The 52,662-nt window shown below is 46.0% G+C and overlaps 7 protein-coding genes across 7 annotated transcripts; 5 read left to right on the top strand and 2 right to left on the bottom strand.

Moving 5' to 3' along the window:
• Window positions 1-505: 505 nt before the first annotated feature.
• Window positions 506-1,708, bottom strand: LOC135607337 (ethylene-responsive transcription factor 3-like). Its single transcript, XM_065099090.1, has one exon. It carries the CDS (start codon window positions 1,458-1,460, stop codon window positions 828-830), a length of 633 nt encoding a protein of 210 aa, XP_064955162.1. The 5' UTR covers window positions 1,461-1,708; the 3' UTR covers window positions 506-827.
• A 2,708-nt stretch (window positions 1,709-4,416) lies between these two features.
• Window positions 4,417-17,750, top strand: LOC135586278 (triacylglycerol lipase 2-like). The gene is made up of 5 exons (XM_065097496.1): window positions 4,417-4,978; window positions 5,063-5,176; window positions 5,255-5,361; window positions 5,461-5,580; window positions 17,563-17,750. Exons 1-5 carry the CDS (start codon window positions 4,787-4,789, stop codon window positions 17,570-17,572), a joined length of 543 nt encoding a protein of 180 aa, XP_064953568.1. The 5' UTR covers window positions 4,417-4,786; the 3' UTR covers window positions 17,573-17,750.
• On the top strand, window positions 17,572-18,543 carry LOC135606670 (triacylglycerol lipase 2-like). The gene is made up of 2 exons (XM_065097726.1): window positions 17,572-17,707; window positions 18,224-18,543. Exons 1-2 carry the CDS (start codon window positions 17,572-17,574, stop codon window positions 18,541-18,543), a joined length of 456 nt encoding a protein of 151 aa, XP_064953798.1.
• A 440-nt stretch (window positions 18,544-18,983) lies between these two features.
• On the top strand, window positions 18,984-22,086 carry LOC135607336 (probable plastid-lipid-associated protein 2, chloroplastic). Its single transcript, XM_065099089.1, has 3 exons — window positions 18,984-19,518; window positions 19,598-19,796; window positions 21,583-22,086. Exons 1-3 carry the CDS (start codon window positions 19,067-19,069, stop codon window positions 21,892-21,894), a joined length of 963 nt encoding a protein of 320 aa, XP_064955161.1. The 5' UTR covers window positions 18,984-19,066; the 3' UTR covers window positions 21,895-22,086.
• Window positions 22,087-25,077: 2,991 nt separating this feature from the next.
• Window positions 25,078-25,599, top strand: LOC135606669 (probable E3 ubiquitin-protein ligase LUL4). The gene has a single exon (XM_065097724.1). It carries the CDS (start codon window positions 25,078-25,080, stop codon window positions 25,597-25,599), a length of 522 nt encoding a protein of 173 aa, XP_064953796.1.
• A 1,934-nt stretch (window positions 25,600-27,533) lies between these two features.
• LOC135607334 (uncharacterized) lies at window positions 27,534-29,848 on the bottom strand. Its single transcript, XM_065099087.1, has 2 exons — window positions 27,910-29,848; window positions 27,534-27,821 (listed from the first exon to the last, which is right to left on the bottom strand). The coding sequence occupies exon 1, from the start codon at window positions 29,742-29,744 to the stop codon at window positions 27,942-27,944; it is 1,803 nt and encodes a 600-aa protein (XP_064955159.1). The 5' UTR covers window positions 29,745-29,848; the 3' UTR covers window positions 27,534-27,821; window positions 27,910-27,941.
• Window positions 29,849-32,596: 2,748 nt separating this feature from the next.
• Window positions 32,597-34,119, top strand: LOC135607335 (1-aminocyclopropane-1-carboxylate oxidase 3-like). The gene is made up of 4 exons (XM_065099088.1): window positions 32,597-32,757; window positions 32,847-33,073; window positions 33,150-33,483; window positions 33,554-34,119. Exons 1-4 carry the CDS (start codon window positions 32,650-32,652, stop codon window positions 33,836-33,838), a joined length of 954 nt encoding a protein of 317 aa, XP_064955160.1. The 5' UTR covers window positions 32,597-32,649; the 3' UTR covers window positions 33,839-34,119.
• The last annotated feature ends 18,543 nt before the right edge of the window (window positions 34,120-52,662 follow it).

Raw genomic sequence — 52,662 nt, 5'->3', positions numbered from 1 at the left:
TAGCAGAAGCTAAAAAAGAGAGAAGAGCAACCAATAATACTTCCATATCACTATTATGCCCCCTATATTTAATCCTAAATGCTGATAGATCTATTAACCTTGTCTGGTAAGTAACTAAAAGCAGAAACCATAAAATGCATTTGTCAAATTATCAAACATGTCTGATGGATTATACCATAGAATTCTGCTGCTTCGAACACTACATATCTAGTCAGCTCCAGATGTAATTTCTTATCTCCATCTCCCCAGAAGTCCTCAAAGGATTTTAATGTTGTCAATACAACCACAAGAAAACAACGCAGCTGCAGTGAATCGAGCACAGAGCAGTTTAGCCACAATCTGACTCCATGCGTCCCTTCTTCTACTGCTACAAGATGGATCTACTTATTCTGTCGGCAACCTCTAGAGCATATCCAATTCAATCCATGGAAAACTCCTTTCATCTTTCTGCTTTGGCATTAGAAGAAATGTACGCACAACATTGGAGATGATGGGAGGAACCAAATAAACTTAAGAGACTTCTTTGGTCTTTTTTTTTTTTCATTTTATCGAATTTGATAGGCATTTGTTTGTACAAGGTAACAAAGGGCAAAAATAGGGCAACAGATCTAATACAAACCTCAGATCTGATCTGATGTCACCCGATCGCTTAATCCTCACCCCTCATAATAGCTTTCAAACCTCAAATCCAACCCCATACAGAAAGATCATGTATAGAAACCGTAAGATCGAAAGTATTTATGAGAGTAGATAGGCGAAACGGCAAGGAGAGAAGGAAATAACCATTTCTTTTAGCTTTTCCCTTCTCTCAGCCCCGGGATCCGGCATCAGAGGCGGAGAGCCGTATCGTGGAGGTCGTCCTCCGAGGGCGGAAGGAGGTTGAGGTCGAAAGCCAGCGGCTGCCGGCACAACGACACGATGTCACCGTCGTCATCGACGACGGAGGAAGAGGAGCCGCAGTCGCTGTGGCAGTCATCGTCGCCGTTGAGTACGCGCGGGGGTGGCGGGGGGTTGACCTGCTTCCTAAGGATCCGCGGACGTATGTGGATCGGCGCCGCCGCGGAGGGGTGCCGCGGGCCGCTGAAGGACTCCACGGTGCTACTGTGACTGCTGGACGTCGGCCGCTGAGGGGGAGGCGGCGGGTGGTGCTGATGTTGGTGATAGAAAGGGAAGTGGGCGGCGGCGGCGGGGAGAGGTGCCGGGGGGAAGGCGGACGGTAAGGAGGGGAAATTGGTCTTGGCCTTCGTGCCGCGAAGGGCTACGGCGGCGGCATCGTAGGCACGCGCCGCGTCCTCGGCAGAATCGAAGGTGCCGAGCCAGACCCGGGTCTTCTTGCATGGGTCCCGGATCTCGGCTGCGAATCGGCCCCAGGGCCGCTTCCGCACGCCTCGGAACCGCGTCCCCGCCGCCCCGCCGACTTCCGCCGGTGGGTGTGCCGCTTCTCCCCGGCCCTTCCGCATCGCCAGCGATCGGATCGTCGCGCACCGGGTAGATCACAACAACTACGGTTCCCCTCTCGTATTCGCAAGGGCAGATCGGATCGGGAGGGGAAGCAGAGAGAAGAGGGGGGAGCCTTAAAAGAAGAGGAGGCTTGAAGACTTCCCCATCTCAAATTCCTTCGCTGGCCATCGTTCGGTTGAGGCCGTCCCCACGAACCGACTCGATCGCGCAATTAGTTTACTTCGCTTCCCCTCTCCTCGGTTAGTTTCGTTCTGCCGCCCGCTCCGCGCCGTTCTTTTATGGCCTGTCTTCGTACCACTGTGGTCTTCTGAAATGACCATAACACCCTTCGTTATCTTTTTGCCCTTTTCTCTTGCATTTCTCTCGCCGCCATTTTATTTGTTTTCATTTATTTCTCAAGCCACCGCGAAGGTCGTATTGCCTATAAATGAAATACTAAAAACCCGTACCCGTTTGTTTACCTTTGCTGTGATTGGACATGGCAGTGGGCCTGCAAATTGGAAGCGCGAAGATGCCTAGAACGGTGAGGAGTAGACGGTGCCGGGCGCGGGGTAGAAATGGAGGATAAAGGAACGGATCGGATCTAAAAACGCGGCTCCGAATCCGATTCCTTCGTAATTGATCTATTTTTTGTTCGACCAAAGCATATAAAATGTGATAGTGGAATGAGATTATACGTCTAATGACATGTATTTGAATATCAATGCATATGAAAAACCTATTCACGGATCATTATTGGACTGATAATTGATTGGAATTATGTTTCTAAAAAAATTAAAATCGTATCGAATGATCTTAAAATCTTACAAAAATAAAAAATAAAACTAAGAAGAAAATTGCGCCTCAGTTGGGTAGTCGAATTCGCGTGATCTCCCGCGTAAACAGAAACGGCAATAGCAAATCGTACGCGCCCCCCAACCCACAACATTAGCGACCGCCCACCCGATGAGCTCGCGCGGGAAAGCCGAACCGCAGGCGCGCCAACCACCCCTCCCGCCACCCCCGCCGAATATTCGCACGCCCGGCTGCGCTCCATCAGTCGAATCACGAAACTACCCTTCTCTAGCGTTTCATTAACGAAAACAACCCCTCCCTCCACTCTCGATTTATAATTAAAAACTATTATTCTTAAGAATGAATAAATCTGAATCACGGATGCGATCCAAATCAAGAATACTGGTTATGGAATTAACATAATTCTTGTAGTAATTTTAGCGTCAGACCTCAGTTCGAAAATAGGGTATAGTTTGCCAAGCACGACAAGGTCAAATATCAATTTTATTATTAAAAGAATATTTAAGAGACAAAAATATATTTATATCGTGAGGTATTCGCGTCCAACGCGTGGAGGTCAGCATCGCCTTCTGCCGCGATACAGATGTGATCGCGGTCCCAAAGCAAACGCGATACTTGGACACGTCGCCCATCGTTTACCGTATTTTATTCGCTCACGCAAGGCGCGTAGTCGGACGCTATTCGGCCACAGCCACCCACGTTGTTGCTTCGGATGGGAAGCAGCGAGGATGAGGTCTTTTCATCGAGGACGGAGGTCCCGCTGCATCCCCCCCGTTTGTTTCTACAGGAATCATATTATAGGTCTTTTAGTGTAGATAGGTTGATATGGGGAGGGGGGGGAGAGCAGTGGGTCGTCTGGCCTCCACGTCGCCTAGTGTTTGGTGCCTTCTCTTTTGGGCTAGTGGGAATTGTTGCAACGAGAACGAGTTGATGCAGATGCAGCAGCTGCACCACCACCCACCACCTGCAAGGAAATGAGAATTAAGGAAGAGAATAACCAGAGTGCTGGCCAACCACGCCACAGGTTGGCGGTCAGTACACGGTGGGAGTCTCGCCCCATCGCCTTCGCGTTATTGCGGTGGGTGGCTCCCTCCGTATCGTTTGCTGGTTACCGCGGGCCCCACTTTGGCCGGCAAGTCAACGCTGGCCGTGCTCGGGGCCTGCTCGCTTACAAAAAAACCGGGGCATGGCCGCCGGTTGGACGCAGCGTCGACGCGGCGGGCGTTACTTCGGCAGGGGGGGGGGGCGGGGAGCGGCTCTCGGAAGGTGGGCCGGTGTCAGCTCGCGGCCTTTCTCGTGGGACGAGGAGACACCGACCGATCGTGGCCGGATCACCGTCGGCCGGACCGGTCAGCGCAGGGCGCAGGTGGCAGACGTGCCTCTGCAGTCCGTCCCAGTCCTGCGAACAGTAGTCTCGATTCAGCTTTATACGTCTAATCTCTGCTCGTTTCATGTTCATATGCTTCCGCTGTTCTCTGAAACATCAGACGCACCTCGCGATATATTTTGTTCATTTATTATGAGAGAGATACAGAACGGGGATTAAAGGGAAGGAAAAAGTAGGGTTGCAAAGAGGAGGAGGAGAGACGGGGGAAAGGTCGGGTGTTGGTTGGTGGAGGCGGCTCATCATCCGTCCCATCCATCCCATTCCTGCGTACAATCCATCCAACTGCTGATCTGTCCCTCCCGTCTTTTCTTCTTTCCTCCTCTCGCTTCTTTTTGCTCTCTTCTAAGGGGCTGCTGCCAACCAGCAAACTTTACCGTACCGCAACGCTCCCCGACATCCATGGCGTCCCCACCGGGGCCAACACCACCCCACTCCTCGCCCCCACCTGTGACCGACGCGCGCGTCCGGTGCAAACCCGGTGCGTACCAAGCCCGCGTCCGCTTCGTCCTCTTCCACCAGCCGTTGTTTTGACCCTCTATTTTTATTCTGCGAAGAACTTGACTCACTGCAAGTGTTGACTGCTGGTTTCGCTTGACTTCCGGTGGATTCTGATAAGATGGACATCGTGGCGGTCCACAATGGTTTCTCTCGAAGCCAGTTCACATGAATGATTTGAATTCTATCGATACTAAATTGCATACATGAACAGTGTTCTTTAAATCCGACACTGATAAGATTACCCGGCACATACAGGTCGGGCCGGGGACTGAAAAGCCCATATTCTGCGACACCGCTCTCTTGGCCCAGTGGTGAGCTTCCTGCTGTGATGCCTTAACAAGATTAATCTAAGAATCCCATGGTGGTGGCAACTTAGCAGCCAACTGCTCCATCACCTCTTTGTCGTGAACCAGTCGGCACACGATTCCAGTACTCCACGGAATCCTTGATGAATGCTAAATGCAAGTGTCTCCGAAGAGAAAACGTTATCTTATACATCAGAATCAGTAGAGCAATGAGTATATATGGCGCAGTGTTCCCATGGCTTCCACTGGATGCTCTACAAGATCAAATAATTTAGCACATTAGTTAGCGACGGCGATTCATCGTGCAATCCCGAGTCGCAGCGGAGACTAATTTGAACTCATGGCTATCGATCTGCTTTCCATGAGAGCAAGGCTTCTTTTTGTTTCTGTTTCAGCAACTGGTGATCAGAATGGCAGTCATCAGTACGAGCACTTGATTCGACAGGTTGTCGCTTCAGATCCTCCTTCGCCTGCAAATGGCGCCTGCAAATCCATCATGGGGACTTACGTCTACAAGTGCGAAGAACATGAAGTACACCATCTCTACGTGTTTGCTTCGTGTCAGGTTCCTGTGTTTCTTTCGTTGAGAAATATTATGTTTTTGTGCTTTCTGCAGGTGACGACAAAAGATGGTTACATCCTTGGCGTGCAGAGGATTCCCATGGGGCGGTCACCGGCACGCAACGGAGGTAGTGGCACGCCGATCTTGCTGCAGCACGGGCTATTCATGGTCTCCGTTCATCTCTAACGCAGTGCTCCTGTTACAACTACAACTGGATGGATATGCGATGACATGCTGTTTCGACAGGATGGTTTGGGATGGCTACTGAGTTCGCCGGATGAATCACTGGGATACATTTTGGCCGACGAGGGATACGATGTTTGGATCGCCAATAGTCGTGGAACAAAGCACAGCCTCGGGCACACCATCTTCTCTTCGGATGATCCGGTTCTTCTCCTAACACAAACACCATGACTGTAGTCATTTATGTCTTCCTAAAACCCTTGTGTTCATCGAAGGAATACTGGGACTGGTCATGGGATGAGCTTGCGGAATACGATCTTCCTGCCACTGTTGAGTACGTTTACGGGCATACGGGAAAGCAGAAGCTTCACTATGCGCGGCATTCTCGGGTGAGCTTTTCCTCTACGGTGGGTGATGAGGATAATAACTACAATAAGACTCGGTTGACGTCAGATGACGCCTCACGCCTCGATCGACGCGATCAGAACATCGATCGAAGTGCATTAACGCATGCTCAGACTCAATCCTTCACGCAATGTCAACACTAGTGTCAGATGCTACCAACCTGCCCCCTGCAAGCGAGCAGCTCAGGAAGCAGTAAGCTTCCCTATAAATACCCTCTCGCTTATCAAGAGAGGGGAGGGGAAAAAACACCCCATAACCACTATCAACTGACTTGATCGTCGGAGGGGTCGGGCCGAGCACCCCGACCCGACCTTTGTGCAGGTGCGAAGTCAAAGGTCCCCACCGCCGAACGCGAAGGCGAGGAGTTGCTGTCCGGAGGAAACGACGACCCTGTCCCAACCACCACATCAGATCACCTCGGCGGACTCGAAGGCCGTCTCGGGAAGATCCCCCATCATCTGGACCCGAACCGAGCCGCGTCGGCCCCGAGGCCTCGGCTCAAAGTTGTTTCCCACAATAGAATGGCGCTAGAAGGAGGGGCCCGAAATGTCGGGTGATCACCCGAGCAGCTCAGATGAGCCCACGGCTGAGAGGTCGCACCCGACTGAAGCCTCTGGGGAACATCCCCCGCACGGAGACCATCGTGATGAACACCCCGCCAAGACCTCCGAGCGATATTGGCGAATATTCAACGACCCGGGCTTGTCGCCGCCCGACGGTGCCCCAGCCGACTCGACACCCGTGTCATCCGAGGCCTTTTAGGACCTCGCCCATCAAGTCCGAGCTCTGATGGATATGGTGCAAACCATTATCCCGCTTGTTTCTCATCCGGCGCACCCGCCTGCGATCGAACCACTACGACGACGCAAGGCGCCCGTTCGGGCCCACATGACACTTCCGGAGCCCCCCACTTCGCCTCGGGTCGGACCGGCCCCACTCGGGGATCTAGTGATGGTAGACCCGAGCGACCGCCCGGAACCCGAGGCACTCTCTTCGGACTCCCTGCGGGCCCAATTGCGCTTCGTCAGCCAGCTACTCGACGAGGTGCAGAATGAGCTTCGCAGGTCCAAGGGAGAACTCGGGGAGTGCGCACACCAGGGATCTCCCTTCACGCCTGAGATACGGGATCAGACAGTCCCCCTGGACTTCCAGCTCCCCTCTCTGGATGCTTACGATGGCTCCACCGACCCTGCGAACCACGTAGCCGCTTTCCGCGCCCAAATGGCGCTGTATGGAACCTATGACGCTTTGATGTGCAGGGCGTTTCCCACCACTCTGAGAGGGCCGGCCCACGCGTGGTACGTCGGCTTGAAGACCGGAATGATCACGTCCTTCGACCAGCTCGTCAAGGACTTCGACCTCCACTTCGTGGCCTATGTACAATCGAAGCCTTCCGCGGCGCTTCTCCTCGGACTCAACCAAAGGGAGGACGAGCCCCTCTCACATTTTGTGGATCGCTTTGCCACAAAAATCTGGGGCTTATCGGACACTCACCCCTCTCTGTTAGTGCAGGCGTTTATGATAGGCCTACGACCTTCGAGATTCCTCTGGTCCCTCGCGGAGCGACTGTTGGGAAATCATTGGGGGGCGACATCATATGCACAGCGGAAGAACAAGAAAACAAAAATCCCCGATTCCCAAAAAGATATTCGTCGTCGTGAGAAGATTGGTGCGCAAAAAATCCGCAAAACACAAAACTGTGTATAGAGATTGTGTTACCTAGGGAGATCGTATATCCCTGTTTCCTTGCGGATCCTTAGGAGAGGGTGAAGGAGGTCAAGCGTCCTCCTCTCTAGCGGTGATCCACACAGCAGGGTTGCGACGACGCTCCTCAAAACTCCAGGCCTACTCTGAGGTGGAGAGGGAGAGGAGAATAGGAAAGGCAAGCAAAGACTCTAACCTATGAGGCTGTGAATCCCTCCTATTTATAGAGATCCCGTGTCAAACCCTAATGGGTCCTTCCCTAGTGGGTATTGGATCTGCATCCAATAAGACAAGGGCTCCGTCGGATATCTCATATCCGAACCTCTACTCATCGCAATGCCTACCATATGTGTGTGACCCTCTAGGCCCAATATCGAGTTGGCCGTGAGTCATACCTATCAGAACTCCTTCTAACTCAGTGAATTATTATCTCTAGAATAATTCACTCGACTCATCGACTACGGACGTACTAGGCCACTACGCCATAGTCCCCAGACGATACAGGGGAATCCAATCCATTGGACCTGTCTGTCCTTAGTTACCATGTACCTATAGTCCCTCATCCATCTAATATCCCTGAGACCGTATATCGAGCATGGTGCTGTCAGACCCATACGGTTTCTACTCGAGTCTCGCTCTAATCGGATTCTCCCGGAGAACTCTTTCTCTCTCAACCCGAATGACCCTGGCCAGGGATTTGTCTGAGCAAGAACACATAGGATATTCCTCTCATGACGCCGAGAGTGGATGATCCTCTATTGACACTCAATAGCCCTCGTAAGGTCGACTACCACTCCCAATGACCAGCTGTACTAGATCTGGGGACAGCCAAACCTATAAGTCTGGTATCAAAGAGTGGAGCACTCATACAGGACATCCTTAGTGTCTCAAGTCTAAGGACTAGATACACCACTAGGACTACGGAATCACTGTCTGACAATAAGGCATTATCAACCATCCAGCATTCCGTAAGCGGATCAATCAGTGAACTCATTCTCCAATGAGCACCTATACTGTATCCCTAGTGTTCCTACACGAGCAGCTATGAGACCAGCTGCATCCATCATATGGACGGGTATACAGCACACCAGTCTATCCGGTTATCACGATGTCCCTCTCGAGTAACCTATGACCGGGATTATTTAGGATATGTGTTTAAAGGTGAATCGATCTCATTATCGTGATCTCATCATGATCCGATTCCCATTGCACAAATCCAAGGACATCACAATATATATATGCATTTATGCAATAGTTATAAAGTGATATACGCCAAAATATAATAAGCAAAAAGATTCTGTATCAAGTCACACGTGCCATCACTCACGTGATTGGCTTGCTGGGCACCTATGACTAGCAATCTCCCACTTGACCTAAAGCCAATCACCTATGTGTCTGATCCCCATCAGACTCCTGTGACGCTCAAAGACAATATGAGACAACGGCTTTGTCAGTGGATCTGCAATGTTATCTTCGGATGGAACTCTTTCCACTACTACATCTCCTCGGGTTACGATCTCTCTTATAAGCTGGAACCTCCTCAGAACACTTCTGATGAGACCCGGGTTCCCTTATTTGAGTAATCACCCCATAGTTGTCGCAATATAAGGAAGTCGACTTGTCGCTATCTGTATCGACTCCCAAATCTGTGATGAACTTCTTCACCCAAACTCCCTCCTTTGCTGCATCTGATGCAGCAATGTACTCCGTCTCTGTGATCGAGTCAGCAGTGGTATCTTGCTTGGAACTCTTCTAGCATACTGCTCCTCCATTCAAGGTGTACACATACCCTGAATTCGACTTGCTATCATCGACATCAAACTGAAAACTTGAGTCAGTGTAGCCTTCAACCTTAAGGCTATTACCTCCATATACTAGTAAAAGATCCTTAGTCCTTCTCAAGTACTTAAGGATACACTTTACTGCTTTCCAGTGCTCCAAGCCCGGATCCGCCTGATACCTGCTCGTGACACTCAGAGTATGCGCTATGTCAGGCCTAGTACATAGCATGACATACATGATAGACCCTATTGCTGAGGTATAAGGTATTATATTCATGTTTGCCCTTTGGAATTTTCCATGCCAAACCTTTTGACAATGGTTTCTATGTACCTGGACTGGGACAAGCCAAGCATCCTCTTGGATCTATCTCTATAGATTCTAATCCCCAAGATATAAGATGCTTCCCCTAAGTCTTTTATGGAGAAGTGTCTAGATAACCAAGTCTTTACTGTGGATTGCATTCCTACATCATTCCCAATGATGAGGATGTCATCCACATATAACACCAAAAAGGTGATAGCGCTCCCACTTACCTTCCTGTATACACAAGGCTCATCTTCGTTCTTAACGAAGTGATAAGATCTGATTGCCTCATCAAATCTTATGTTCCAACTTTGGGAAGCTTGCTTTAGTCCATAAATGGATCTAAGTAACCTACACACCTTATCTGGGTAGTTCTTGGACACGAATCCCTCAGGTTGCATCATATACACCTCCTCCTCGAGGTTCCCGTTGAGGAATGCGGTTTTCATATCCATCTGTCAGATCTCATAATCATAGTGTGCTGCAATAGCCAATAGAATTCTGATTGATTTTAGCATTGCTACGGGTGAGAAAGTTTCGTCGTAGTCAACACCTTGCCTTTGACGATACCCCTTAGCCACTAGCCTTGCTTTATAGGTCTTTACCTTTCTATCTACTCCGATCTTTTTCTTAAAGATCCATTTGCAACCGATGGGTACAATACCTTCGGGCGCATCAACTAGGTTCCAAACCTTATTGGAGTACATAGAATCCATCTCAGAATTCATGGCTTCTTGCCACTTTCCGGAGTCTATACTCATAATAGCCTCATCGTAGGTCTGAGGATCAATATCCTCAGCATCCTCTCCTCTAATATGTCCCACATATCTCTCAGGAGGATGAGATACTCTATCAGACCTGCGTAAAGTTGAAACTTGTGTATTAGGTACCTGAACAGACTCGGGCTGTAGAGTGGTGCTTGAGCTTGGTTCTCTAACTTCGCTCAACTCTATCATTCTCCCACTGTCTCCGCCAAGAATGTGTTCCTTCTCAAGGAACACTGCTCTCTTAGCTACAAAGACATTTTTGTCCTCGAGATGATAGAAATAATACCCACAAGTTTCCTTGGGGTATCCCACAAATATGCATCGCTTTGTCCTTGATTCTAACTTATCGGGGTTGTGTCTTTTAACGTGGGCTGGGCAGCCCCAAATCTTAACAACCTTAAGATCAGGCTTCTTCCCTTTCCATATCTCATATGGTGTAGACACTACCAACTTAGTTGGAACTCTGTTCAGAAGGTAAGCTGCGGTTTCTAGGGCATATCCCTAGAATAAGATGGGTAGGTCAGTGAAACTCATCATGGACCGTACCATATCTAATAATGTACGATTTCTCCTTTCAGAGACACCATTGAGCTGAGATGTATAAGGAGGTGTCCATTGGGATAATATCCCATGGTCCTTGAGGAACTGAGTAAACTCTGTACTTAAGTACTCACCTCCTCGATCTGATCGAAGAGTTTTGATACTCTTTCCAGTCTGGTTCTCCACCTCATTCTTATACTCTCTGAATTTCTCAAAGGCCTCGGACTTGTACTTCATTAAATACACATATCCATACCTTGAGAAATCATCAGTAAATGTAATGAAGTAGGAGTAACCTCCAATGGCATGAGTTGACATGGGTCCACATACATCACTATGTATGAGTTCCAACAACTCAGTGGCTCTCTCTCCAGTTCTACTAAATGGAGATTTGGTTAGTTTTCCACGAATGCAAGGCTCACAAGTTGCATATGACATATAGTCGAATGGATCTAGATATCCACCATTTAGCAACTTTTGAATCCTTCTTTCATGGATGTGACCTAGCCTACAATGCCACAGGTATGCACTGTTCAACTCATCTCGTTTCCTTTTGGACACATTTACATTCATGATATGTGGAGTGGTGTCTAACATAAATAAACCATTATGCAATGTTCCTTTCGTGATGATCTTATCATCTAATAATATCGAACAACCATTGTTCTCAAAAATAAATTTATATCCACTAACTGTTAAACATGAAATGGAGATAATGTTTTTGATAATAGAAGGAACAAAATAACATATATCTAATACAATAAAAGCTCCACTAGGCAGATGTAGGGCGACCTCGCCAACAGCTAATACAGCAACTTTTGCTCCATTACCCATCTTGAGGTCCATCTCGCCTCTCTCTAGTCTCCTAGGCCTTGCCAGAACCTGCAACGAATTGCATATATGATAAGCACTACCGGTATCCAATACCCATGTGTTATCATAAGAGTCTGACAAATGGAGACTGATCATGAATGTACCTGAAGCTTCATCAAGCTTTTGTTTCGCCCTTTCTGCAAGGTACTCTTTGCAGTTTCTCTTCCCATGCCCATCTTTACCACAGTGGAAGCACTGGCCTTTGTCCTTTGCTGGGTCTTTCTTAGCAACCTTTGCTTTACCTTGTTTGCCCTTGCCCTTTCCCTTCTTAAGGGACCTTTCTGCTTTCCTTTTCTTTCTGGTCTCACCAATGTAGAGAACTGGCTTCTCTTTCTTAATAGTACTCTCTGCCTCCCTCAACATATTGAGGAGCTCTGGGAGAGTCACCTCAAGCTTGTTCATATTAAAATTCATTATGAACTGTGAAAAGGAATCTGGTAGAGACTGAAGCACAATGTCCACACACAAGTTATCCTCTAGGACCATTCCTAGACTTGTGAGTTTCTCTATCCACTCAATCATCTTTAGGAAATTGTTCTGAACCGGTGTCCCCTCAGTCATCCTAGCACGGAAAAGGCTCTTGGATATCTCATATCGTTGAGTCCTTCCCTGTTCCTCAAACAATTTGCGGACATGTAGGAGAATGGATCTGGCATCCATCTTTTCATGTTGTCTCTGTAACTCTGGAGTCATAGAGCCCAACATATAGCACTGAGCAAGAGTGGAGTCATCAATGTACTTCACGTAGCGAGCGATCTCATCCTCGCTTGCCCCTTCTTCGGGCGTAGGCATCACTGTATCAAGGACGTACACGATTTTCTCCGCTGTGAGAACAATTCTCAAGTTACGAAGCCAATCCGTATAATTTGGACCAGTGAGGCGGTTGACATCAAGTATGCCACGTAAGGGATTTGAAAGCGACATTTTCTGAAAATAAAGATGTAGCAGAAATGAATAACATGCAGATTTTGCAAGAAATAAACTATCAAGATATGGACTTCTATCTTAATATGCTCCCACTATGTTACTATCGAGTCACGCGACACCCTCAGCACGTAAAACGGAAGTCTCCGGCAGACTTTTAGTGGGGATCAGGATCCAATCAGCGTCTTAGTGTAACCTCGAGGGACTCGACCAATCACACTAAGCCTAAAAGGTAGGCAACTCTTGCCGATCACAACTCCTTATGATTCCCGTCCTGTTCGGCCTCCGAATCACCATGGCCTCGAGGGACTCAACCAAGCATACCATGCCCTCAGGTCACCGGTGACATCTCTATGTCGTAAGCAAGATAGCGAATCGCGATATAGGTGAGTCTCGAGGGACTCGACCAACTCAACCTACACCGGGATTCGGTTCCTACTCATAACGATGGAAGGCCACGTGGGTCAATCTAATTGCCTCACGTTTACCGACTTAATATTATCGAGAGATGTTTCTATAATTTGGTCTCCTAATATGACATGTCACACATAGATATATTTAATATATATCTACATCGCATGCAAATATATATACATATCTAGTATGTGTATAAGCAATCACATCAGATGATCATGGACCACAACCTAATATGATTAGGCCCGAGCCAGTAGACCTAATCACTCACATCAAGATCTATGTGTGCAACGGTGCATCTCCATGCCCTATGATCGTCCATCTCGTCCTCGTCGGTTTCGTCGACATCTTGATGCATCTCCATGCATCACGATCGTCCATCTCGTGGGTCCCGCTATCGCATCCACGCTCCCGCTGCACCTCCTCATATGATTACAACTTAATCATAGGCACGCAGGCCCGACAATAAACGAGAAATATAATGAAGGTTCGCAGACCTCAATAATAATAATCACAAGTACACACATCACACGGTCCATGATCATCCGTCCACACATCATACATCACATGTATAAATAATCATCATCATGTAGGACTACTAGATAATAATAAAAATAATAATCAACTAAACCTTTTAATTAATTAATATTTTCTGAAATCAGGGATATGTATGGAATTTCTCAATTCATAAGGGTATTTTCGTAATTTGGACAAAAGACAGAAATTGAAATTTCTCAAATTCATAGGGGCAAAACTGTCATTTTGCCCAAAACCCTAATTCCCTCTTTCTGCTGCCGCTGCCGCCGCCGCCACCCTGCTGGCGACGGCCTGTGCGGCGGGGCGAGGGCGCTGCCCTCGCCTGCAGGCGGCACGCCCGTTGGCGGCGCTGCCGCTGCAGGTGGGCTCCCCTTTCGGGCGCCGCTGCCTCCGCAGGCGGTGCTGTCCGCCGGGCGGCCACCCCTGTGGGGGGGGGGGGGGGGGGGGGGAGGTTGGGTTTCGCCCGCGGGAGCAGCGGCGGCAGGCGTCGCTGCCCTGCGGCGCCTCTGCCTGTGGGCTGCCAGCAGCAAGCATGCTGCAAGCAGACCGCCGGCCGGCTGCTACAGGCATAGCGCTTGCGCATGCGCCAGCGTTGTGCTGCCTGGCTGCGGTTGCGGCTGCCGCTGCAGGTGGCTGCAGGCATGCAGATCGAGGGCAGCAACTGTTGCTGCCCTTCCTCGCTTTTGCGTCAACGATTTTGACGTCAAAATTCTTCCTAAACACAATACACGTAGTTCAAAACCAATCATTCGCACGAACAACCTGGCTCTGATACCACTGTTGGGAAATCATTGGGGGGCGACATCATATGCACAGCGGAAGAACAAGAAAACAAAAATCCCTGATTCCCAAAAACATGTTCGTCGTCGTGCGAAGATTGGTGCGCAAAAAATCCGCAAAACACAAAACTGCGTATAGAGATTGTGTTACCTAGGGAGATCGTATATCCCTGTTTCCTTGCGGATCCTTAGGAGAGGGTGAAGGAGGTCAAGCGTCCTCCTCTCTAGCGGTGATCCACACAGCAGGGTTGCGACGACGCTCCTCAAAACTCCAGGCCTACTCTGAGGTGGAGAGGGAGAGGAGAATAGGAAAGGCAAGCAAAGACTCTAGCCTATGAGGCTGTGAATCCCTCCTATTTATAGAGATCCCGTGTCAAACCCTAATGGGTCCTTCCCTAGTGGGTATTGGATCTGCATCCAATAAGACAAGGGCTCCGTCGGATATCTCATATCCGAACCTCTACTCATCGCAATGCCTACCATATATGTGTGACCCTCTAGGCCCAATATCGAGCTGGCCGTGAGTCATACCTGTCAGAACTCCTTCTAACTCAGTGAATTATTATCTCTGTAATAATTCACTCGACTCATCGACTACGGATGTACTAGGCCACTACGCCGTAGTCCCCAAACGATACAGGGGAATCCAATCCATTGGACCTGTCTGTCCTCAGTTACCATGTACCTATAGTCCCTCATCCATCTAATATCCCTAAGACCGTATATCGAGCATGGTGCTGTCAGACCCATACGGTTTCTACTCGAGTCTCGCTCTAATCGGATTCTCCCGGAGAACTCTTTCTCTCTCAACCCGAATGACCCTGGCCAGGGATTTGTCTGAGCAAGAACACATAGGATATTCCTCTCATGACGCCGAGAGTGGATGATCCTCTATTGATACTCAATAGCCCTCGTAAGGTCGACTACCACTCCCAATGACCAGCTGTACTAGATCTGGGGACAGCCAAACCTATAAGTCTGGTATCAAAGAGTGGAGCACTCATACAGGACATCCTTGGTGTCTCAAGTCTAAGGACCAGATACACCACTAGGACTACGGAATCACTATCTGACAATAAGGCATCATCAACCATCCAGCATTCCGTAAGCGGATCAATAAGTGAACTTATTCTCCAATGAGCACTTGTACTGTATCCCTAGTGTCCCTACACGAGCAGCTATGAGACCAGCTGCATCCATCATATGGACGGGTATACAGCACACCAGTCTATCCGGTTATCACGATGTCCCTCTCGAGTAACCTATGACCGGGATTATTTAGGATATGTGTTTAAAGGTGAATCGATCTCATCATCGTGATCTCATCACGATCCGATTCCCATTGCACAAATCCAAGGACATCACAATATATATATGCATTTATGCAATAGTTATAAAGTGATATACGCCAAAATATAATAAGCAAAAAGATTCTGTATCAAGTCACACGTGCCATCACTCACGTGATTGGCTTGCTGGGCACCTATGACTAGCAGCGACCTCCCGCCACGGTGCCAGAGATGCTCCAACGGGCTAACCGGTACATCGCAGCGGAGGCCTGGGCGACCGTGAGGAGAAGGGACGACTTTTGACAGCGGGCTCCATAGAAGAGGTCGAGCACCCGCGGTGGCTATCCGATGTAGTCCTCGTGAAAAAAAATCTAGGCCCTGCATTAGTCTCTTCCGAGCGAAGGTTCAGTATCTGCCTGACCGCCTCTCGGCTCGCGGTTAGCCCCGGCCTAAACCCTTTCTACACAGCTTGGTCGTAGACTACCCGAGTCCACCTCGGCGCGACCTGCACGCCTGAGCCGTGTCCCTCGGCCTAAGCCGTATCCCTCGACCGAAGACTGCCGAGTCCGCCTCAGCGCGCCCTGCCCGCCTGAGTCGTGTCCCTCGACCTGAGCCACGTCCCTCGGCCGAAGACTGCAGGAGTCCACCTCAGCGTGGCCTGCCCGCCTGAGCCACGTCCCTCGGCCGAGGACTGCCCGAGTCCACCTTAGCGCGGCCTGCCCGCTTGAGCCGTGTCCCTCGACCTGAACCACGTCCCTTGGTCGAAGACTGCCGAGCCCCCCTCAGGGCGGCCTCCCCACCTGAGCTGTATCTCTCGGTCGTAGACTGTCGAGTTCCCCTCAGGGCGGCCTCCCCGCCTGAGCCGTGTCCCTCGGCCATAGACTGTCGAGCCCCACCTCAGGGCAGCTTCCTTGCCTAAGCCGTATCCCCGAGGCCATGCCTGCGTCATGCTTCTCGGCCGCATGTTCCCCGAGACCACACCTGTGCGGCCAGCCCGCCTACGTCGTGCTCCTCGACCGCATGTTCCCCGAGACCACACCTGCGCGGCCAACCCGCCTGCGTCGTGCTCCTCGGCTCCATGCTCCCCAAGACCACGCCTGCGCGGCCTGCCCGCCTGCATCATGCTCCCCGGCTCCATGCTCCCCGAGACCACGCCTGTGCGGCCTGCGTCGTGCTCCTCAGCTCCATGCCCCCCGAGACCACACTTGCGCGGCCAGCCCGCCTGCGTCGTGCTCCTCGGTCGCCCATTGCCCGAGCCTCTGCTTGGCCTACTCTACTGAGTGTGCTTCTCGGCCGCATACTATCCGGGGTCACCGCCGCACTTCCAACCCTCCTTAGTTGCTAGACTCCACGATTCCCACACCTCTAGCAACGGACCGACAAAACGCCCGGCTAGGACAGTTTCTCAAAGCCAGAGCCATGCCTCGGACTCCCGTTACAGCAACCGACACATAGCTTCTTTCGGGGGGGGAATATGATGAGGATAATAACTATGATAAGACTCGGCTAACGTCAGATGACGCCTCACGCCTCGATCGACGCGACAGCACCTGGTCAAACAGACTAGAACGTCGGCTGAGGCACATTAACGCCTGCTCAGGCTCAATCCTTCACGCCACGCCAATACTAGTGTCAGACGCTACCAGCTTGCCCCCTGCAAGCGGGCAGCTTAGGAAGCAGTAAGCTTCCCTATAAATACCCTCTCGCTCATCAAGAGAAGGGAGGGGAAAAAACACCCCCTAACCACTATCAACTGACTTAATCGTCGGAGGGGTCGGGCCGAGCACCCTGACTCGACCTTTGTGCAGGTGCGAAGTCGAAGGTCCCCATCGCCGGACGCGAAGGCGAGAAGTTCCTGCCCGGAGGAAACGACGACCCTGTCTCGACCACCGCATCATATCACCTCGGCGGACTCGAAGGCCGTCTCAGGAAGATCACCTGTCATCCGGATCCGAACCGAACCGCGTCGGCCTCGGCTCAAAATTGTTTCCCACGATAGTGGGTATGACAGGTGTTGGAACCGTGGATGACGACAACGTTCTTTAATCTGTTAGGGAACTCTGATGGCTCTCGCAGCCTTCTGCCATTCTGAGCTGCAAGAGATGGTGAGATCAGCTGTCTTGCTCTCCCCCACCGCTTACTTGAACCTGATCGGACCCGCTTTTGTGAGGATTGGAGTGGAACTTTTTTGTGCCAGAGGTAAATATATGGGACTCTCAAATCTTCATTCAAGGATGCATTCGTGCTTCAGAATCATACCTTTTGGCTTGTTTGCAGATCTTTAACCGGATGGGTGTTCGTCGCTTCTTTCCATTCGGGTGAGTGATCTTCTCTTTCTGCACTCTGTAACTATCGGGTCATAGCACGTTGTATATGTCCACATGACAGGTCATATTTGAACGATCGTCTATTCAAAATCTGCTGGCTTCCTGGAATTAGCTGCCTACATTTGCTAACAGCTTACGCAGGTTCTTTCTCTTCATCCTACTTATTCTACTCCTCTCTCTAAACCCCGCTAACCATTTGGCTTCTGAATCCTCCAACTCCAGGCAAGAACTGCTGTCTCAGTTCTTCAGCGGCTCATCGTTATCTGGAGCATGGACTGCAGCCTACTGCCACGAAGAACATAATCCACTTGTCTCAGAGTAGCCCTCTCTCTTGCTAGCGTTTCCTCGTTCATGCTGGTGATGATGACTTTGTCTGCTTTCTTACTAGTGATCCGACGAGGCACCCTAGCCAAGTTCGATTACGACGACTGCGACAAGAACACGAAGCATTACGGGCAAGAGGTTCCTCCGGCTTACGTCATCTCGTCCTTCCCCCATGACCTTCCTCTACTGCTGGGTTACGGGGGGGAAGACGGCCTCTCCGATGGTGGCGATGGCTTGCGCTTGATGGATGGCCTCAGGTTTCACGACCAGCACAAGTTGACCGTTCTGTATCGGCTCGACTATGGCCATGACGACTTCATCATGGCCGTCAATGCCAAGCAGTTAGTATATGACCGGGTGATTGGCTTCTCGAAGCTCCACTGAGCATGTCAACTCCCAGTGTAGGAACATATCGCCACGTCGTTGGATTGAGCTCACTTTAGATCGCTTCATTTTGCCTGAAATAAGTGGAGACAGAAATGTTTTAGATATTTAGTGTCAATTGAAAAAGCAATGCATGCGCTCAATCGCGTACCTTCCGCGATGCGTCCTCCTCATATCTCCTGGCGCTTTCAAGAAGTTTCTAGAACGAGATGGGATCCACCACTTCCTGTACCTCACACATTTCATGCAATCCCCACCACCGAAATCACAAGATAACAATTCGTTGAACCCAAAAACTGCAAGTGCAGGATGCGCTGCTTCACAAAAACCAGGATTCGGAAATAAGCTCCGTGATGCACCCACGTGTCGTTAACGTAGTGGCCGGAGTTTCCGCATTTGGACGTGCTCTAATATTTTAATGGTTATATCATCGGTTCGACTTGCATAACACGGAATCGAAACCCTCGTCTTCCTCTCTGACCGACTGCGAAGCTAAAATCATCGAAGCTTGAAAAGGTCCTCGATGGCGGGCGCCGCGTCTTGGAATACCTTCACCCTAAATGCTCCTCCGGCTGCGCCGGTCGCGGCCGGGCCTCATCACGTCCGCCGCTCTTCCCTTGCCGTCACCGCCCTCCGCCTGAGATCCCCAATTTCCAGGAGCAGCGGGAGGTTTTTGTCCTCCCCCGCGCCAATCCGCACCCGGGCGGTGGTCGACGACGACGAGTGGGGCAAGGAGGGAGGCGGGGAGCCGGAGAGCGGAGTCGCAGTGGTGGAACCCCCGGTGGAGGAGCTGAGCGAGGCCGGGGAGCTGAAGAGGAAGCTGATGGATCTGCTGTCCGGGACGGACCGTGGGCTGAAGGCGTCGAGCGAGACGAGGGCGGAGATCGTGGAGCTCATCACCCAGCTCGAGGCCAAGAACCCCACGCCCGCTCCCACCGACGCCCTCCCCCTCCTAAACGGCAAATGGATCCTCGCGTAAGATTCTGCCTCTCCTTTGGTCTCTTCGTTATTGATCGATCGGAGGTCAACTGAAAATGATGGGTTGCGGACGCAGGTATACCTCGTTCTCGCAATTGTTCCCACTTTTGGGGTCGGGGCGGCTGCCGCAGCTGGTGAAGGTGGATGAGATATGTCAGACTATTGATTCGGAGAGCTTTACGGTGCAGAACTCGGTGAAATTTGCGGGTCCTCTCGCCACCACTTCTGTCACCACGAATGCCAAGTTTGAAGTCCGAAGTCCCAAGAGAGTACAGGTATCTTATCTCCTGCACTCCCTTTACCATCTCTGCGTCGTGTTTTTTGCTTCATGTTCTACAATAATTCAATTCTGCAACGATTAAATGACTGCAAATTTTGAGTTGGGTAAGATCGTACTAGATTTGGTTCATGTGTTCAAATTTGGTCACACGCAAGCTAATCCATGTTTCTCCTAGGACAGATTAAGTTGTATAGCTAATTTATGGAAACATTAAATGGAAAAAAATGCAAAATATGTTTTGATTTGGGAAAGTTCTTACTAGATTGATGCATATGTTCATGTTTGGTCACACCCAAAAATAAGTGCAAAATGGAAAGTTCTTACCATGCTTCTCCGAGGTCAGAATAACTTGTATAGCCAATTTCTGAAGATATTAAATGAAAAATAAGTGCAAAATATGTTTTCATTTGTGAAATATCTTACTAGATTGATGCATGTGTTCAAGTTTGGTCACACCCAAGCTTTTCCCTGTTTCTCCTAGGACAGATTAAGTTGTATAGGTAATTTCTGAAAGTATTAAATGGAGAAAATACAAAATATGTTTCTCCTTCAAGAGACAAAGGAACTTTCTTATTTGATAGGTCGGCTTCATTTATGATGGTTGTAGATTTGCCCTGTTCTTTGACTAACAATCAAGTAGTATTCTATGTCTTTCCATGATATATAGGTAAAAGATTTACAGAAGCATAAACATTGAGTTGGAAGTATTTTACACTTTCCACAAATTTTACCAAGAAAGGTCACATGTGGCTTCTAGGCAAAGTTTTTTTAATGCAAACTAAGAGTTCTTTTGTATTATCAGATCCCTTCTTGTGTAAAGGAACTAACAGTTCCTTTAAGATAGCAACATGTAGCTTAAGAGTAGACTGGATGAATCCTTGGGTGTGTTACGGGATCTAGGTTCCTTTAAACTCTTGTTTCTCATATTCCCTCAGTTCAGAAGATGGGGCTGCCTCCTTACTGGTCTCATTCCAAACTGGGGTTTCAGAGGAGAGCCTCCAACTAGAATATTGGCATATGTTCATGCAATTGTTGTTTATATATTTGGTATATCGAGATTTGGAATTTCATTTACTATTTTATCAGGACATTTTCCTGTAGTATTATAAACTTACGCCTTATTGGCTGAACCACGCAAACTTGGTGTTGCATTTGCATTTAATTTTCTCTCTTCCTTTCTTGTCCCTTTACCCTATCTCTTGTATGATCTTCATATCTGGGTCTTTTCCTTTGCTGCACCAAATTTTCTTGTTGAGGATGCGCATTTAGGTTAAGCCTTTTTAAAACAACGAACTGCTTTAAATTGCTAAATGTCTTGTTATAAATTTTTTTAGTTGCTTGTAATGAAACCTAAGTATGTTGGATCACAGGATGCATGTTGAGATTAATTATGAGAAGGTTGAAAGCAATTACATGACACTTCTTGCTTGCTACGTTGGTATTTTTTAAAAATAAAATGGTAATATGAAGTTCTGACACAATAGAGGTGGACTTTGTTTGCACTTTGAAATTGTATAAATTCTTTGTTTGCACCGTCGAAATTTGGCTGACCAAGATGCTGGATAGCTTAATATTGTTGTTAGAAATTAAGTAACTTTTCCACACTATCAAAACTCCAAAATTCGCCAGCTAACTTAGTGTGTGGGATTGTCAAAATACCTGGCTAATCAGAGTGTTCCCTTATTGCATAATTCTGTAATTTTTTGCATGTATTTGTATCAACAAGGAATTGATCTCCTTGTGACACTTACTTGTTGGTGGCACTTTATCACTGTCTCCAGATCAAGTTCGAGGAAGGCATAATTGGAACCCCACAGCTGACAGATGACATCGTTGTTCCCGACAAGGTCGAGTTCCTGGGGCAGAACGTTGACCTCTCTCCATTCAAGGGGGTCATAAGCTCCATCCAGAATGCAGCATCATCTGTGGTTAGAACCATCTCTGGACAACCTCCACTTAAGATACCAATAAACAACACCAATGCACAATCCTGGTTGCTGACCACTTACCTCGATGAGGAGCTAAGAATCTCACGAAGTGATGGCGGCAGCGTCTTTGTGCTCATCAAGGAAGGCAGCCCTCTCTTGAATTGATACCGATCCTTCTGCTGCCAAATATGAAGTTTGCTATACTATCATATGCCCAAGTGGGTAACGCATAGCCTATAAATCAAATAGGCTTATAGATAATAAATGTGATTTGAAATAGATGTATAAATTACAATATATGTTATAATTAATAGCGATGGTAAGTCAATATGAGAGAACTCATACCTATTGGTTCCAGCATGGGGTTTAATCTCAAGATGTCAGACTGAGTTTAATTCCCAGAATATTACTGTCTCCAGTTCGATACTGTATGCACATGTGAATTCATGATCAAGTCCATAAAAACAATGTAGGATTGGGGGAACGAAGCTCCAGCTGAAGACAACTATGAATCTAGAAATATAGAGGAAGGTTGTAAACCATGCAAAGTGTGCTAGTCGATGGATGGTTGAGATTTTACTACCCCACGATACAACAAAGCTTTTTGGTGTTTTCTCTTAGATTGAGAACTATGGTGGCGTTTTCTCTCCTCTCGTAGTGCAATAGCTTTCTTTTTTTTGCCAGTCTGTTGGGAGGAATTTGTGTTAATTGACAATGTACCAAAGATGCAGATGCTGTAGAGGTACTGTCACGACCTTAGCCTGGGCTAATTAGTCTATCAATTTCATTTGGTCTAAATTACTGAGCAAAATATTTAAGCTGAAGTTAATAGTAGTACACTCATCAGATCTTTGTAAGTCAGTTAATTAGTTCTTTGTAAGTCAGTTAATTAGTCTATCAATTTCATTTGGTCTAAATTACTGATCAAAATATTTAAGCTGAAGTTAATAGTAGTACACTCATCAGATCTTTGTAAGTCAATCTCTATTTTCGATGTGAGACTAAACATGAGTATTACAGGTACAACTAAATGTTAAAGATACAACTAAACTAAATGTAGATTATAGGAACAACCAATAGGCTCGAGAACATTTCGCAAGCACGAGATGCATCGAGCGCAGGCCTCAGCAGTTGCAGCCCATCCAAGATGCTTGTGGTTGTTCTGCTTCCTTCGCCGTCAAAGAAAGTCAGTTGATTGACTGCCTGTAAGGTGGTCCGACAGAATCTGAGATCAATGATTCGATGGTTTCAAACCGATTCAGGATCGGATTTTGACAATTTAATTTCAGTTATTGGAATTTGGAATCGGTACTATAACTAAAGGTTTCAGTTTGATTTTGAACCGACCAAAAATGTAAACAAAAAAAAAAAACTATATGCCCTTTAAACGATAAATATACCCTTCCAATAGTTTAATAAATCATTAAGTAAAAAATATTTAAAAATTAAAAATTAAAAATTAAAATATACCATTTTAGTTCAAAATCAAAACCAAAATCATTTATTCCTAAATTTGGAATCAGAATCATCACCAATTGATTCAATTTTAATTCTATTGAGAAAGACTTATTGTCTAAAGCAAAAACTGAGTCGGATATAATTTGATTATATTTCTTAAACCGATCTCAATGTGAACTCCTTCGATGGTCATCTGAGGCCTGTAAAAATTATGTCATGGGCACTCTCGATAATGTCACTCTAATACTTAAGTCAGTTGACTAGTTAGAGAAGTTGGATAAGTCAAACCTACAAGAGTCAAGTTCCTCGAGATGTACCGACATGTCTTTATATAGTGGAGATTTGAAATTGTTATGTTCGCCCATTACGCAACTTGTGCAGTAATAGGGTGAATGACTTGGTTGTAATTACCCTCCCCCTTATGTTGGACTGTTGTACCCATTGATTGTGTTATCTATATAATAGTGAGTGTGTGAAGGTTGTTCATAACCATTCTTCAACTACTACTGCTCATTGGATGGAGCCACATTACATTATCGTAGTGAGGACTGATTGTTTAGGCATCTTCTGCGTGTCAACCAGGTGAACCCCTCGTGTTGGCTACGTGGATCATATTGGTCGAATGCAAGAAGCCATGACATTCTTTATGCGAACCTATAGTGGCAATGATTTGAAATCAGCTCGTTGGTCAAGTGAAGTCGGAGTGTTATGATAGGGCAGACATATCATCACATAGAGTTGATGCGTCAGTCACATTATTTTTGTCATAATATATTCTAAATTCGATGGAATAAAATTGATTGGACTGAAACCAGCTTTTGTAGAACTAGAACTAGAATTAGGAATAAGTAAAGCATCAAGATTAATTGACCTAATTTTTTAGGTCAAAGTTCGTGTATTGGGATGTCAACTTATGGTGCTTCATTGGTGCAGACATAGACATCTACTTTTGCTTGAACAATAATTTTTTTTAATGAAGTAAAACTTATGGATGAAATACATTGAATACATATTAAGAGACACAATTAATCAATTATCGAAGATGAAAGAAAAAGATGAAAATTATTTTTTATTTATTTATCCAAGTGAATAAAAATTCAAGACAGATAATTATAGATTATCTCCGTTCTCGCCGATGTTAATAAAATATGAAATGTTGTCGGATACGATTAGATACTCTCTCCGTTAAATATTTAATAAAATATCTTTATTATTTTATGAATAAATATAATAATCTATATTTAATATAATAAAAAGAGATAATTTTTTTGACTATTTATGTTTATACTTTAACATCTCGAATTAGTAACTTAAGTATAAATTATTGATGATGTTAAATCTAAAAATATATCTCGATCTTGACTTTTATACCGACAATACTTTCGGACCTCAACGTTTTCAGCTCAAAAACCTCTTAAATAATTCTGTTCATATGAATCCGAATCTTGCGACGCGGCCGTGAGGTAAGGAAAAGTAATACGTGAGATATGGTACCGTTCCCTTATCCACCTCACCGTACCACGTGGCGCTCACCTCAGTCTTCGCGCCCTTTCGCCGCGCTCTACTTTCCGACGGTACTATCCACCCAGCAACCAGCAGGCCTTATTGGCGGTACTCTCATTACTGCGTTATTAATGGAATCTGGTGCGGAAGAAATACCCGATCTTTATGAGATCTGTTTCAGCAGTTGGGGTTTAGTGGTTCGATGAGATTGATGGCGAGGTGAGGAGGCAGAGGCAGCTGTAGTTTTCAGCTTTGTAAGCTGTAGCCATGGTGATCTTCCTCCCATCTGTTGTTGAGCTCGTTGTCGTTGCTACTTTCGGGTGTATAGAGGTCCAATAACATGCAAGAATAATACCAATAGAGCGGAGACGACGGGGGAAGGAACTAATGGAGGCGGAGCGGATCGGGAGGAGGAAGTGGAGGAGCCTCAAGAAGCGGCTGGCGCTGATGGGCTGCTGCGTCAGCTCTTGGGGCTTTCGTGCCTCCAATCCCACAATCATCACAGATGAAATTTACCCAGAAGGGCCGGAGGAGGAGGTGGTGGTGGGGATGGGGGGCGCAACTTCGGCCGAGGAGACGAATCTGGCTGCGGCGCTGGCGGCTGAGCGGAATTACCGGGTGGCTTCTGTGGCGGAGGTGGGTAGAGTGGAGGGGAAGAGGACGGAGGCGCCGATGCCGGTGTCGCTGATGAGGTTGTTGGAGGAAGGAGAGGAGAACGGGGAAGGGGAAGGAGGCGGCGGAGGAGAAGCGTGGTGTTGCTGCTGCGTGTGCATGGGCGGGCGGAAGGGGGCGGCGTTCATCCCGTGCGGGCACACCTTCTGCCGCGTGTGCGCACGAGAGCTGCGGGCGGACCGTGGCACCTGCCCCCTCTGCAACCGTCCGATCCTCGACATCCTCGATATCTTCTAAATCAACGGCTTTCGCGCCTCGTGCTGCACCCTCGAGATTCCCGTTTCTGATGGAAGGGACGATTCCGGAGGAAACGCTTCGTATCTTTTGTTGTACGCGCTTATTACTTCTGTTTTGCCTCGTGGTTTGTTACTTAGTTTCGGTTTGTTTCTTCGCTAATATCGGGTTCGTAGTTGATGAGAGGAGGGGAAAACCTTATATATATATATATATATATATATATATATATATATATATATATATATATATATATATATATATATATATATATATATATATACAAGAAATATGTGATCGACGGCTTCATTCCAATCATATCAAGTCTATCCGAATCATAAAGTTTTCCTGGACAGCGTATCAACATGCCTGACAGATGGCACGTGCTTCTTCAGTGAGTTCCACGCGCCATCGGAGTCGATCGTCCTCGTTTGCACTGGATTGCAGGCACGACCTACTCATATCAAAATCCGTACCATCTAAACCTCATGTGTTTTATATCACGTAAATAATATATTTTATTTTATCTACAGAGATAGATAAATTTTTTTCAAAGATAAAAGTTGATGATGAGATTTAAGTTTAAGATTTTATGATGATATATTAAATTTTATATTAACTAAGTTAGTCGACACTTTCGATAGCAGTACTACTAGCATTCATTATTCTGCTTCATTGATGACCACCGCTTCCCTGAAACCTTAGATATAAATATATAGTTGAATTCGCTATTTAATAGATCCGCATTCATTATTCTTCTTTACTGATGGCCACCACTTCTCTCTGAAATCTTAGATATAAATATCTTAAAGGATCTAATTTCCCTATAATATCTCATCAAATCCTACTGTGTCCGTAAAAACTAGTATCACAATTCATTTGATACAACCCTGCAGGCAACTGGATCTAATATCTACAAGATTAAGATTCTGACACTGTCCTCGACGCCATGGATTACACTGTTCGAGCTCCGACTACATAGGTCAGTATTTCCACCGCTAGCTATTATTTATCGCAGGAGATGGTGGAACAGCCATGAAAGCTGTCGTCATCATCAACAGCCTCCATAGCTGGCTGAAAAGGCTGCCGGGTATTAGCAGGAGGATTCAAGCCGAACGGGATAGCCATGTCATCCCATCATTTTGTGCACTCCGAGGAGCATTCGACGCCTCACCTGAAAAGCCTCTCACAAACCACAATAATAAATGGAAACGATAAGAAAAGGAGCAGCCCTCCCAACCGCCCTCGGTAGCCGTCCAGGTTATGGCGGGGGAGGGAAACCAGGAGGAGGAAGGTGGCTTGGCGGTGAAAGCAATGATGCCAAAGCTGGGGGATTGTCCGAGTTCGGAGGTGGCTTTACAGCTCACAGGTGCAGTTGCTGTAAGTTAAGTAGCTCTCACGGGATACATTTATATATATGGCAGTGCGATAAAAGATCAAAAGGAGGCCTTTTTTTCTCTTGGGCGAGAGGCGAGTGCGCACCGAGGGAAATGGAGGAAAAGATGGTCGGTGCCCCCACCCACAGTCGTCGTAATCCATCTCCTCTCCGGCATCCACTCTCATCCGTCTCTTTCCCATGTGACGCTGTGTCTTTTCTTTGTTCCCCCAGCGAGTCCCGCAAGTAACTTGGACAGGTATAGTTGCTTGGGAAAAGGAAGTGATTCGCTTTGCGTGCTTCTGGGCGAAGACGAAGGTCCCCCAGGTTTTATGACCTTTTGAGAACACCTCAGTGCTTTCGAGGAATAATACATGCCATATTATTATTAAGCAGTGCGTAAACATGGAAACAACCGGTTGCGCACTAAGCAATGGACGCATCAATACACGTGCATACAGTGTGCCGTGTACTGCCGTCCCAAGTTAAACGGCAAACTTGTGGAGTCCACAAATCCGAGTCACAAGCCAAATAGGTAGTAAAGAAAGGAGGAGCTCGAAAATTGCACAAACAAATCGCACGCTACATCACCGGATCACGTCAACAAACAAATATATAAAGGAGCTACGAGAAGTAGCAGAAGCCACAAACAGCTCAAGGATACACCCTAAAACTCCGTATCCATGCATGCATCGCTTCTCTTTGGTGGCTCTAACTACCTGCCGCTATAACAATACTACTTATACTCTTATCTGCAATTAAGAAAAAGAACACACGACCTTTCTCTCTCTCTCTCTGTCTCTCTTTTTACTCGTGAGCTTCAACAGTTAGCCTTCCCGCCATCAATAACCTGAAGCCAATGTGATGACAAATCAAAATTGTTAATAGATTTTGCTAATATAATCAAATTAATAATAGAGGGTTCTTTAATTAATTACCTTCAAGACGAGATTTGGGGTTTAATCGTTTGTCACTGGGGCCACGCGATGGAGAACAGGTTCTTGAGGCGGCCGCCGGCGATCCGCTGAAGGGCCTTCTTGGCCCCGGGAACGTCGGCATCCGCCAGCTTCTGCAGATGCCGGCACGCCCCGGCCTCGGCGATCCGCTTACGTGCCCCGCCCCCGACGCCGGCCGTCAGCGCCACCGCTACCGCCACCGGGAGCTCCTTCCCCACTGCCTCGTTCCTAGGGTCCAGCATCTGGACTAGCCTCGTCACGCTCTTCTCGTCCCTCGATAGCTCCCTCCGGTTCGATCGGACGGAGAGTAGTGACGTCAGTGCCCCCGCCGCCGCATCCTGCGCGCTAGCTGGCTTCGAGCATTCCATCATCTTGATCAGCGCCGGCATCGACTCTGCCATCGATCGCTTGATGTCTTCGCCGGGGGAGAGGTCGGCGACCAGGGTCGCGGCGAGTTGCTGCACACCGGCGCTCCCGCGCTTGATTAGATCCGTCAGTTGCGCGAAGAAGGGCGCCGACGAAGAGAGGAGCTTGGCGGCCGCGGAAGAGGCAGCGAGGGCGCTGATCGCTCTCAGGGCGTGGTCTGTTGCTTCCGGGTCCGGTGCATCCCGAAGGAACTGAAGGAGATGGAGGAGGCCGCTCTCTTGCATGATGGCGGCGCGGATCTCGGCGCCGCCCATGGAGGCAAGGGACGCCAGGCAGAGAGCAGCGTTCTTCTGGGCCTCGAGGTTGCCGGAGAGGACGAGGTCGACGAGCGCCGGGACGGCGCCTTCGTCCGCCATGGCGGACCTGATGTCGTCGATTGCAGCCACGTTCTTGAGGGATCCGGCGGCGAGGGCCTGGACGACGGGAGAGCCGGACCCAGAGTGGCAGGCGGAGACGAGAATCGAGACGCCGCCGTAGGCGGAGACGGCCCAGGCGCATGCGGGGTCGGCGGTCATAGCTTGGATCGCGGCGGCGGCGCGCTCCTTCAGGGCGGGGGAGCCGGAATCCACGAGGCGGAGGAGGGGGCCGAGGACGCCTTCCTCGAAGATGGCGCGGCGGGAGGCGTCCGAGGCGGAGGCGAGGAGGGAAACGGCAGCAGCGGCGCGGTCGCGGAGGGAGTGGTCGGATGCGTCGAGGAGGCGGAGGAGGGGCGGGAGGTCGCCCTCCTCGGCGACAAGGCGGGAGAACTTGGCGGGGTCGGCAGCGACGAGGTCGAGAAGGGAGTCGAGGGCCTGGTGCTTGAGGTCGATGGCGCCGATCTGGAGGCGGGCAAAGAGGTCGCGGATGAAGAGGACAACCTCGGCGCGGGACGCGGAGGGACCCGGAAGTGGGAGGACAATAGCGGCATCGTCGTCGGAAGCGGACGAAGAGTTGGGGGGAGAAGCGTCGTGGTGGAGGAGGCCGGAGCGGAGGAGGAGATGGAGATCGTGGAGGTGGAGGGTGAGAGCAGAGGCCGCGACGTCGAGGTCGCTCTGGAGCCGGAGCTTGCCGCTCGAGAGAGAAGGGTCGAGGCAGCGGGCGGAGAGGGCGCGGAGGGAGCGGAGGGTGGCGCGGAGGGCGGGGAGGAGATGATCGCAGAAGAGTGGGTTGGAGGGCCAGTGGGGGGAGGCAGCGGCGTCGGCGAGGGCGGCTCCGAGGAAGGAAAGCTTGGAATGTATGAGCCGCCACCGGCCGACGAGGGACCGGGCGGAGAGGGCGGCGGCGAGGAGGAAGGGGAGGAGATGGTGCAGGATGAGGTCGAGGTTCTCGGCCGGCGATTCGGGGGATTCGTCCTCCTCGTCTGCGACTGCGGCAGCGGCGGCAGCGGCGGCGGCGGCGGCGGGATAAGTCATAGGTGAGCGAGCTTTTAGTTAGACCTCTTCTCTTCCTTTATTTTTTTGGGTTTGGGAGGGGTGGAGTGAGAGGGCGGAGGCAGGCACTGAGGGCTGGTTCCGTTGAGGAGGGGAGTAGAGCTCGGGGGACGACAGGGTCCAGGAGAACCACCGATCCCACCGCGGCATCCTTGGGCTCGTGATGTCTGTGGTGGGGTCCACCTCCGTCGCTGAGTGAATTGGTCCGTACGATGCCTCGGTTGAGACGGATGACGGGGCACCTACGGAGCGAAGTGGGGGCCGTCAAGATGGAAATGGACGGAGGAGATTTCTTTGCGATGGGAAAGTAAGGATGGCGAGAGATGCCCGTGAGTGAGTGGTGTTTAGTGGCTAACTTTCAAGAAAAAAAAGGGTGAATTAGGAAATAACACGACGAAAACTAGAGAAATCAGAAATCAGTAAGAAGTATGCAACCGTTAAATTAAAAATTATAAGATAAGAAAAACAAAGGATGAATTAGGAAATAACACGAGGAAAACTAAAGAAATAAAAATGTACAACAATTAAATTATAAATTATAAGATAAGACTAGAGAAATCAATAGGAAAACTAGTGTTAGAGGTATGATGATGATTAACACCTCGACATTAGATAGTAAACACTATATGTTAAGAGGCTAATATCTCGATATCAGATGATCAACACCAAACGTCTCGATGTTAAGTAAACAATACCTAAGAGTTTGATAGTCGATATCTTATGTTAGATGATTGATATCTTGATGTTAAATAATTAGCATCTTAATATAAAGATAATCATTATCTCACTATCGTTCAACCAATATCGCATGATTTAATAGGTTATGTCTTAGATTCTACATGCAACAATTGAATTCAAGTTTGGAAAATACACACCATGTACTTAATGACCAAAGTCTTTTGTGGAGGTGACGACACGTGAAGCTCACTATAAAATGACTTTTAATGTACATTCTTAATAGATAACTCTTATTCAAAAAGCTAATCATATTATTTATATTATTTATTAACTTAAGCGGAGCATATAATTTTGTAGGGATTGATATAGATTTGTTCATGTTCGGAAGGTTGGATCTGAGTTCCGGCTTAGATTATAAAAACATAACTTAATAAGTAATAAATTAGATAATAACTGCAGGGAAAAAAGAAAAAAATAGGTAAAAGAATGGGAGAAGAAGAAACGTTATTAATTTACATGCTCTTGAAAGGATTAAAAGGAATCCAACGACACCTAAATTTTCCTAAAGGAATGGCTAAATCGGACACACTTCTTCTACAGCTTCATCAACTTCGTCATGCCGAGTTGGGAGGGGGGAGCCGTCTGGGTGAAAAAGGCAACGAAAGAAGGGGGCAAGGCGTGCATGCACGCACGCCGTCTTGCTTTGCAGAGTCACTTTCGTCGAACATGTTGGGGGCGAGTGCGGGAGGAGTCGACCACAGAGGCCGTAAAGCAAGCGCTTGACCGACGAGCAACGCCGGTTAATTTAGTCCCCTCCCGCCGATCTTTATTCGGAGATCCTTTTATCAGGTACCAAAGGTTGGCGACGCCAACTTTTTCTCACGTCCTCTTTTTTGGCTTTCGGAGAAGGGACAACAGATAGGGTGCGCTTGCATCTCATCCTACGAACCCCTGTCATTTGGGAGCTAAACTAAACCCCACCCCCTATCCCCTATCTCCTATCCAATCTCATCATAATATGAAACCACTGAGTGGGTTGAGTCGTACTACCACATCACCGGTTCGGCACTACTTCCGTCGAACATGTCACGGACGTGGTAAACCGACCGGAGGTCCCGATCGTGGGGGCACACGGCGGTGGGATGGCAGCGCCGTGCAACATGCTGTGTCGCGCGCGCGGCGCCCGAACCGACTCCCACAACCTCGTGCCGTGTCATGTGGGCGGGCACATGTCGCGGATTAGGTGAAAGGTGCACGAGCAGGAGCACACGGCGGCGGGGTCGATGCCACACCGCTGTCGCCCAGAGCTCTCGAGGACACACCGAGTGTTCGACGAAATGACAGATGAGACTTCAGGAGAGAAGCAAAGCAACGGTGTGGGCAATAGTTCCACTCTGAAAGATGTATCGGCAACACCAAGAATGCCGTGTCTATTCGGCGGCATTGATGCTTACATACGTATCCAATTTCCACTGGGGCAGAGGCATGAAGGGTTAGGATGAGAAAGGAACCTTTGAGGCTGTGGTTTGGAGTTACCTGTCACCGAGTTAACGACTGCGCGAGGAACCAAAGAAATGGAGATGAATCAGGCGTGCATGCATGAGATGGCCTCCTCCGGACGGCACCTTGAGACGACAAATATGCATAACAGAGACGGATTCGAGAGCGACGCAGTGACCCACGATACGTTGTTAGTATCAAGTCGTAAAGATGAAGCTGAGGTTGAAGAAACTATTCACCCAGCTAGAAATATTTTCCCTACTTTTGACACATTTGCTCAGACGAGTCTCGTTTGTTCACGCCACAGCACGAAGCTTCCAGGCAAATGACGAGAGGGGCGTTCTAACAAATGCACCAACTGGGACCTTATCTCCAAGATTTCAGTGAGGTGTTACCTTCTGCAACACTAGTTCCATCCACTTGCACATATGGACACAACATTCCTTTCAACTTTGCAGTAGCAGCAGCGCCAAAGTCTCGTCAAAAGCAGGCTATGGCTTCTTCCGCTCTCCCAGCCATCACACCACGCGAGTCGAGGGACCAGCGGAGATGGGATCCAACACTCCCACCACGAGTGCTGTTCTCCGATTTTGCAGCCGTTCATACCCCTGTCGCTCTCTCCCAGCCGCTATAAATAGCACAGGGAGCGAGACGCCTCTCACTCAAGTGCGAAAAGACGAGCAAGGGGTAGTGAAGTAAAAGAGAGGAAATGGACTGCTCCTTCCCGGTCATCAACATGGAAAAGCTCCAAGGCGGGGAGAGGGAGAAGGCAATGGAGCTCCTCCGTGATGCTTGCGAGAAATGGGGCTTCTTTGAGGTTTGCTCTGTTTCTTTCCCTTAGGAGAATGTTCTCATGTCCAGCTCCACTGCTAATGTTGGTGGCTTCCATTGGCTTCTCTCCTGTAGCTGCTCAACCATGGCATCTCACCCGAGCTGATGGACGAGGTGGAGAGGCTGACCAAGGAGCACTACAGGAAATGCAGGGAGCAAAAGTTCAAAGAGTTCGCGAGCAAGGCGCTGGAGAATGGATCCAAGTCCGAGGTCACCGACGTGGACTGGGAGAGCACCTTCTTCCTGCGCCATCTCCCCGTCTCCAACATGCCCGAGTTGGTCGACATGGGCGACGACTACCGGTACTGATTCAAAAGCTCTCGCAACACTGCTATCGATTGTATCATGCTCTCTGACCTCGAGGCCTTCCACTTTCAGGAAGGTGATGAAGGAATTCGCAGCAAAGCTGGAGATGCTGGCTGAGCGTCTTCTGGATCTGCTCTGCGAGAATCTGGGGCTGGAGAAGGGTTACCTCAAGAAGGCCTTCTGCGGGTCCAAAGGTCCCAGCTTTGGGACCAAGGTCAGCAGCTACCCGCCATGCCCTCGCCCGGAGCTCATCAAGGGCCTGCGAGCTCACACTGACGCCGGTGGCATCATCCTGCTCTTCCAAGACGACCGCGTCTGCGGCCTCCAGCTCCTCAAGGACGGCCAGTGGATCGACGTGCCCCCGATGCGCCACTCCATCGTCGTCAACCTCGGGGATCAGCTTGAGGTTTGCGATCTCCACCCGGTCTGCGCCACTACACGCTTAAACAGCATTAACACTGGATTCTTCCGTGCAGGTCATCACGAATGGCAAGTACAAGAGCGTGTTGCACCGGGTGGTGGCGCAGACGGACGGCAACAGGATGTCCATCGCCTCGTTCTACAACCCGGGCAGCGACGCCGTCGTCTTCCCGGCGCCCTCCCTGGTGCAGAAGGAAGCCGAGAAGGACGACGTGGCGGCGGTGTATCCCAGGTTTGTGTTCGAGGATTACATGAAGCTCTACGTGATTCAGAAGTTTCAGGCCAAGGAACCGAGATTTGAAGCCATGAAGGCCATGGCTCTTCCCATTCCTACATCTTAAGAACATCAACAGTCGATCCTCATCCAATTCCTGCATCTCAATAATATGTCATCGTGGAAGCTACCAGTATGCAGTAAGGACTTAGCAAGGTCATGTAACGTAAGCACCGTTATGCCAGTGAGAGTTCCTAGGCATGTATTATCTTAAATTAGACTTTTTATCTTTGAGGAAATAAGTGGAGCACTGTAAACATGACTTCTAGTCTTTTAAGACTCCTTTTCTTCGTATTTATTACCTTCAGAAGACATTGTATCTTCGTCTTTTAAGACTCCTTTTCTTCATATTCGTTGCTTTCGTAAGACACTGTATCTACAACACCTCCCACTCTTCATATTCGTTAAGACACTCTCTTATCTATGACTGTATCTTCATCTCTCCCACCAACAAAGAAATGATCGACATACGTCTTCAACATATCATTGATGCATTATTCAAATTGTAATATCTATTTCATGGTATCATAACCCTTTTGCTTTAAGTAAGTATATGTCTCCTATTATTACTTCGGGACAATGATCTCTCTCTCCTAAGACAACTACCACAACATCGCCCTCTTCTCCTTCTCACCCATCGAACCTGTATGATTCTTGGAGAACGGAAGGCGCTACCTATCTTGGGGTTCTTTACAGGCAAAAGTTTTTCTTGACTTATTCCTCGTTGAATTCTTCAATGGTGTCTTTATCGTCTTCCCTCTACCATGTTGACGGCATCCTCAACCTTCTCTTGTTTATCTATTACTCCTACTAAAAGAGAGTTAAGGTCCCCCATTGTAGTAGCCCAAGTGGTAACTATTGAAATTTAAAAAAATTATTATAGATGGTTTGATCTTAATAGGTTATTCTTTCAGTGATGAAAAAATCATCGTCGATATCCCTCAATGACCTAAGAAATGATAATAAGTAGCTGGTAGTTTTAATTCAAGTGTATGACTCACCGATGTTATTTGAAAAATTGTAGGACAAACTGTTTGATCATGAAATATATTTGAAATGAGAAGAAAAGAAGATAAGACTAGTAATTACAACCTAGTTCAACTAAAAGTTCAAAGGGAAGGACAACTAACAAAATAAGAACGAAGGTCAAATAAGAAGTCTCCCAAAGAAAATCCAGGAAACAACTTCAACCCCAATAATTACTATCACAAGTCCTAATGTTGTAATAATAACAATCTGTGAAGTGTCATCTGCCAATTGTGTGATAAAGTTGCCATACAACAAAACTAAGTTGATCTCGACCAAAGCCCAACGTCACATCCAATTGCTCTCGAGTAAACATCATAATCGTTTGACTACTCATCAAGGCAACTAAATCGTTGGCTTTGATGCTTCACATTACGAAATCTTTGACCTATGAATATATCCATCCATAACTATGGTAGGAATGAACATATCATCGTTAGAGATGATACCAAAATTTGATCACACTAGTCACATATCATTTAATTTACACACGATCATTTTTAAACTCGATGATATTTTATATACATTTCACATAAAAAAAATATTATCTATATCTCTCAGTTTTACAGATAAAATAATACTTCTATTGAGTTCTTTGCTGACTTGTTTCCTATAAAAGATCTTTCCTATAAAAGATCTAAACATTGAGATATCCTTGGTCCACAATTAACCTCTCTTTACTCCCTTACAATTTTAGAATCAATAAAAGTTCCTCATTGTGACTTATCTTGGTAATAAAAGTTAGATTACCTTTCGGAGCATCTTCTATATCTATCTCTAAACTGCTTAGAGTTATTTATGCTATTTGGAGTCCTACACTAGTAATTTTCTTTGAAAATTTCAGATTTTATGTTATTTTTTTGGATTCTTTCACCAAATATACATGACTCTACCATCTTAAATAAAAATATAAATTTACGTCAGTTTTCACTCGTTTTTTGATATGTAATTGAAAGCTTCTTCGGGTCCATCATTAAGATAATTTACTAAAAAATGAAGAAGGTGAAGAATACCAAGCCCATCCTACCTTTTGACTTGTGAATTATCTTGAGTTGTCATCACGTACACTCCAACTTGTTAGCTCCATCAAACAAGAACATAGAGGACTGATTGAAATCGATCTCTCTCTATCACCTGTTGCTTTCCTTTTGGCCAACAACCTTTGAAACCGTTGTTCACCTCATGAATCACATGCCTACCCCAAACTTATAACTCCGGTCACTATTTAACTAATTGTTTCACAAGCCTTCAAATCACAATCCCTGGCTTCGTCTATATACCTCACACAATTTAGAACCTAGATCTAGATAATGTCTTTATCAAGTTCTCCCTTAAACATTATATTTTTTGATATTTTAATCCTCAAATTAACAAGCTCTTTATATCTCGCCATGTTATATTTGTTGAATATAACTTTCCATTTGAAATCCTTACTTCTTCGGTGGTGAGGATCACCACCACATCCATTTATTATTAGATTTATATGGATACATATCAAAACTATCTCTTCTCAGTTCTGTTAGGAAAAACTTATTAAAACAGAATAATTTTTTTCTATCAAAATGGGTTCCTCATCAAACTACCAACTTCATATCAAAATGAAAATTCAACCAGCACATTATAAAGCAATAAATCAATCACATAGTGAGACCAAATCTTTTAATGTGAAAAACCCAATGCGGGAAAAACCATGAGACCATAGTCCGCCTCAAACTTTCACATAGGATGGATCTCCTCGTAAGAGAATTCTAGGTCTCACAAAATAAGTATAGCAGGAAAGTACCTTAGAGAGGATAAACTATAGATCAACACCATTAGGATTGTAAAGTTTACTGCAAGAATTCTTCACATAAAATTTGGATTAAAACTAACAACGTTTGGCTACTGTCAAGCAGAAAACTCAAAATCCTAATCTTTCTCTTTCTTTTTCTCTCTCCCTCTCACAACCCTATATATGTATATATATATATATATATATATATATATATATATATATATATCTCTCTCTATTTAATTTCTTTCATTTGATTAATGATTTGGATTCAATAGGCCTAATTGTCCAAGCCCACATATGGGCTGGACCAACAAGTTCTATGTTTTGTTACTCAATCACTAGCTCTCCTCCATATCCCTACTCTCTTATTGTTCCTATTTTACATTATCACACCTCTTCATCAGATAACTTTGTATCACCAATTGTAGTTACGTCATAACACAATAAGAGATGCCTTTGTCTTCTTATTGGTCAAGTGACACTACTATGCATTAGCTTGATTATGTGTGTGTCACAAACTCATCACCAACTGTCATACCATAAACATAACTCAATCATACTATTGGGACTAAACATCAAATGATAACATGCTCCAAAAATAATCTCCAAAAATAATACCATTAAACTACATCAAATCCATGATCTCTACACCACCACAAGCTCTCCATCACTCAAGCATAAAAATCCTCTCACTAGCATCACATATGTGTCGGAATATGATACCTTACTTTGTAATCCCACATGGCCGCTTATGTCATCCAATCGCCTAGTAGTTATAGAGTTTCATCAACGATCGAATATTGATTTTACATAAACCTTTAATTATATAATCAAATCAATGATAATTTGACTTATCTTTATGTGTTTTTTCCCACTTAATGTTGGCACTTATGATAGTTAGATGTTAATAATATTTTCTTGCAAAAGACCTTGACTAATGATGTCTCTCTACAACAACCCCTCACTTTGTTCACCCACAACATCCTATCCATGTATACAATGATCTTGGCTGCTCCAAGAGTCTAGTACAATGATCTTGGCTCATTCCTAATGTTTATTGGCTTTGTTGATTTAAAATTTGAGAGCTCCTTGTTTATGCGATGATAGACATACCATATACTTACTAGTTTATGCATATGACATCATTAGCACAAGCAACAGCTTTCCTGAAATTATTAGGAATGAGTCGACACTAAGAGGGGGGGTCAGTTAGTGTAGCAGTAAAAACTATGTCGTTCAAAAATCTTTTGTTTCGATTAAAATTGATCTCGGAAGATGTCAACTTAAAGTGTATAAGAGCGTAGTGAGAATAAGAAATCAATTTGTAATGTAAAGGTAAATAACAAGAAATAAATGTAAATCAGATTTTTATAGTGGTTCGGTCGTTGTGACCTACATCCAACCCGTCGATTTCTCTTCCGTCGAGGCTACCGGCATCCACTAACGATATTCCTTCAATGAGCGAAGGTCAACTACCCTTTTACACCTCGTTTTCATAGATTTATGAGACAACCTTTACACCCCTTTTTTATAAAGTTTCCCTCACACACCTCCCTTAAAACTCTCTCTATATTTTAGGAGGAGGGAACTCAACTTTCTAATAAGGTTGATAATTTTAGCATCATAGAGTTTTGCTCAAATTTCTTGCTATTCCATGCAGGAATAGTTGGAGTATTTATAGACCCAAATTGGCTTCAAAAATAAAGCCAAAAAAGGTCTCATCCCGGGTTTCCCGGGTCCTAGCGGTACCACCACCTGTGTTGGGGGTTACTACTGTTGGGAAGAAACCTGTTAATGCGGAATAATTCTTTTCCCTCTTTGTATATCAAAATAGGTTCCTCATCAAAATACCAACTTGATATCAAAATGCTAATATCAATCAGCACAACATAAACAATAGAGCAATAAATCAATCACACAGTGAGACCAAATCTTTTTAACGTGGAAAACCCAATGTGGGAAAAACCATGGGACCGTAGTCCACCTCAAACTTCCACTATCAATAATAATGATAATAGGTTTACAGTAGGTCTTCTCTAGAATAACTAGAGGATCAGAATAACATCAAGAACATAGATCTTGGCTCAAGAATAACATATCTTCAGCACATAGGTGGATCTCCTCCGAAGAGAATTCTAGGTCTCACAAAGTAGATATCGCAGGAAAGTACCTTAGAGAGGGTAAACTATAGATCAACACCGTTAGGATTGTAGAGTTTGCTGCAAGGATTCTCCACATAAAATTTGGGCCGAAACTGACAACGTTTGGCCACCGATCGTCAAGCAAAAAAACTCAGAAACCTTACTTTCTCTCTCTATTTCTCTCTCCTTTTTTCTCTGCGCGCCGCTGCACGCTGCACGCTCTTACTCTAATCTCACCCTAATTTCGTTCTCTCTAATATCCAATTAGTTGATTTGGGCTTATGACCCAAATTGTCCAAGCCCACATATGGACTGGACCCAATAATTCTTCCCCTCCAGCTCATATGATGGGTTGTACCAAGCCCGCTCTTCGCCTACATGCTTCAAGCTTCTCCTTAGACAAAGACTTTCTCAACATATCTGAACCATTATCATTGGTATGCACCTTTTCCAATTGTAATTCTTTCATCTCAAGCACATCACGAATCCAGTGATATCTCACATCAATATGCTTGGATCTAGAATGGTATGTTGAATTCTTGGAGAGGTGAATAGCGCTTTGACTGTTACAGTAAACAGTATATCCTTCCTGTTTCAAGCCCAATTCCTGTAGAAACTTTTTCATCCATAAAGCTTCCTTGCAGGCTTCAGTAACTGCTATGTATTCTACTTCTGTGGTTGATAGAGCAACACACTTCTGTAACTTAGACTGCCAAGAGACTGCTCCTCCTGCAAATGTCATCAAGAATCCCGAAGTGGACTTCCTGGAATCAGTATCACCTGCCATGTCTGCATCGGTGTACCCTTCTAACATAGGTTCATCATTACCAAAACATAAACACAACCTGGAAGTACCTCTTAGATATCTTAATATCCATTTCACTACTGCCCAATGTTCCTTTCCAGGATTTGAGAGAAATCAGCTAACAACTCCAACTGCATGAGCTATATCTGGCCTAGTACAAACCATAGCATACATCAAACTGCCTACTGTATACGAGTAAGGCACTCTGGATATTTCTTCTTTTTCTTTCTCACCTGTAGGACATTGTTTTGAACTCAGCTTGAAATGACCTGCAAGTGGAGAACAAACTGCTTTGGCTTTACTCATGTTGAATCTTTCAAGAACCTTTTCAATGTAAGTCTCCTAAGATAGCCAAATCTTCCTTTTATTCCTATCATGAAGAATCTTCATGCCAAGTATTTGTCTCACCGATCCTAAGTCTTTCATGGAAAAAGACTTACTTAGCTCTCTTTTAAGCTTTTCAATTTTTCTAACATCATGGCCAACAATCAATATATCATCAACATATAGCAGTAAAATAATAAAATCATCATATGAAAATTTCTTCATAAACACACAATGATCAGATGTGGTTCTATCATACCCTTGGCTCATCATAACGGAATCAAACTTCTTGTACTACTGTCTAGGTGCCTGTTTGAGTCCATATAAGATTTTCCTAAGCTTACATACCAGATTTTCTTTTCCCTTGACTTTGAAACCTTCTGGTTGCTCCATGTAAATTTCTTCTTCTAAGTCACCATGAAGAAATGCTGTTTTTACATCAAGTTGCTCAACTTCTAAATTCAAGCGGGCAACCAAACCAAGAACAACTCGGATAGAGGACATTTTCATAATCGGAGAAAATATTTCTTCAAAGTCAATACCTTTCTTATGACTGAATCCTTTCACAACTAGTCGTGCCTTGTATCTTTGTTGTGAGCTATTATTTTCAGTCTTCAATTTATAAACCCACTTATTCTTGAGAGCTTTCTTCTCTTTCGGCAGCTTTACCAAGTCATAGGTGTGGTTCTCAAGCAAGGATCTCATCTCTTCTTGCATGGCTTTAACCCACTCACTCTTATTCTCATGTAGAATAGCTTCTTGGTAAGTTTCTGGCTCTCCCCCGTCAGTAAGCATAACATACTCATGTGGAGGATATCTGGTAGAGGGTTGTCGCTCTCTAGTGGATCTTCTCAATGGAATCTCAACTGGTGGTGGAGGTGTCTGTTCAGTTGGTTCAGCATCATCAACTGTAGGTGTATCATCACTAGTATTCTCACCATAATCTTCTTGTTCATCTCCCCCATGATCATCATGAACTACAGGTGAAGGAACTGGACCCAAACTCCAAGGTGTTGGGAAATCATAGGGGGGGCGACATCATATGCGCAGCGGAAGAACAAGAAAACAAAAATCCCCGATTCCCAAAAGGATGTTCATCGTCGTGCGAAGATTGGTGCGCAAAATCCGCAAAAACACAAAACTGCGTATAGAGATTGTGTTACCTAGGGAGATCGTATATCCCTGTTTCCTTGCAGATCCTTAGGAGAGGGTGAAGGAGGTCAAGCGTCCTCCTCTCTAGCGGTGATCCACACAGCAGGGTTGCGACGACGCTCCTCAAAACTCCAGGCCTACTCTGAGGTGGAGAGGGAGAGGAGAATAGGAAGGGCAAGCAAAGACTCTAGCCTATGAGGCTGTGAATCCCTCCTATTTATAGAGATCCCGTGTCAAAACCCTAATGGGTCCTTTCCCTAGTGGGTATTGGATCTGCATCCAATAAGACAAGGGCTCCGTCGGATATCTCATATCCGAACCTCTACTCATCGCAATGCCTACCATATGTGTGTGACCCTCTAGGCCCAATATCGAGCTGGCCGTGAGTCATACCTGTCAGAACTCCTTCTAACTAAGTGAATTATTATCTCTGTAATAATTCACTCGACTCATCGACTACGGAAGTACTAGGCCACTACACCGTAGTCCCCAGACGATACAGGGGAATCCAATTCATTGGACCTGTCTGTCCTCAGTTACCATGTACCTATAGTCCCTCATCCATCTAATATCCCAGAGACCGTATATCGAGCATGGTGCTGTCAGACCCATACGGTTTCTACTCGAGTCTCGCTCTAATCGGATTCTCCCGGAGAACTCTTTCTCTCTCAACCCGAATGACCCTGGCCAGGGATTTGTCTGAGCAAGAACACATGGGATATTCCTCTCATGATACCGAGAGTGGATGATCCTCTATCGACACTCAATAGCCCTCGTAAGGTCGACTACCACTCCCAATGACCAGCTGTACTAGATCTGGGAACAGCCAAACCTATAAGTCTGGTATCAAAGAGTGGAGCACTCATACAGGACATCCTTGGTGTCTCAAGTCTAAGAACCAGATACACCACTAGGACTACGGAATCGTTGTCTGACAATAAGGCATCATCAACCATCCAGCATTCCGTAAGCGGATCAATCAGTGAACTCATTCTCCAATGAGCACCTGTACTGTATCCCTAGTGTCCCTACACGAGCAGCTATGAGACCAGCTGCATCCATCATATGGACGGGTATACAGCACACCAGTCTATCCGGTTATCACGATGTCCCTCTCGAGTAACCTATGACCGGGATTATTTAGGATATGTGTTTAAAGGTGAATCGATCTCATTATCGTGATCTCATCACGATCCGATTCCCATTGCACAAATCCAAGGACATCACAATACATATGCATTTATGCAATAGTTATAAAGTGATATACGCCAAAATATAATAAGCAAAAAGATTCTGTATCAAGTCACACGTGCCATCACTCACGTGATTGGCTTGTTGGGCACTTATGACTAGCAATCTCCCACTTGACCTAAAGCCAATCACCTATGTGTCTGATCCCCATCAGACCCCTGTGACGCTCAAAGACAATCTGAGACAATGGCTTTGTTAGTGGATCTGCAATGTTATCTTCGGATGGAACTCTTTCCACTGCTACATCTCCTCGGGTCACGATCTCTCTGATAAGGTGGAACCTCCTCAGAACATGCTTAGATTTCTGATGAGACCTAGGTTCCTTCGCTTGAGCAATTGCCCCGTTGTTGTCGCAATATAGGGAAATCGGCTCCTCACTATCCGGCATGACTCCCAAATCTGTGATGAACTTCTTCAACCAGACTCCCTCCTTTGCTGCATCTGATGCAGCAATGTACTCCGCCTCTGTGGTCGAGTCAGCAGTGGTATCTTGCTTGGAACTCTTCCAGCACACTGCTCCTCCATTCAAGGTGTACACATACCCTGAATTCGACTTGCTATCATCGACATCAGACTGAAAACTTGAGTCAGTGTAGCCTTCAACCTTAAGGCTATTACCTCCATATACTAGTAAAAGATCCTTAGTCCTTCTCAAGTACTTAAGGATACACTTTACTGCTTTCCAGTGCTCCAAGCCTGGATCCGCCTGATACCTGCTCGTGACACTCAGAGCATGCGCTATATCAGGCCTAGTACATAGCATGGCATACATGATAGACCCTATTGCTGAGGCATAAGGTATCATATCCATGTTCGCCCTTTCTTCTGGAGTCTTTGGGGACATACTCGTAGAAAGCGATATCCCATGTCTCATCGGTATGAGACCTCTTTTGGAATTTTCCATGCCAAACCTTTTGACAATAGTTTCTATGTACCTGGACTGGGACAAGCCAAGCATCCTTTTGGATCTATCTCTATAGATTCTAATCCCCAAGATATAAGATGCTTCTCCTAAGTCCTTCATGGAGAAGTGTCTAGATAACCAAGCCTTTATTGTGGATAGCATTCCTATGTCATTCCCAATGATGAGGATGTCATCCACATATAACACCAAAAAGCTAATAGCGCTCCCACTTACCTTTCTGTATACACAAGGCTCATCTTCGTTCTTAACGAAGTCATAAGATCTGATTGCCTCATCAAATCTTATGTTCCAACTTCGGGAAGCTTGCTTTAGTCCATAAATGGATCTAAGCAACCTACACACCTTATCTGGGCAGTTCTTGGACAAGAATCCCTCAGGTTGCATCATATACACCTCCTCCTCCAGGTTCCCGTTGAGGAATGCGGTTTTCACATCCATCTGCCAGATCTCATAATCATAGTGTGCTGCAATAGCCAATAGAATTCTGATGGATTTTAGCATTGCTACGGGTGAGAAAGTTTCGTCGTAGTCAACACCTTGCCTTTGACGATACCCCTTAGCCACTAGCCTTGCTTTATAGGTCTCTACCTTTCCATCTACTCCGATCTTTTTCTTAAAGATCCACTTGCAACCGATGGGTACAATACCTTCGGGTGCATCAACTAGGTTCCAAACCTTATTGGAGTACATAGAATCCATCTCAGAATTCATGGCTTCTTTCCACTTCCCGGAGTCTATACTCACAATAGCCTCCTCGTAGGTCTGAGGATCAATATCCTCAGCATCCTCTCCTCTAATATGTCCCACATATCTCTCAGGAGGATGAGATACTCTATCAGACCTGCGTAAAGTTGAAACTTGTGTATTAGGTACCTGAACAGACTCGGGCTGTAGAGTGGTGCCTGAGCTTGGTTCTCTAACATCACTCAACTCTATCATTCTCCCACTGTCTCCGCCAAGAATGTGTTCCTTCTCAAGGAACACTGCTCTCTTAGCTACAAAGACCTTTTGGTCCTCGAGATGATAGAAGTAATACCCACAAGTTTCCTTGGGGTATCCCACAAATTTACATCGCCCTGTCCTTGATTCTAACTTATCGGGGTTGTGTCTTTTAACATGGGCAGAGCAGCCCCAAATCTTAACTACTTTAAGATCAGGCTTCTTCCCTTTCCATATCTCATATGGTGTAGACACCACCGACTTAGTTGGAACTCTGTTCAGAAGGTAAGCTGCGGTTTCTAGGGCATATCCCCAGAATAAGATGGGTAGGTCAGCGAAACTCATCATGGACCGTACCATATCTAATAATGTACGATTTCTCCTTTCAGAGACACCATTGAGCTGAGGTGTATAAGGAGGTGTCCATTGGGATAATATCCCATGGTCCTTGAGGAAGTGAGTAAACTCTGTACTTAAGTACTCACCTCCTCGATCTGATCGAAGAGTTTTGATACTCTTTCCAGTCTGGTTCTCCACCTCATTCTTATACTCTCTGAATTTCTCAAAGGCCTCGGACTTGTACTTCATTAAGTACACATATCCATACCTTGAGAAATCATCAGTAAATGTAATGAAGTAGGAGTAACCTCCAATGGCATGAGTTGACATGGGTCCACATACATCACTATGTATGAGTTCCAACAACTCAGTGGCTCTCTCTCCAGTTCCACTAAATGGAGAGTTGGTCAGTTTTCCACGAATGCAAGGCTCACAAGTTGCATATGACACATAGTCGAATGGATCTAGATATCCATCATTTAGCAACTTTTGAATCCTTCTTTCATGGATGTGACCTAGCCTACAATGCCACAGGTATGCACTGTTCAACTCATCTCGTTTCCTTTTGGACACATTTATATTCATGATATGTGGAGTGGTGTCTAACATAAATAAACCATTATGCAATGTTCCTTTTGTGATGATCTTATCATCTAATAATATCGAACAACCATTGTTCTCAAAAACAAATTTATATCCACTAACTGTTAAATATGAAATGGAGATAATATTTTTGATAATAGAAGGAACAAAATAACATGCATTTAATGCAATAAAAGCTCCACTAGGCAGATGTAGGGCGACCTCGCCAACAGCTAATACAGTAACTTTTGCTCCATTACCCATCTTGAGGTCCATCTCGCCTCTCTCTAGTCTCCTAGGCCTTGCCAGAACCTGCAACGAATTACATATATGATAAGCACTACCGGTATCTAATACCCATGTGTTATCATAAGAGTCTGACAAATGGAGACTGATCATGAATGTACCTGAAGCTTCATCAAGCTTTTGTTTCGCCCTTTCTGCAAGGTACTCTTTGCAGTTTCTCTTCCAGTGCCCATCTTTACCACAGTGGAAGCACTGGCCTTTGTCCTTTGTTGGGTCTTTCTTAGCAACCTTTGCTTTACCTTGTTTGCCCTTGCCCTTTCCCTTCTTAAGGGACCTTTCTGCTTTCCTTTTCTTTCTGGTCTCACCAGTGTAGAGAACTGGCTTCTCTTTCTTAATAGTACTCTCTGCCTCCCTCAACATATTGAGGAGCTCTGGGAGAGTCACCTCAAGCTTGTTCATATTAAAGTTCATTATGAACTGTGAAAAGGAATCTGGTAGGGACTGAAGCACAATGTCCACACACAAGTTATCCTCTAGGACCATTCCTAGACCTGTGAGTTTCTCTATCCACTCAATCATCTTTAGGACATGGTTCTGAACCGGTGTCCCCTCAGTCATCCTAGCGCGGAAAAGGCTCTTGGATATCTCATATCGTTGAGTCCTTCCCTGTTCCTCAAACAATTTACGGACATGTAGGAGAATGGATCTGGCATCCATCTTTTCATGTTGTCTCTGTAACTCTGGAGTCATAGAGCCCAACATATAGCACTGAGCAAGAGTGGAGTCATCAATGTACTTCACGTAGCGAGCGATCTCATCCTCGCTTGCCCCTTCTTCGGGCGTAGGCATCACTGTATCAAGGACGTACACGATTTTCTCCGCTGTGAGAACAATTCTCAAGTTACGGAGCCAATCCATATAATTTGGACCAGTGAGGCGGTTGACATCAAGTATGCCACGTAAGGGATTTGAAAGCGACATTTTCTGAAAATAAAGATGTAGCAAAAATGAATAACATGCAGATTTTGCAAGAAATAAACTATCAAGATATGGACTTCTATCTTAATATGCTCCCACTATTTTACTAACGAGTCACGCGACACCCTCAGCACGTGAAACGGAAGTCTCCGGCAGACTTCTAGTGGGGATCAGGATCCAATCAGCGTCTTAGTGTAACCTCGAGGGACTCGACCAATCACACTAAGCCTAAAAGGTAGACAACTCTTGCCGATCACAACTCCTTGTGATTCCCGTCCTGTTCGGCCTCCGAATCACCATGGCCTCGAGGGACTCGACCAACCATGATGCTCGGTTAAGTCAACACCTTCGTTACAAGATGAGTCTGATTTGATGATATACCCTCGAGGGACTCGACCAAGCATATCATGCCCTCAGGTCACCGGTGACATCTCTATGTCGTAAGCAAGATAGCGAATCGCGATATAGGTGAGTCTCGAGGGACTCGACCAACTCAACCTACACCGGGATTCGGTTCCTACTCATAACGATGGAAGGCCACGTGGGTCAATCTAATTGCCTCACGTTTACCGACTTAATATTATCGAGAGATGTTTCTATGATTTGGTCTCCTAATATGACATGTCACACATATACATATTTAATATATATCTACATCGCATGCAAATATATATACATATCTAGTATGTGTATAAGCAATCACACCAGATGATCATGGACCACAACCTAATATGATTAGGCCTGAGCCAGTAGGCCTAATCACTCACATCAAGATCTATGTGTGCAACGGTGCATCTCCATGCCTTGTGATCGTCCATCTCGTCCTCGTTGGTTCCGTCGACATCTTGATGCATCTCCATGCATCACGATCGTCCGTCTCGTGGGTCCCGCTATGGCTTCCACGCTCCCGCTGCGCCTCCTCATGTGATTACAACTTAATCATAGGCACGCAGGCCCGACAATAAACGAGAAATATAATGGAGGTTCGCAGACCTCAATAATAATAATCACAAGTACACACATCACACGGTCCATGATCATCCGTCCACTCATCATACATCACATGTATAAATAATCATCATCATGTAGGACTACTAGATAATAATAAAAATAATAATCAACTAAACCTTTTAATTAATTAATATTTTCTGAAATCAGGGATATATAGGGAATTTCTCAATTCCTAAGGGTATTTTCGTAATTTGGACAAAAGACAGAAACTGGAATTTCTCAAATTCCGAGGGGCAAAACTATCTTTTGCGCAGAAAACCCTAATACCCTTTCCCCTTTTCGCTGCTGCCGCCGCCGCCACCCTGCCGGCGGCGGCCTGTGCGGCGGGGCGAGGGCACTGCCCTCGCCTGCAGGCGGCACGCCCGCTGGCGGCGATGCCGCTGCGGGTGGGCGCCCTCTTCGGGCGCCGCCGCCTCCGCGGGCGGTTCTGCCCGCGAGTCAGCGCCCGCAGGTGGTGCTGCCTCGCTGGCGGCCGCCCCTGCGGGGTTTTTGCCCGTGGGAGCAGCGGCCACAGGCGCCGCTGCCCTGCGGTGCCTCAGCCCACGCTGCTGCCCCGCGGCGCCTCTGCCCGCGGGCTCAGTGGCCGCAGGCGCTTCTACCGAGCGGGCTGCCAGCCCCGCCGGCCGCAAGCTTGCTGCAAGCAGACCGCCGGTCGGCTGCTGCAGGCACAGCGCTTGCGCATGTGCCGGCGCTGTGCTGCCTGGCTGCGGCTGCGGCTGGCTGCAGGCATGCAGATCGAGGGCAGCAACTGTTGCTGCCCTTCCTTGCTTTTGCGTCAACGATTTTGACGTCAATATTCTTCCTAAACACAACACACGCAGTTCAAAAACCAATCATTCGCACGAACAACCTGGCTCTGATACCACTGTTGGGAAATCATAGGGGGGGCGACATCATATGCGCAGCGGAAGAACAAGAAAACAAAAATCCCCGATTCCCAAAAGGATGTTCATCGTCGTGCGAAGATTGGTGCGCAAAATCCGCAAAAACACAAAACTGCGTATAGAGATTGTGTTACCTAGGGAGATCGTATATCCCTGTTTCCTTGCAGATCCTTAGGAGAGGGTGAAGGAGGTCAAGCGTCCTCCTCTCTAGCGGTGATCCACACAGCAGGGTTGCGACGACGCTCCTCAAAACTCCAGGCCTACTCTGAGGTGGAGAGGGAGAGGAGAATAGGAAGGGCAAGCAAAGACTCTAGCCTATGAGGCTGTGAATCCCTCCTATTTATAGAGATCCCGTGTCAAAACCCTAATGGGTCCTTTCCCTAGTGGGTATTGGATCTGCATCCAATAAGACAAGGGCTCCGTCGGATATCTCATATCCGAACCTCTACTCATCGCAATGCCTACCATATGTGTGTGACCCTCTAGGCCCAATATCGAGCTGGCCGTGAGTCATACCTGTCAGAACTCCTTCTAACTAAGTGAATTATTATCTCTGTAATAATTCACTCGACTCATCGACTACGGAAGTACTAGGCCACTACGCCGTAGTCCCCAGACGATACAGGGGAATCCAATCCATTGGACCTGTCTGTCCTCAGTTACCATGTACCTATAGTCCCTCATCCATCTAATATCCCAGAGACCGTATATCGAGCATGGTGCTGTCAGACCCATACGGTTTCTACTCGAGTCTCGCTCTAATCGGATTCTCCCGGAGAACTCTTTCTCTCTCAACCCGAATGACCCTGGCCAGGGATTTGTCTGAGCAAGAACACATGGGATATTCCTCTCATGATACCGAGAGTGGATGATCCTCTATCGACACTCAATAGCCCTCGTAAGGTCGACTACCACTCCCAATGACCAGCTGTACTAGATCTGGGAACAGCCAAACCTATAAGTCTGGTATCAAAGAGTGGAGCACTCATACAGGACATCCTTGGTGTCTCAAGTCTAAGAACCAGATACACCACTAGGACTACGGAATCGTTGTCTGACAATAAGGCATCATCAACCATCCAGCATTCCGTAAGCGGATCAATCAGTGAACTCATTCTCCAATGAGCACCTGTACTGTATCCCTAGTGTCCCTACACGAGCAGCTATGAGACCAGCTGCATCCATCATATGGACGGGTATACAGCACACCAGTCTATCCGGTTATCACGATGTCCCTCTCGAGTAACCTATGACCGGGATTATTTAGGATATGTGTTTAAAGGTGAATCGATCTCATTATCGTGATCTCATCACGATCCGATTCCCATTGCACAAATCCAAGGACATCACAATACATATGCATTTATGCAATAGTTATAAAGTGATATACGCCAAAATATAATAAGCAAAAAGATTCTGTATCAAGTCACACGTGCCATCACTCACGTGATTGGCTTGTTGGGCACTTATGACTAGCACAAGGAATATAAACAGAGGTTTTTGGCTTCTCAACATTATCACCATCATCAAACAATTGGTCTTCAAGAAACACAACATCTCTGCTTCTAATAATCTTCTTGTTCACTGGATCCCATAATCTGTACCCAAACTCTTCATGACCATATCCCAAGAAGATACATGATTTTGCCTTATTATCAAGCTTGGACCTCTCATCTTTGGGAATATGAACAAATGCTTTACACCCAAAGACTCTCAAATGATTATAAGATATATCTTTTCCTCTTCATACTCTCTCTGGAACATCACCTTGCAGAGGAACTGATGGAGAAAGATTTATCAGGTCAACTGTAGTTCTCATAACCTCTCCCCAAAATGACTTTGGTAACTTGGCGTGGGAAAGCATACACCTAATCCTTTCTTCAATGGTTCTGTTCATCCTTTCTTCCACACCGTTCTGTTGAGGAGTTTTAGGAACTGTTTTCTCAAGCCTGATACCATGGAACCTGCAATAATTCTCAAAAGGACTCCTGTACTCACCACCATTATCTGATCGAACACACTTTAGCTTTCTGCCAGTTTCTCTTTCAACATTGACATGAAACTCCTTGAAAGCATCGAGTACCTGGTCTTTAGATTTCAAAGCAAAAGCCCAAACTTTTCTAGAATGGTCATCAATAAAAGTAACAAAATAAAGAGCACCTCCAAGAGTTCTAGTTTGCATAGTACAAACATCAGTATGAACTAAATCAATAACATCAGATCTTCTAGATGATGGATATGTCTGAAATGCAACTCTATGTGTTTTTCCAGCTAAGCAATGATCACAAGATTTAAGAGATGTACCTTGCAACTCTAGTAAGAACTGCTTTCTAGCAAGAGTTTGAAGTCCCTTCTCGCTGATATGTCCAAGCCTCTTATGCCAAAGATCTATACTTTCACCTTTTCGAATTGCATTAATCTCTCCTTTATGTAGCTTAGCTTCCATGACATAAAAAGAGTTAATCTTCTTTCCTTTTGCCACAATTAGAGAACCTTTAGTGAGTTTCCATTTACTTTCACCAAAATAATGTGCAAAGCCCTCATCATCAAGTCTACATGTAGATATCAAGTTAAGACGAATATCTGGAACATGCCTTACATCTTTGAGTATCAATTTGCTCCCAATACTGGTCTCCAAGCAAATATCTCCAATACCCACAATCTTAGATGTACTATTGTTTCCCATTCTAACATTACCAAAATCACCAGCACTGTAAGATCTAAAGAAATCACCATGAGAAGTAACATGAAATGAAGCACCAGAGTCAATTACCCAATTACTGTCCTGAGCTACAAGGCTAACACAACCTTCATCACAGACAATAGTGATATTACCTTCAGCAGCAACTGTATTGATCTCTTTCTCATTTTTCTTCATTTCATTCTGTTCTCGCTTCCAAAACCTACACTCTTTCTTCATGCGACCTGACCTATTACAGTGAAAACATTTGATATCTCTTCTAGACTTGGATCTCCCTCTATAACCATATGGATTTCTGCTATGACTTCTTCCACGTCTTTCTTGTTTTTCAGGAACAAATGCACTAGAAGAAGATTCACCACGTTCTTTCCTTCTTGCATCTTCATTTAGCAAACTGTCTTTAACCATATCTATGGTTAGAGTCCCCTCTGGCGTGGAGTTACAAATAGTCACCACATACGTTTCCCAACTTTCTGGTAAAGAGCTGAGAAGTAATAATCCCTACATCTCATCATCTATATTCATTTTCATAGCAACCAACTTGTTTGCAAGACTCTGAAATAGGCTTATGTGCTCAACAATGTTACCCTCATCTTTATACTTCAAATTTACAAGCCTTCTGAGGAGAGAAATTCTATTTTCCACTGTCTTTTTCGCAAAAAGATTTTCTAACCTTTGCCAAACAACATCAGCTCTGATTTCATCTGAAATATGCTCATGCAAGTTTATATCCATCCATCTTCTAATATAGGCAATAGCTTTTCTATGTTGAACTTCCCATTCTTCATCGTCTATAATAGAAGGTTTATCTTTAACCTTGATAGGCTTATACAAATCTTTGCAATAGAGCAAATCTTCCATCAGACGCCTCCAAGTGGAATAATTTGATGAGTTCAATTTAATCATACCATCTGACTGCTCCATTTCAATCACACAAGAAAACTAGCACCAAACAACCTGATGCTCTAATACCATTTGTTGGGAAGAAACCTGTTAATGCGGAATAATTCTTTTCCCTCTTTGTGTATCAAAATACGTTCCTCATCAAAATACCAACTTGATATCAAAATACTAATATCAATCAGCACAGCATAAACAATAGAGCAATAAATCAATCACACAGTGAGACCAAATCGTTTTAACGTGGAAAACCCAATGTGGGAAAAACCACGGGACCGTAGTCCACCTCAAACTTCCACTATCAATAATAATGATAATAGGTTTACAGTAGGTCTTCTCTAGAATAACTAGAGGATCAGAATAACATCAATAATATAGATGTTGGCTCAAGAATAACATATCTTCATCACATAGTGGATCTCCTCCAAAGAGAATTCTAGGTCTCACAAAGTGGATATCACAGGAAAGTACCTTAGAGAGGGTAAACTGCAGATCAACACCGTTAGGATTGTAGAGTTTGCTACAAAGATTCTCTACATAAAATTTGGGCCGAAACTGACAACGTTTGGCCACCGATCGTCAAGCAGAAAAACTCAGAAACCTTACTTTCTCTCTCCTCTTTTCTCCGCACGCCGTCGCACGCTGCACGCTCTTCCTCTATTCTCACCCTAATTTCGTTCTCACTAATCTCCAATTAGTTGATTTGGGCTTATGGTCCAAATTGTCCAAGCCCAGGACTGGACCCAACAACTACTGTATGCAGCACTGATACTGGACAGTACCACCACTCAGTCTGACGGTACTATCACTTACATAGTCTGGGAGTCTGTGTTTGGATGGTACCACCACATGACATAGTCTTGAGAATTGTGTCTAGACGGTACCACCGCTTAGTCTGGCGATATCACTGCTT

Source organism: Musa acuminata, chromosome BXJ2-3 (assembly GCF_036884655.1).
Source record: "Musa acuminata AAA Group cultivar baxijiao chromosome BXJ2-3, Cavendish_Baxijiao_AAA, whole genome shotgun sequence".
NCBI lineage: Eukaryota > Viridiplantae > Streptophyta > Magnoliopsida > Zingiberales > Musaceae > Musa > Musa acuminata.
This window is presented reverse-complemented; position numbering and strand designations above follow the sequence as displayed.

Excerpts from the sequence above, each read along its gene's own strand:
- LOC135607337 (XM_065099090.1), bottom strand. The coding sequence starts at position 1,460 with ATGCGGAAGGGCCGGGGAGAAGCGGCACACCCACCGGCGGAAGTCGGC.
- LOC135586278 (XM_065097496.1), top strand. The coding sequence starts at position 4,787 with ATGGCTATCGATCTGCTTTCCATGAGAGCAAGGCTTCTTTTTGTTTCT. Across the intron at positions 4,979-5,062 it reads ACAAGTGCGAAGAACATGAA|GTGACGACAAAAGATGGTTA; the intron begins GTACACCATCTC and ends TGCTTTCTGCAG. Across the intron at positions 5,177-5,254 it reads TGCAGCACGGGCTATTCATG|GATGGTTTGGGATGGCTACT; the intron begins GTCTCCGTTCAT and ends CTGTTTCGACAG.
- LOC135606670 (XM_065097726.1), top strand. The coding sequence starts at position 17,572 with ATGGCTCTCGCAGCCTTCTGCCATTCTGAGCTGCAAGAGATGGTGAGA. Across the intron at positions 17,708-18,223 it reads GGAACTTTTTTGTGCCAGAG|TGATCCGACGAGGCACCCTA; the intron begins GTAAATATATGG and ends CTTTCTTACTAG.
- LOC135607336 (XM_065099089.1), top strand. The coding sequence starts at position 19,067 with ATGGCGGGCGCCGCGTCTTGGAATACCTTCACCCTAAATGCTCCTCCG. Across the intron at positions 19,519-19,597 it reads AACGGCAAATGGATCCTCGC|GTATACCTCGTTCTCGCAAT; the intron begins GTAAGATTCTGC and ends TTGCGGACGCAG. Across the intron at positions 19,797-21,582 it reads GAAGTCCCAAGAGAGTACAG|ATCAAGTTCGAGGAAGGCAT; the intron begins GTATCTTATCTC and ends CACTGTCTCCAG.
- LOC135606669 (XM_065097724.1), top strand. The coding sequence starts at position 25,078 with ATGGAGGCGGAGCGGATCGGGAGGAGGAAGTGGAGGAGCCTCAAGAAG.
- LOC135607334 (XM_065099087.1), bottom strand. The coding sequence starts at position 29,744 with ATGACTTATCCCGCCGCCGCCGCCGCCGCTGCCGCCGCTGCCGCAGTC.
- LOC135607335 (XM_065099088.1), top strand. The coding sequence starts at position 32,650 with ATGGACTGCTCCTTCCCGGTCATCAACATGGAAAAGCTCCAAGGCGGG. Across the intron at positions 32,758-32,846 it reads AGAAATGGGGCTTCTTTGAG|CTGCTCAACCATGGCATCTC; the intron begins GTTTGCTCTGTT and ends TCTCTCCTGTAG. Across the intron at positions 33,074-33,149 it reads GACATGGGCGACGACTACCG|GAAGGTGATGAAGGAATTCG; the intron begins GTACTGATTCAA and ends TTCCACTTTCAG.